Genomic DNA, 59,629 nt, shown 5'->3' on the forward strand with positions numbered 1-59,629 from the left:
ACAACCATCCGTAATGAGATCTGACTCCCTCTTCTGGAGTGTCTGAAGACAGCTACAGTGTACTTACATATAATAAATAAATTAATCTTAAAAAGCAGGAGCAAGATAGGTATATGCTGCATGTGTGTACATGGTGTGAGTGTGTGTGTGTGTGTATGCAAGTATATGTGTGTTATATGTATTTATATGTGTATGTGTGCATGTGTGTATGTATGTATATGTATGTGTTACAACAAAGAGAAAAGAGGCCATGAATTTGAATGAGAGAGCAAGGTGGGAGTAAATGTTTAGAAGGGGGAAAGGGGAAAACAATAATTATATAATAATCTCAAATTCTATAAATTACTTGAAAATATAAGGTAAAGAATTGGTAGAAGAAAACAGGCAACCTCTGGCTGCCACACACTCATGCATGGGTGAATGCGCGCTCACACACACTCACACATTCACCAAACATGTACAATAAATAAATGAATACAGGCTGTCTTAGTCACCATTCTTTTGCTATGTACAGACACTACGACCAGAGCAAGTCTTAGAAATGAAAGCATTTAATCAGGAGCTTGCTTACAGTTTCAGAGGGTTACTCCATTATCCAGCAGGGAGCACTCAGGCATGAAAACTCTGGGGTTGAGAGACTAGGCAAAGGCCATCCACAGTATGGCACTTCCTCCAATAGGCCTCGCCTCCAATCCTTCTAATCCTATCAAACAGGTCCATTCCCTAGTGATTAAACATCCAAATATGAGACTATGGCCACATTTTCATTCAAACCACCACATGGGTGGAGGCAGAGCACAATTTTAAAGGGTTGTAGCATACAGAAGTAATGCTTTCTGTCAACTTCCCTGCAGTCAAATTATTTTATACCAGGAATCTAGCTGACAGAAAGAACACTTGTTCCAATACAACCACCACCTTGAAGAATTATTATCCATAACTCTTTAACATTGGCTCTTTATATAAATGTATTTAAGTGAAACTCTTCATAGACTTACATTAGGTTTATTTAATAATGACAGAGCACTCGTTTCTTTAAATAAAGTATTTCAAAGTTCTACTTTTGTCTCAAGAACAATTGCACCCAAACATGAAACCACAAATCAAACCAACAGATTGAGTTTTTTAAAATTTCACCTTAGGCCTCTATCTTTCCCTTCCCCTCGTTCCTGACTCTTTCTATGGGAAAGATCACAATAGCCAGACTGAGGAGACACGCTGCCAACAAGACTAATGTGCACTAGACCCAGGCACCTAGAAGGGAAAGAGCTTGGCTTTGAACAGTCTTCCTGCAGGAAGCCAACCCTACATTTGCCTCAATTCAGATCAGTTCAGATGAAGCAGCACTCAGTAGCCATTGGTCACTGAGAGCACTGGAGTAGAAAGACAGTTTTCTCATGAATGCCGAATTTTCTCCAGGAATGCTGACGGGTGTCCCTCCCCACCCCGCTTTTGGAAATACTTTGCTTTCCTGACCCTTGTACTCCTGACACTGTGGTAAGGTCAACCTACCTCCTTCAGCCTTACAGGCAGAGTGGGAACAGCGCCCACTACCATCCCCCTGGTCTTGGAGCAGTACAGACAATGTGCCTGATCTCTATGGCGAGAAGACCCCACAGCCAAAGAAGAAAAATGTGGGGTCCAGTTTTTTGGTTGCTACATACATACTACCCTAATTTAATAAAAATACCTTTATTATGTCACAATGCTTTCCAAAGTTATATATCATCTACAGTCATTGAAATTCATAAACTGCCAGCTCCAAATACAGAAGCAGATCAAGGAATCATGGACCCAAAAGTGAGCTTCAGAAAGGGTACCCAGTTAACGGGCTCCTTCGGATGTCTCCATTAGTAGAACCCTGTGATCAAAGCGGGGAGCCCAGACTTCCTTTCTGCTTCCTGAAAGGGCGTCTGATTGGTGAGACACAGTGGGCTCAGAGTGGCCTCAGATCCAGTACCAAAGGTGCACCCTGGATTCCTGCTGAGAGCAGGCAAGAACCTCTGTTGGTTTTCAAGAGAGCAGGGCAGGGCAGTCCCTGTCTTTCAGGAGCAGCACAGAGGGAGGAAGCTCTGAGTGAGGAGGCGGTGTGTCCTCTGCTGCCCCCCAGAGGTCTAACGCTCTGGCCACACCTCCCAGTACCAGAGGGTAGAATGAGAAGCCCACCTAGAAGATGAACTGCACTGTGAGGGAATAAACGTCATGAGAAAAATCCAGGATGTCCACCCTGAAACTTCATCAAGAACGTAGAAGCCACACAACTATGCATATAGGTTTTCCTAAAAATATAGAGGGATATTTTAGCTTTAATATACCACAAAAAGTTTAAAAAAAAAAAAAAAGTTAGCCTCTTAGTGCACAGGCTCAGCAGCTTTTAGCAACAGCCTTCTAACTAGGATCATTTATAAGCAATCATCTACAACCATCTACCTAAAAATTGGTCACCATTTATAATTAAACCCAGAACAAAGTCTTGTTTTCCTGTGGTGACAGGGCCATCATAATTGCATGTGTACCACTGACTTCCACTGAATTTGTCCTGAAATGAAGGCAGTCTGCACGAGGCTGGTGCATAAGGCTAGTGTATAAGGCCACCAGTTCCCCTGTATACTCACTCTACCAAGGGTGGACTTTTCTGTTTGGGTTCAATAACAGGCAGAAATTATACTGTGTAGAATGGAGGACCGTCCACAAAAAATCCAAGACTTTGAATAGAAGAAGGGAAGACAAGTTCAAAGTTCCAGTGAATCACATAATTCTACATTGTTCTTGTACTCCCTGAAACCCTGAGTTGACCAGTCACTAAACGCCTGCCTTGAATCCAGGCACACCAGGACACTTCACCATGCTTCCAATTGGTTCATCATCAACTTCCTGCTGTACTCATAGGCCAAAAACAGTGCCCCGTTGGCAGGGAATGCGCGGATCATGGTGGGTTTCAGTCCAGAATACAAGGCTGTTATTCCTGGAAGGCAAAAGGGCGATCGAAAAATCGTGACAGCATTCTGGCACAGGGACACACACACACACACACACACACGTACACGTACACAGAAGAGACTGCGCCCACAAATTCAGACAACAGCACCAGAACCCACGAGATAAAAGGACTAGTTTACGTTCCCCTCAACAGACTACAGAAAGCTCTTTGGTACTTAAATAACAAATCGATTTCTAAGCCTGCAGGACTCCTGCAGTATAGACATGGCAAAGCAAAGGCCTAACATGGCCAGGTGGAGGCCACTGAGGAGCCAAGCGACTAGCAAGAGAACCCGAAGTGTGTTTCTAGTATTAGTCTGCTCAGCGTGGTCATGAGGGAGACTGAACTAGGGTGAGCCAGGCAAAAGTGGAGATGACAATTGGGAGTAGTGGTAATATACAAGGTTCCTGCATTTGATTTGGGACATGAGTTTAAGCATGTCTCCGTGTCTCTCTGTCGCTGTGTTCTCCCTCTCTTTAAACCAACGCACAGGTTCTTAAGCCAAGGCATTATTTTTTTTTTGCTGTTTTTCAGATAATGATGTTTTGACCATATACGTCATCTACTTCTTTTAAATTATTTCATTTTCAAGATTACAGTATAATTATATCTTCAGGTTCCAATATATCATTTCATATCTCTTTCTTTTCTTCAAATCTTCCCATAACCCTAGTTTTAAGATATCTAAATGGTGGATGCCAGAAAGACAGATCAGGTCTTTGGTTGCACAAAGTTGATGTCATATAAACATGACTTTAAAAGTCTGCATCCTCCTGCATAACTCTAAAAACTGATTCACGTTAAAAACTGCTTAGACCATTTCTCATCTCAGAAATGTTATTGCTAAAGATGCTCTATTACATTCTTTGCAATGAAATAGGAATGTAATACACTCATTGAGGTCTTTAAAAGCCTTGGTGATCCGGTCAGGGCTGTGCATGTTTAGTCTATGTAAATGAGGTGATGCTGCTGGCTTCAAAGCATCCTTCCCTCTAACACTAACAAAGTCTGCATCTTAAAATGCCCCCCCCCCACCAAGGTATTTAGAACACAAAGAATCCTGCCAGATACATGGCCCAAAAGTTAGAAAAAAAATTTTAAACATTTTTGAGAATAATGAAAATAAAAGCTAAAGCAAAAGGTTTGGAGATAGAAGGTGGACACATGAACACAGTACTAAGAAAAAGGCAGGAGGCAGGCAGGCAGGCAGGAAGGAAAGAGGAGGTCACAGGGCGGACTAACCCAGGTCACTGTGAACACACTCATCTCTGCACACATCAGACTCACCTTCATTCTTTACGATACTCAGGAAGGTCCTGACGAGTCCTGTCTGCTTTCCAGTCATAGAAAGAACTTGAATTCTAGATTTGATACAATCCACCGGATACACAGCAAGCCACAGGCAAATCCCACCAAATCCACCACTCAGCATCAATGGCACAGGACCTAGAGAGGGAGAGCAGCCAGTGGTCCTTTGTTTTAGGTGGTATTTCCAGAAGTACACGTAACACTTAAAAGGAGCACAACTTCTGTCTCAGAAGCCGTAGTCTCCCTGGGCCTCAGCAAAACCAGCTGCTCACTCAGTTGAGTATTGTGCCCCCCACCCCAACCTTGTCCTCCAGTTGGGGTTGGCCCACCTACAACCAACAGGTCTCACATCACAGGGATGCAGAAACAAGCCACTGAAATACAGTCAGGTCTTCCTCAAGTTTAACTCCCAATAGCCCCAAATCTCTCTCTACTATAACCAAAACAAAACTTTGTGCTGCTCCCTAAAAAACACAATTTTTTAGCAGGTTTTTAAAATGTACTTCATTGAACAGGTACAACTGGGGATGTTTGTCTCTGTGACAATGATGGACACTGATCAATCCCCTTCATCACCTGTTGGCCTTACCCTCAGAGCTAAGGTTCTTAAGGTAGAGACACAACTGTGAGTGAAGACTTAACAGTGAGGCATACAGTTTAACAGCAGAAATGTCCTTTAAGCTGTCCAACCAGTGTATCAAATACTAGTCTCATAAATGCTAGATGCCTCCTCCTCTTGTCGTTTTGGGAGTTGTTTTTCTGTTTAGTCTTGAATGTCCTTTTTTTCCTCGGGTAAGGCTAGTTGTGTCTCCCCAGGGAACACTGACAATTTCTGAAGCTACGTTGTTTGCTTGTTTTGATTTCTCTCTGGAGAGGGGTTGCCACATGTAGTGGAGAAATGGCCAGGAATGCCACTGAACACCTTGCATACGCAGGATAGCCCACCACAGCATCTTGGGAAATCCTGTCAGTTAAATGCCTGAGCGTAAGGAACACTGAGATCTCTCGGTAAGTATTTATTTAATGGATGGTGAATTTTAAAAGAAGTCTGAGAAGGGAACTTGTTTGTGACATGACGTCAGGAATAGAACTCGGTAGATAATCTTACTGAGATGTAACTGCAATGACCTCATTTAAAGATTAAGCCAATCTTTCAAATCAAGTTTTTAAAACAGTGAGATTATTGATAGCTGATTTCTCCATCGGGAAAATAATCTCTCTTTATTTCTTCCTCTAAAATGGACCCCGAGAGGTTACTACCACCCAGAAGGGGGAGGGACCACAGTAACAGTGTTAATGCCAGAGAAGAGGTTTGGGACACAAGGCTTCAGGGTTCATCTTCAGAAGTCTCCCTCAGGAGATGGTGGGAGCCAACACCTGCCACCAGTTCACTATGGGGCACCCAGAAACTCCCCAGTTCACTCTGGGGCACCCAGAAACTCCCCAAAAAGGAGTGAGCACCACCTACGGAAGCGAGCAACCCCAGGAGGCAGAGACCACTGAACCCTATGTCGTCAACGTGAATACACTTACCTAGTTCGTCTTTTGATCTCCCTGATGCGAAGAATGACCTGCTCAGTTCATAGCCACCAAAGAAGAAGAAGTAGCCTGGTACTTCTCGAAGTAAAGTGCTTGAGAGCCCATGGTAGAAGCCCAAGGGGCCGTCCTTCCTAAAGATCTCCTTCACAACTGACCAAACTGTACTGGGGAGACAAAGCAGGAGGCACGCTCAGAGCAGGCGGGAGAATGTGTGTGCATGCGATGAAGACAAAGCAGGAGGCACGCTCAGAGCAGGCGGGAGAATGTGTGTGCATGCGATGAGATTTTTGTATCCAGGATGACTCATGCAGCCAACTTTGCCGTAGCCGTGTGGGTGGCTTTCCTGAGACCCGCCTTTTCTTCAAAGGACACCTGTTAGACTTCTTGGTACTTTTGTTCAACAAACCAGCTGCTCACTTACTCAGGCCTAATCCAGCCTGGTAACCCGGTATACATTTCTCTTCAGTCACATTGACTGAGATGTAAGTAATAAGGAATTAAAATAAAGAGCCATTCAAGTCTGGCAGTAGATAAACCATGCAATATTTGCCCAGTATCTTCCTAATGCCCGGGAGGCTGATCTCCTAACCTAAAGTGTACTAGTTACTTGTTACAAAATATCTGACAAGATGCAAACTTAAGGGAGAAAGGGCTTAAATTCTGGCTCACAGTTCAGAGGGATACAGTCCACAGTGAGGGCAGCAGGAATATGGAGCAGTTGGTCACACATTGTCTGCAGTCAGAAAGCCAGGGTCAGTGACCACTGGTGGTGCAAAGTGGACTCTGTCCTTTTATGCAGTCTAGGACACAGGTGCAAGTAAGGGTACCACCTACTCTTTAGGTGAGTCTTCCTACCTCGGGTTAAATAAAGATAATCCCTCACAGATGTGTCCTTACCTCCTCGGTGATTCTAGATTCTGTCAAGTTGACACTCAACAGTGACCATCACACTATCTATCGATTGATCGATCGATCGATCTATTTACCTACCTACCTACCTACACAGGGAGAGAGAGAAAGAGAGAGTGAGTGAGTTACTTGAAGGCAAGACAAGAAACTTTCAGGGTCAAGTCATAGCCCTTGGGATCCCAGGAATACCCAGAACTGAGTCTCTCAAGCAGGAGGGGGAAGGGGTGACTGCCGAGAAACTCCCTTTTACAGAGAAGCCCTGCTCCTGGAGCAGCTTCAGTACCAGGCAGCCTGAGTCCACATCACCACAGTGTGCTGTGTAGTACGTTGTACCCACATGGAGAGCAAGCAGAAAGCCGCATGCTCCATATGAGCACTCCCTCTGTTCTTGGGTAGCAGGAGAGATGAAGCCTCATGTCCTGGAATGGCAAAGGCAATAAGGACCACCCCCTTCGGAGAGCTCTGTACGGCAGCCACAGCCATGCCCCTGCAACCGTGCCCCCACCTCAGTGTAAGCATACTAAGTGAATCCAGCTCAATACAGCTGCCAGTGAGCCTGCATCCAGGCCTGGGGTGGGGGGAGGTGTTAAAGTTCTACTTCTTACTCTAGGCATTGGCTACAGAGTTGCATCCGTTAGACTGTGAGCTGAATGTATTCACAGCCCCATAGGGAGGAGGTTCTAGCTCAGAAATGGCTCTTTAAAACATTGCAGGGAGACTCTCCGCCTGTGACTAGCACAGAGGGAACCAGTGACAGTGGTCAATTTGTGGACCACTTCACAGAAGATGTACAGACCTGGGGCAGCAGCGACACCCTTCACCCAATCTTCAACCCGATACGTCAAAATAAATAGGCAAGATTTGTGATTAACACCAGTGATAGTTTTTCTATTCTAGAGACGTCGTGTGGCATATATATCCTCATGGTAATGGGCAGGTGCTTTCGAGTCTATGCTGAGCAGTGCTCTGAGCACAGACACCAGATCTACTCACAAGGTGTTGATGAATACTTTCAGAACCTGAACCCTTAGCAAACACACGTGAAGGTTTGGCAAGGGTAAGATTGGCACCAGATTGTGGCGAATATTCATGTGGAATTAGAGGAAGGGCATCAAACACTCACCTCAGAATCTACAGCCACACTTACCTTTTCTCTCAGATCCAGTTCAAAGCTGTCTCCCAAATAAAGCCATGCCTTATACACTCAGGAGGGGAGGACAAAGTGGGTAATTCAGCTCCTTGCTGTCTGCATTTCTGCACTATTATATAACTGCCTAAGACGCCCTCCAGGGGGAGTCCACACACAAACAGTCTTTTCATAAAAGTGTCCCCTGCCGCCGTATTTTAGAATAGAGAAAGCTGTTTCTACACTTACTTACTTTTAACAATATAAGATAAAAAAACACGGTACCCGGAGATGAAGGACTTAACATCTATGAATGGACAGCACTTACTTCTGACTGGCCGCTATCTTTCCTGATGTCTCCATTTCATACATGGTCTGCAGCCGGCATTTCACAAGCTCCGTGGGGCAGAGAACCAGCGCGGCAAAGGCGGAGGCAAAGGAACCAGCAGCTGCATTCTGAAGGTCACTGAAAAGACAGAGAAGGCTCACCATCGGCTTACCCGCCCCTTCGGCTCTCAGCATACCGGAGACACCACGGGGATGTGAGAAGGGAATCTAGGTATGCTATCCCGTCTAGGAATCCCAAGACCCTGAGGCAGACAGCAGTATCCCGGTTCCATATGAGGAATGGCACTTAGAGGTCACATGTCTACAAAGCTGTATGTCAGGCATCAAACCCAGATCTGCCTGACTGCCACATTTGTGCTTATGTCCCACCCCCAATTCCTATACTGAGTACTAGAGTGTGATAGTATTTAAAGCAAGGTTGCTTGTAGGGGATGGGAGGAATATGTGACAGGATTTCTTGGTCTAGCCTTGGCTGTCCTAGAACTTTGTAAACCAGGCTGTCCTCCAATTTACACAGACCCACACTGCTTGTGTCTCCTGAGTGCTGGGATTGAAAGGGTGTGCCACCACCACCACCCGGCAAGCATGGGTTCTTAAGAGGCAGTTAGGAACAGCTGAGTTCCCGAGGATGAGGCCTTCATCTTGAGTTCAGTAGCCTAGAATCTTGTTCTCTCTGCCAAGTGGGGATACAGTGACAAGCCACGACTGAGGGCATGACAGTAGGAATTGAGCCTGCTGGCTTTGACTTTGCAGCCTTCAGAACTTTGTTTGTTTAAGCTTCCTAATGGATGGTGTTTTGTTTAGTAGCCCAAGCTAAGTCACATAAAGAAAACAATGAGGAGGGACCATAGGAGAGAGAAGGAAAGCACCTACAGCCCTACCACCCCAAATATATTCTATGCACACCTCTGTTTATCTGTGGCAATATTCCTTTGGGCCTAAATCCAGCCTGGAATAACCAGATATGTCAATAACCACCACAGATAAAAAGTCTACGTTTTTTGTGATCACAAAGATTTCCCAGTTCAGTTATGACCTCGGATAGGATTTGGCATGGCTTGCATATGCTACCCAACAGTTTCTATGGTGGAAGCTTGGTCCCTGGTGTCTGCTGGTTGAGGTGATGGATCCTTTAAGAGGTGGGGCCTACCCATGTAAACACCTAAACGTGACAAGCCATTGCCAATGCTATCGATTACGATCCAGAACCTGATGGTTGCTGAAGATGACACTTAGTATGTCATCAAACAAAGAAGTCAAGCTGGTGCCTCAGCAGCAGCTTCAGCTCTCTTGATTGGCATTCGTGGTACTAAACGATACTTTGCAAACTACTAAAGGAGAAACTCAGTCATCGAAATCTCCCAGCTACAAACCCTGAGACCTACCACAGTGAGACACCTACCAGACAGACAGACAGGGGCAATATCGGCATAGATGTTAAGGAAATAACCAGCTGTCGGGAAATCCTGCTGCTAAGGTCAAACACTGCCGCTACCAGACAGCCCCAAGCTTGGTACAAAAAGGTAGACTCCCTTTGTGAGCAGGGCTTCCTCTTTTCTGTGGGATGCCAGTCCCCACATTACCCACCTGAGATCCCTGGGGTGCCTCCCCATGATAATGAGGCAGCTCACTATCTTAGCTTTCAGCCAATGACCTGTGCCCTGGATATTCCCGCCTCCATTGGCTTAGGGGGAGGGAAACCTACATTGCAATCAAACCATTCCCAGTGACAGGCTACAATCCTCATAGATCAGAACTCACTCGGCCCTCCTCAGGGAAGCTGCTTGGAGTGGAAAGACAATGCATAGAAATTTGGAGCACTTAATCCTAAATTCGATGTCTCTATCAAACCCCTCCCCTCAAGACATCTTCGTGAAAGGGGAGGTGGCAAGACAGTAAGAGCCAGAGGGGATGGAAGGCTCCAAGGAAGCTGTGCCTTGCAAACCCAGGAGAACTGATGAATTGTAACCTCAGAGACTATGGCAGCATGCATGAGACTTGCACAGGTTCAAGCCAGATCAGGTCCCAGCACCAAGAAGCTATCACCCTCTGACACCTGGCAGCAAAGGACAAATTCTCCAGTGGCGTGTCCCCGGGTATATTCACCATCCTTCCCTGTTGTAGTTAGGCAACACAGAGTGAACTAAACGGCATTTCTGTAGACTTCGTTTTGCTCTGTTTGCCTCATTGATCTTTTGCTTGTTTATTTTGACGTTCATGGGTGGGGGGGTGTTTGTCTTATTTTGTTTTAAAGAGAGGAGAGAGGAAGAGAAAATGAATATAAAATTAGGTGCGTAGAGGGTTAAGAAGGATCTGGGAAGAATTAGGAGGGTGGGAAAACATGATCAAAACACCCTGTACAAGAAAACTTTCAATTAAAAGGAGGTGGGGCTTAGGGCTCTGCTATCCTTAGAGGGGACTAATATAGTTCTCACGGGACTGCGGTTAATTCCCACCAGAGCAGAGCTCCTTGGAATATCTGGTGATCTCTCCTCACACAGCCCCGCCATGATTCCATTGGCAATGCTGTCACATAGCCGGAAGACACCCTTGAAGACCCAAGCAGATGTCAGCCCCAAGCTCTTGTACCCCACAGACTACTGTGAGCTAAACTTGCTTTTCTTGCTTCCAACACTGGCCTTGATTTTCCGGGAGTCTCACCTCTGTGAGTCAAGCCACCAGCTGCTGTCCACATACTGAGCTGGTCTCTCTAACATTCCAGGCCTCAGGAGAGCAGGCTCACCATGGGGCTGTCAGAGTCAGGGCTGTTTGCTGGGTAGACTTCCTTTTGACCTTCGAGAATTAAGTCTACCGCCATGAACCAAGGAGAGTCAAACAGGCATTCGGATGGATGTCCTCGTGTAGAGGCTTCCATGATGTGAAGCATGTGTCTGTGCTACTTAGTACTCTCCTTCACAGCACTCCTTAGCGCTTAGTACTCTCCTTCACAGCACTCCTTAGCGCTTAGTACTCTCCTTCACAGCACTCCTTAGTGCTTAGTACTCTCCTTCACAGCACTCCTTAGCACTTAGTACTCTCCTTCACAGCACTCTTTAGTGCTTAGTACTCTCCTTCACAGCACTTCTTAGCGCTTAGTACTCTCCTTCACAGCACTCCTTAGCGCTTAGTACTCTCCTTCACAGCACTTCTTAGCACATTTATTAAAAGCTAAGGCTTCAAATGGTCTTTTGGCCAGCCTACAGACCATACTTGGCCTTCCTCAGGGACTCTCTCTCTCAACCTGCTGACAAGCAACTCTCAATTAGCATCATTACCTGGAATGTGCCAAGTTTGCTAGAAAAAAAGATATCAGTCGATAAACATGGAGGTCGACTCAACTTCAGGGTTTGGGATCAGTCCAGAATCTGAATGGACACAGAGCATCTTAGCGTGAACAGGAAGAGGCCAAATCAACTGTTTCTATGGACTCTGGCTTTCCCATAAACACTTTTATCTTCCAGTGCACAAAATAAGGCCCACAGACAGACCTTCGGCTCTGCATGTAAGATGCCGTTGTACAACTGGGATTGAAAGGGCATGCAGTGTGGGATGGGGTTTCCTAAGAATCTGCTGCAGATGTTTCTGTCTCTCTGGATATTTCTGCTGTGTTGGTCTGCTTATTTTGATTTCCACTTTCATGTTTTTGAGTGTGTGTGTGCTTCTCACTCTCTTCATTTGTTTGTTTTAAAGAGGAAAAAGGACCATAAAGTTGGTAGGGAGGTGGGAAGATCTGGGAGGATGGGAAAGGATAAAATATAATCAAAAAAGAAAACAGGAGAGAGAGAGAATGTCCCGTTTGTCATCCAGTGAACAAGAATCATGACCTAAATGTCTCTACTGTGCAAGATCTCACTCAACCAGGTCAAAGCACATGCCATATTAAGTTCAAATCAGGACATACAAATGTTTGTGCTGTGGTTGCAGAAATCCATAGCAAATGCTTACCAACCCCATCTCCCTTTGCTACTCTTGATAAATGCTCCTTCTAGATCTGACCTGTATCCTTGCTGCTCTAACAGAGGACGGGGCAAAAGGGGAACAGCGGGCTCAGATGACTCTGTCCTTGATCCAGCAACTGTGACAATTTCTCCGTCTGAAAGACAGGCGATGTCACCTCCCCATGATCACAGTAAGGATTGTAAAGACAAAGCCAGCTTACATGCCAATGGACAGCAGACCAGAGGCTATATTCTCCCAGCAGGTAGAAATCAAAACTGTTCCCAAGACAGAAAAGGAAAGACTCTGAGCTTAGAACAAGTTAACTATGCTGACTTCCTTACTGAAGAACTTGTATGGCTAAAAAGCTGCACACTGAGGGTATCACATGACATAAATGAACTCAAAGATCCATATGAGAAGCACAGTAAGGTACTTTTCCAACCCTTTCTCAGTGACCCTCTTGCTTTTGGAAAGAGGGTGTGCAGAACCACAACTCTAAATGTCCTATTGCGCACCACCAGGAAAGCGCTAAGCGAGCACAGTAACGCACGCCCATTGTCCCATGTGGGACACTGAGGCAGGATGATGGTGAATTTCAGGAGAGTCCAGGCTACACAGCGGGACCATGTCTCTAATAGGACACAAAGACAAAGCAATGTGCTCACACCAGTCTCTGTCCCTAGGCGAAGAAACAGGGAAAATGAGGAGGGACACGTGGGCCGGATCCCCAAGAGATTCCACCCATCAGCATCTCTGTCCTACAGCCAAAGAGGGTTATTCTGTCCCAAAGAGGACAGGGTTGTCTACCAAAACCTTACCGAGGTACCCACTGCCTCTTTGGCTCCTCTCCCTCACTGTCCTTCCCTAAAGAAGCTGAGAAGATGAACCCAGATGTCCTGAAGAATGGACGTCTCTGCTTCAGCTGGACAAAGCCAGCTGCCTACTGCTTTGCTTCAGTCAGATCTCCCCTGAGGGACGCTAATCTCTTAGCTCTCTGCCTGCTTCTATCTCCTTTGACTCAGCTTCCTGTTCTCTCTTAGCTGCAGGGCTAGAGGATTCCGTTCCATCCTCCTCCGCTCTATACGGTCTCCTTGGGCTATCTTACCCAGTCCTCAGTTTTCAAACACAAGTTCTCCTCATCTCGATCAAACTCATGCCTATAAAATGGCACATCTGCATCTTGGAGATAGCTCCAGAGCACACGTACACGTACAAGCTATCTACTTTAGTTGTGTGCAACCTATGACTGCAATAAAGGTTCCAATTCCAGGCTGGAGAGATGGCTCAGCGGTTAAGAACAGTGACTGCTCTTCCAGAGGTCCTGAGTTCAATTCCCAGCAACCACATGGTGCCTCACACCATCTGTAATGGGATCTGATGCCCTCTTCTGGTGTGGCTGAAGATAGCAATGGTGTACTTGTATAAATAATAATTTTTTTTAAAAAGTTCCAATTCCTACTGACAGAGCAAACAAGCCTGCCAATGTAAGGATGTGCATGTGTGTGCCTGTGTATGTATGGAGGATGTGCATGCGTGTGCTTGTGTATGTATGCAAGATGTACATGCCTGTGCCTGTGTGTGTATATGTATGCAGGTGTGCATGTACATGGGTTTCTTAGAAGCTATACATCTGTCATTTGAAAAAGGATCTCTCACTGGGACTAGCTCTGCCTTCCTTCCCTGCACGGGGATTATAAGCATACACCAATTCCAGATTTCAAAGTGGGTAGCAGGGTTCTAACTTACGCCTTGTGTGGTGGTTTAAATATGCTTGGCCCAGGAAGTGGCACTATTAGGAGGTATAGCCTTGTTAGAGTCTGCATGGCCTTGTTGGAGGAAGTGTGTCACTGTGGGGATGGGCTTTGAGACCCTCCTCCTAGCCATATGAGAAACAGTTTTCTCCTGGTTCCCTTTGGAACAAAATGTAGAACTCCAAGCTCCTTCTCCACTCCCATGCCTACCTGGATGCTGCCAGGCTTCTCACCATGATGATAATGGACTGAACCTCTGAACCTGTAAGTCAGCCTCAGTTAAATGTTGTCCTTTGTAAGCGTTGCTTTGGTCATGGTGTCTGCTCACAGCAATGGAAACCCTAACTAGGACACCTTGCAATCACTTTAGTAATTAAGCTTTTCCAAGCCCCTCCCCCAATTTAATTTTAAATCAGTCCAAATCAATCAGCATTTGAAGGAAGGATGACTAAGTACCCCCACAGCTTATGAAGGCTGTCTGGTCTTTGAATGGCAGGTACTGCAGAGGGGATCAGGCACAAACAGAGGGCTGGTATACAGGGAAAGGTCAACAAAGGAAGCGGGGTCTACCAGTAGCTTCCTAAACTCTAAGTTTCTTGTCTAACATCGCACAGGTAATCTCTTTCAATGCTCTCTGTGAATGAAAGGGAAACCTAAAGCTTAAGTCCCACGTTCTACACGTTTAGCCCAGCACTTCTGCTCACGTGAAAAGCATCTTCCCAGGGGAACCAAAGCACACACTGGACTCTTAACACCATCCATTTGGCCTTCTCTGGTTTGCACCAGGAGACAGGATAGGACATCAGAATGGTTTTGAGAAGGAAACCTCTCTCCTGTCAATGTCGTTGAAGTCAAGCGTTCTCTTATTTTAAGAATGAGTGCCGTGTCCAGACTCACCTCAGTTTTGCCTGCTGATCCAATCCAACCACTTTACGGACCACCTGCTGGCAGAAGCCGTAACACATGAACAGCACCGAGTTCTCTGCTATATTGGCAATCAGGGCGGGGCTGGTGCCCTTGTAGAAGCCACGGAAGCCCACCTGGGAGTAGGTCTTGAGGCAGCAGTCTGTGAGGCCCCGGTAGAGGTCTGGAAAGGTCTGCATCTTCACCTTCATCGTGTCGAAGGGCTGCCCAGTCAGTACGCATGCTGTGCCCCCTAGAGGTACAACAGGAGTCTTTAGGATGGTCTGCAGCCACGGACATGAAGGGGAGCAGCTTGCTGTCCGTGGTTAACCAGTACTTTAGTTCCGAATGACTGCCTTTGTCCCAAATCTCTAGCCAAGTTCAGTAAACAACTTCTAGTGGGTACCTATGCTGGCCAACACCAGAGTACCCATCCTAAAGAGAGTCATGCTTACCAAGAGAGACGTTTTTGGTTCTACATGCCAAGCCCTGTACAAAGCCTATATTTGGGGACCAGCCATGGTGGAACTGGAGAGTAGTGGAGAGAGATGGGCTGGAACCTGGTTTGAGGGAGCCGCCACAGATAGGAAATACACCTCTGAGCTTCTCTGTTCGTCATCTGTGCCATCTCACAGTGTTCACAAAAGATTAGCAAAAACTGGGCCTGACACAAACCTGGCACACAAGTGGTTACTAAACAACAGCCACTAGAGACATGAGCGAGAAGCCATGCAGAAGGGACAGTGACGTAGTGATGGAGACAAGTCTAGTGCCCTACTGTATGGCGACGATCAGAAAAACATCAGAGTCAACGGCCGGATAAGGCAGACAAGAGCCTGCTAATTAATCTCCTGAGGGCAAAACATGTGACCCTGAAAAAAAAGCATTTTAATTTTAACCCTATCAATTAATGATTTCTACGTGCTTAGGAATAGACTACAATTACCTTTGCTTATTATAAATGGGCCAAAGTCTGCCAAGTAATTTTTTTTTCCCACAACGTAAGAATATCAAATGCCCTAAGTCTACATTACATTAGATTACTTCAGAGAGAATTCTGAACATAAGGATCACAGCAAGCTGTGATTGCCCCACAGTATCTGTAGACCCTGGACTAGGAACAAAGTTTTGGGCTGTGGTTAATATTTACCTCCCTCCTGAGACCTGCAAGGCCCCACACTTCAGACACCCCTGCTTAGGTCAGGAAACATCGCAGCTCTGTGTCGAGGCCACAAAACCACCATCAAAATGGAAGGCTGACACAAAATGTTTAAGAAATGAGATTTTACAGCTCTGATACTATATGTAGTCATTCCACCCGTGTGGTGGGAGACAGAAGTGGCAGGCACCGGAGACGATTCATTTACTCACTGTTGTGCAAGGTGATATTTCCAAAGACTCTGACCTGACCTGTTAATCAAAATGACACTGGGATATGATTCACTAAGCTGTTACAGCTGAGTGAGCAGTGTATGCCTGCAATACCGGTACTCAGGAGGTAGAAACAGAGGAACTGAAAGTTCTAGGCTAGCCTAGGCTACTTAGTGAGACTAGAGAAGGAACAACAACAAATTAAGATGCTTTTCCTATAATCAGAACTGCTCTCTCCTGCATACTGCTGGGCTGGTTATACGGTCCCAAATACAACAACATAATTTAATTATTCCAAAAGGCCATGTGACTTGTGGGACTTTCAGAGTGCACATTTTTGATGCAGTGAATGAAGCCTGTAGTTGAGCACACTGACTGACATTTGAGCTGAGGAGTTCTCGAAGCCTGACTACACAGAGATGTAGATAGCAGTAACTATGACATATCTGCTGCATGTGAGTAATGGTTCTGCCTCCGTTCTAGAAGGCAAGAGGCTAATGCACGTTATGAATATAATGAAGGTGCCTCATCGCCTCGTGAGAGTGGAGCTGCATCCCAGCAGTGTGCATCACAGGGCTCCGTCTGGCGCCAGCCTCAGCCGGCAAGCACAGGGCCACGCCAATTCTCAGGCTTGCAAGTCAGTAATGCAAGAACAGTGGAGGTTTCTCCACTTGCAGAGAAGTTGATCACTGTCCTCAAAGGACAGACGAAAGGCTTCTGTCTTCTTTAGGGGGTACCACAGCCAGTCCCCTTCAGTCACTCTTTGGGGGAAGGTGCCAAGACCAGATTGTGCCGTTTAACTAAAAGTCACCATGGGAGATAATCCCGAGTGTCATCAGCTTGGTTGCCTTGAAAAGCATCTAAAAGACCAATAAAGTAGACCTCTGGGTATGAGTGAATTTCCAGAGAGCACTACAGGAGAAAGACCCGCTCTGAAGCACCACAGGCTGGGGTCCAGATAAAACAAACATGTTAGGAGGAAAGAAAAAGGACAAAAACAGAGCAGAGCCACGTCTCTGGGCGCGCGCACTCTCTCTCCTCTCTCTCTCCTCTCTCTCTCCTCTCTCTCTCTCCTCTCTCTGTATGTATGATACATGCATACACGTATGTCGTATGTGTGTGTATATGTATGTGTGTGTGTATATATATATGGATATATGTGTGTGCTATATGTATGTATGTGTACATGTGTACGGATATATGTTTTTTCTGTATGTTTGTATATATGTATCTTTGTATACATATATGTATGAATATTTGTATGTGTACATGCATATGGGTATATGTGTGTGATTTCTGTATGTATGTACATTTGTGTGTATGTAGTACATTTGTATACATATGCATAGATATATGTATGCTTTCTGTATGTATATATGCATGAATGTATGTTTCTACTTGTATATGTGTATAGATAAGTGTGTGATTACTGTATGTATGTTTGTATGTATGTTTGTGTGTGTATGTATATATGTATGTATCTATGTGTACATGTGGATTAATGTATGGGTATATGCATAAATATGTATGTAGGTATGTTTGTATGCATAAATGTATGCATGTTTCTATGTGTACATGTATATAGACATGTGTGTGATTTTTGTATATATATTTCTATGTATGTTTGTGTATGTATGTATGTTTCTATGTGTACATGTGTATAAATATATGTGTGTGCTTTCTGGATGCCACCTCCTTCCACCATGATGAAGTGAAACCTCAAACTGGGAGCCAAAGATAAGTCCTCCCTCCCTTTGGCAGATCTCTTTAGATGTTTTATCAGAGCAACAAGAGTCTGTCCAGCAGGGTCATGCACAGATTGTCAGTTTTCAATACACAAGCGGTAAATCACACAGTGTTGAGGCTAGTTATCAGGGAAGGGATAGCTTACAGTCAGACAAGCAGGAGAGTCCCAAACATACATACATGCAGGCATGCATACACACACACACACACACACACACACACACACACACACACATTTCCTCCTTTCCCAGACAGTGTGCCAGCTAATGAGACACACTGAAAGAACTGCCAGAGGCTGTGTTTTCCCTGCTGTGAGGGAGACACTAATCCAACCCAAGTCATCACCCAAACTTCCAAGATTCAGCTTTTGTGCTCCACACTGCCTTGCTTTAGTAACTAACCAATGCCCTAACCCTACTTTCTCCCCATCCTGGCTGCCCAGAGCTCCTCTCCTGGACAGTCTCCCACAGTAAGTGCAGGTCAGACCAAAGACAACTCTGGGCACTTTAGCAGAAATGAGCCGGTTGGGAAACTTGTCTGGTGGGAGTAGCTTTGCTTAAAGTCAAAAGGAGACAAGAAGAATATATTTATATTTACATTTACCTCCTGTCATGAGCCTGGACCACAGCTGACTCTGTGCTTGCAGATAAATCTCTTGCACGAGAGAGAGAGAGAGAGAGAGAGAGAGAGAGAGAGAGAGAGAGAGAGAGAGAGAGAGATGGTGGTCATGGAACACTGGGTTCTTTCTCTCTCTGCACAAAATCCTAGGAGGTTGCCAGTTCAGAGAGTCAGAGTAGCAAAGATCCAAACTACCTCTGACCTCAGAGAAGGCTGCTGCCCTACTAGGCACGCTATAACAAAGAGACACCAAAACATGGAGCCAAGAACTGGGAAGTTTTCTACATATATAGTGAACATCGCTGCAGTGCCATACTTCTGTAAGGCCCCCTCTCCACTAAACTTTGGGACTCTTAAAAGTGAGAGCACTCCTTCCTGACTGAATTCGGGGTACCTAACAATAGACTTCAGTCTTATGTCACTAGTGAGCACCTCCTTTGACCAGCCCCCCAACAAACCCCCTACCCCTGCCAAGAAAGTTGTGCTGAGAAATCACAAAACCCAGCGTCTCTAGGGGCAGCCTTTTTTTTCCAAGCCCAAGGACAGACCCTAACTGCAGGCAGCAGAACCAATTTAATGTCACTATATAGACAGCTTATTGTCATTTTAAAAAGAAATAGCCCACCAGTATGTCTTCTATAAAAGGCTCCCAACAATATTGTTATAATTTACATAAAAACTATACCATTAGTGCCTCTCAAATATTCAAATGTGCAGTCAGGAAGAGGCAAGCTTCTTAAAAATTATTATCATAAAGCCTTGTTCTTAGACTGCCTTAAGAGCACAGAACACTGGCATTTGAGAATCTCTCAAGACTACACACCTTCTTACTGCAGAAGCAAGACCTGTTCGTACCCACAGTGCTGTCTCCTTGCCAGACCTAGTGGATGTGTTTTGTCATTTACAATCAGCAGCCTCCACAGTACGGCATCAGGACCATAGGGAGGGAATGGGGTCCACGGGATCACCCTGTCCTCCCTTCTACAGAGTAGGAGAGACTGACATGAAGACCCACAGCGGTTAGTAACTAACACATTGGGGTACAACCTTGCTAGTTGCTGGCCTGCCTATCAGCCTGGGACACTCCTTGTCTCTAACCTGCAGAGGTGCCGGTGCCTGGTGATCCTTATCAGCCTTCCTCTAGAGCCAACTTTAGTTGACCTTTGGTTCATGGAGGGGGGTGGAAAAGCTGGGGGAGGAACAAGAGAGGGGATTGTTGTCTGTACAGGATTTTTTTTACAAGTGGAAAAAGAACAGAGTAAGGAATGGTAGTCCCCTGACCCCATTTGATCTGTGTTGATCCAAGAGGTCATACTGGATAAAAAGATCATCACACAACGTGGTGCTATGGCCTCCCCCATTTACACGAATTAATACGAGGGGAGGGGCTTGGGGGGGGAATAGGGCAGATCAAAGGTCCTTTGCCTCTGAGATGACACAGAACTCTGAAAACAAAAATGGCAGCTCTTTTTGTCCCAGACTAAGCTTTTCCCAATGCCTGCAACAGTAACAAGGACGAACAGAACAAGTAACAAGGAAGCTGGGTAAATGGCTCAGCAGTGAAGAGTGCTTGCTGACCATCTAGAGGGACCAGCTCTGGTTCCCAGCACCCACATGGGTGGCCCACAATTACCTATGACTCCAGCTCCAGGGGATCTGATATCCCCCCTTCCACCCACCTCAGGCACCTGCACACATGTGGCAGATACACACACACACAAACGTACACAAACACACACACACGTACATGTAAATAAAACAAAAATAAATCTTAAAAGCAAAAAAAAAAAAAAATGAAAACAGTAGCTGGCATTGTGTACTACAAAGATCTTCAGACCGTACGGCTGCCACCTGTGTATCCCAGCATGTGACAGACAGTAGCCAAGTGAGCTCATTTTTGGAACTGAGATGTTTTCTAGCAATCCTAAGGACATTTCCATCCTTCACGCTGACTGGTGAAGCTTTAACAGAATTAAACACTACTGGGTCGTACTTGCTGACGTGCTCTGAACAAAATCACATTTCTGTTATATCGATTCATTCTGAGGTTAAAGGATATTACCTGTGGGGTAACAAAGAGTGTATTTCTAAGCCACTCTGAGGAACTACTTCAGGGATACAGGAAGAAGAATATCCCCTCAACACCCCACCCCCTTACCTGCAGCCCCTGCTGTGAGGTCGATGGCAGCTTGGATGGCTGGATTGGATTTCATGGCGTTACTGGTTTCTGTGGAAGGCGATTCTCTGGAGGGAAGGGAATGTACCACATATCCCTGGAAAGAAGCAAAAGTTCAGTTAGGCCAGCCTCTTCAGTCCCCCATTCTATAAGCCTGCTACATTACTGAACTTAACTTCCAGGAGTGGGACTGTAGGTTCCTAAGGAGTCCTGATGTATCAACACAGCAACAAACACCAAATAAGGACAGAGTGAGGGATGGTAGTCCCCTGACCCCACGTGATCTGTTGATCCAAGAGATCATACTGGATAAAAGAATATCACACAGCATAGTGCTATGGCCTCCCTCATTTACACAAATTAATACGGGGACAGGTATTAATCACAACTGGCCCAGACCACAGCAGACAGTTTCAGAGGCCTGTGGTGAAAGTTCAGTCTACCAAGCTCAGTCTTAAGTACCATCAGCAGCCTGTGCTGCTCAGCATCAGAGCCTAGGAGCTCCACTGAGTCACATAGCTCCTAAGCCGGAGGTCTTCATCTAGACAAGGTGGGTTGTAAAATTACCATATACAGATGGCCATAAATGCCATGAGGCCCACAAGAGGGCCCTGGCCCTGTTCTTGTCACCTCCACTCCGCCACATCTCAGCAGTAAATGTGGAGATTTGCTACACTGCTGTGTAGTCAGATTCTGACTCAACGGGCCTCAAGCGGGACTAGAGAGTCTCGGAGCGTAAATCCAAGGAAGGCAGGTCATGTGAGCCAGCCACACTTTGGTGCAACATCTGGACTTCTGGGTTCCAACTTTGCTTGATGAGAATCCCAGGGGTATATCCCAAAGAGTCAAACTGCTGCTGTTCTCTTTACAGCAAGACTTGAAATGTTTGGGTTTTTTTTAAAGGCTTTGGGGAAACAAAGTTTCCTTCTACCTTTAGACAAAAAAAAAAAAAAGAAAGAAAGAAAGAAAGAAAGAAAGAAACCTTTCTGAGAAATGAATTTAACATTAACTAGAAAGGAGAATGACTCAACATACAAGATCCAAGTTACCAATCATCCAAAACTATTCTGTATGCTCTCAAAATACAGAATTAATTTACACGTAACAGAGAACAATTTTACTCCTCATCACAATGAAGGGGCTGGTGCATTAGGCCAGGACTCTTTCAAATACCAAAGCCATCCAAAAAGTCCAGAAAATAAGGGCAGAATTTAAAAAAAAAAAAAGTCAATGACCTTATTCCAAGAACCTTTCTTTCTTTTAAAACTAGCAACCTGGTGATTACAGAAACACCTGTGCCTACATTTTTGCAGGGAAAGTAAAAGACCAACCAGGTGGTGGGGAGTATCCACAGTGGTCTCAGAGGAGCTTCAATGTGTTCATTTGTTTCCTCAGGAACTATTCTTTACTAACTTTGGAGGCATAGAAAAGTGTATCTAATTAGGCAGTCACTATAAATCCAACCCTTTCACATACACCAAATGAAAACATTTCAAGTCCTAGAGAAATAATATGTGCAGAATTAACCTTTAATCCCCCCCCCCCCTCCAAGAGCCAAAGGGACAGTAAGTTTGCTGTGAACTTGAGTCTCCTAGAAATGTTAGAAAGGCCATGAAGTCGCATCAACTTGGGGACAAGACCTACATGAGGATGAAAGCAATAGACACACTAACATGGATAAGGAAATCTCGGGGGAGGGGGTCTCAACCCTTGACAAAGAACTACAAACGAGTAAGGAAAGCTGGGAATGGGGGCATAGTCTTCCCCAGAGTACAGTCCCCAGTTGGTTATCCACCATATAGAGACAAGTAGCATTATATGTCCTGAGAAAAAGAGGCCATGAATTTGAAAGGGGGTAGGGGATATGGTTACACCGAAGGGGTTAGGCGTAGAAAAGGGAAGGGAGGAAATGATGTTAATTACAATTTTAAAAAGATATATTTTTTTAAGTGCTTTCCCGTGCTGGGAATTAAACCTAACTTCCTGCATACCAGGAAAGTACTCTTAACACTTAGCCCCCTTCTCAGGGGTATCTGTCAAATTATAGAAGACAGAAACGCTACTAACAGATGAACCCAGAAAGAATGCACAAGGACCTGAGTATCACCTGTGGCTTGGGGGATATGCAGGACCTGCAAAAACCAGACCGGTCTGCGCGGATTTAAACTAATTTAGGAGCCTGCTGTACCATTTGGAGTAGAAACCCCGAATCCTTTGAGCGTCTCACCCTCTTCCTTCAAACTACCCAGCAGTCCCAGAAACAACGCCGCCGACACAACCACTGGTTCCTAGGGTGCCAGAAAGAACTTCCCGGGTGCTCAGCGCAGGTGAGGCTGCCTTTCGCTAAGGAGGGACCCGTCTGGAGCTGCAGCTGGAGCTGCAGCTGGGCTGCAGAAGGCCGCCTGCCTGCCACCACCATCAATCGAACCCCTCGGGCCCAGCCCGGGACAACCGGGGTGCCAACTACTGCCGCAGCTGCGGAGCGCTTCACCCGGCCTGACCCGGATTCTGCTCTGCTCCGCGCAGCGCGCGCACACTGGCCACCGCGCCCGCCCGCCCGAACCTCCGCGTCTCCCGGGACCCCGCAGCGAGCCCGGTGCGCGCGCCCGGAGCCGCGGCACGTGTGCGGCAGGGCGGGGACTGTCAGCCGCGTTCCCCAGCCGGGCCGGTCGCCCACTCGCTCGCTCCCGCCCGCTCCCGCAGCCTCACCGCCGCGCCTGGCTGTGTCCGGCTCGCCCTCTGCCGCCCGCGCGCTCCGCTGGCGGCCGCGGGCCCCCGGGCAATTTTTAAGGTCGCCCTGTGGGTCCGGCCCTCGGGCCCTCCCTCCTGAGACCCCCTCCACCAGCCCTCCCTCCGGAGGCCACGCCCTCCTGAGGGCCCGCCCTCTCGAAGTCCCGCCCTACCGGCCCTCCCCCACGCGAGGCCCCCTCCGCCCCTCCCTCCCGAAGGCTGGCCAAGGAAACGGAAATCTGCTCTCCTCGCTGACTGCCGAGCTGGCAGCCTCCGGGAGGACTCACCTTGAGGTCTCCCAGCGTTATCCAGCCCCAGGAGGCTGTGGCTTTAACAGTAAATGGAAAGTACTAGAATGGTAGTGGTGAACTATAAGTTCCCTTATGGGCAGCTTTTTAAATCATCTGTTTATTTGTCTACAGACAGGGTCTCGCATAGCCCAGGCTTAACTTGCTATATGGCTGAGGGTGGTCAGGAACTTCCTGATCTTCCTACCTCCCCCTTCCAAGAGAAGGAATTTCAGGTTTGTTCCACCAGGCTTGGATTTGTGAGGTGGCTGGGATGAAACGTGGGGCTTCCTGCATGCTAGGCAAGCGCTCTGCCAACAGAGCTACATCCCTAGGTTTTAGTTGCTTGTCTGATTGTCTATTTTGTGTCGCTTTAGGTTTCATTCTTTCTCCCCTAAGGAAATCCATTCCCAGGAACATTATGGAAAAGACAACAATATAAGCTGCCGCTGCAGGTTTTATAGTTCCCAGCGATATATTCCTGAGGCTTTAATTAGAAGCTCAAAGTGACGCTGGAGTGAGGGCGCAGAGGTAAAGAACCTTTGATACTTATCAACTTGACTCAGCCTAGAATCAGTAGAGGGATTGCCTAAATCCAGTCAGTCTGAGGATGGAAAGGTCCGTAGCAGCAATGTCTTGATCAGTAATTGATGCTGGAGAGCCCAGCCCACTATGGGTGGTGTCATTCCTCTGGCAGGAAGTCCTGGATTGGAGGGGGGAAAAAAGCATCGTCCAGAGATCAACCAAGAAAGTGAGTCGGTAATCTGTATTCCTACATGGCTTCTGCCTTGACTTCCTGCCTTCCGTCAATCTGGAAGAGAATGCCAAATAAACCTTTTCCAAGCTGCAGTTTAGGCAACAGTGTTTCATTGCTGCAACAGAACGAAACTAAAATTCAGTTCTTAGCCCACATCTGGTAGCGCCCAAGTCCAGCGCTGGTGTGTATCCAGCTCCCCCGTCTGGCTTCTGTAAGCATCTGCAGGTTCCTTCAGGGGTACACACACACACACACACACACACACACACACACTACACATAAATAAAATAAATCTTTAAAAAAGAATCATAAAATCAAAAGGAGCAGGGAATACTTAAGAAAACTGTGGTTCACAGGAGTGATAAAACTATCTTTAACTCTAGCCCTATTCAATTGGAAGAGTCTCAGGGTCATGTGACCCCTACACCACCAGCTTCCCACTCCGCTTCAGCCTCCCTATGAGCCTTTTCACGTTTTTAAAGATTCCTTTAATTCTGAAATTGATGTGTATGTATGAAAACATGCATGCTGGCACCTGTGGAGGCTGCAAGGCAAAGTTGTCCCTTGAACAACAAGAGGTACCAGTGGTGAGCCGTCTTCCTTGTGTGCTTCCTTTATAGTGATGTGTTTGTGTGTCAAGTTGAGGGGGGAGTGTCAATTGTACTGGCTGGTTTTGTGTGTCAACTTGATCCAGGCTGGTGTTACCACAGAGAAAGGAGTTTAGTTGGGGAAGTGCCTCCATGAGATCCAGCTGCAAGGCATTTTCTCAATTAGTGATCAAGGTGAGAGGGCCCCTTGTGGGTGTCCCTGGGCTGGTAGTCCTGGGTTCTATAAGAAAGCAGGCTGAGCAAGCCAGGGGAAGCAAGCCAGTAAGTAACATCCCTCCATGGCCTCTGCATCAGCTCCTGCTTCCTGACCTGCTTGAGTTCCAGTCCTGACTTCCTTTGGTGATGAACAGCAATGTGGAAATGTAAGCTAAATAAACCCTTTCCTCCCCAACTTGCTTCTTGGTCATGATGTTTGTGCAGGAATAGAAACTCTAAGACAAGTGAGTGCTCTTAACTGCTGACCTACCTCTCTGTCCTCTTGAAAACAGCATGTCACAGGCAAAGAACACTGCTCTCATTGGACAACAAAGTGTGTCTCAGGGCTGACTTCCAAATGAACAAACAGTCACACACAGGACTCTCTGCTCAAGGTAATGGTGACTACCCTTGGGATTATGCAAGATATCAGTGTGGCTGGCCAGTAAGGCAGCAGGTTTGACGCAGGTGAGAGGACAGACTGACTGACTACAGGAATCAAACCTTTGTCGGTGTACCAGAATTTCACAATGTGCAGGTTAATGACATCATGGGGCAGGGGGTGGGGGGCAGATAACGCAGTGTGAAACTGGAGTTGCAAGCAAATCACAAACACAGAACATCTTGGATTCAAATGTGCACTTGGTGATCGAGGAGAAAGAAATTAATGCTCTAATTACACATCCTCATACCCACTAAGTATTCTTGACTACTGATAGAACTTCTGTTGCAAACTCCCTTGGGTCTTGTTTGGAGTCAGTACAACCAATCTTTGACACTGAGAAAAACAAACATAGATTTGGATTTCTGTAAAACTATGTGAAAGAAAAGGAGAATGTTGCATCGGTGAAATAGTTGTTAGGACAATGTTTGAAAGGGGACAATTTCTTTTATGTGTTTTTTTCCTTTGGGAATTTTTATGGCATTTGTGGAAATGAGGGAAGGAAAGTCAAATCCCATGTGTATTTTATGAGTCTTAAATGTATATTTTTAAAGGATAAAATATAATGGCAAAATAATTATGGATGAATCGATTACAGTAGGAAACAGTAAGCCATAACTGGAAAAAAAACCTCTCCTCTCATATATTTTAAAACAAATTTGGCTACAGGTAACGTAATCAATTTGTACATGAAAAGATATCAAAAAGTGGGAAAGGTCCCGGTCAGCCATGTCCGGGTCAGATTTTCCAGACTGCCTTTTCCCTAGTGTGTCTAAGACAGCTGGTACTCTGCCGAGTACTTCAGCCTTACATGGGTTATGCAAGTAAGAAGGGGCCATTTTCACACACCGCCTTTTCATCAGAGGGAAGCATATCTCTCCTCCCTGACAGTTCACTGTCAGACTTCACGATGTGTTCCATTGGCCCAGTAGTGGGATCAATGTCTTCTCTCAACAACAATAATAACGATTACAATAATAACAAATGGTGGACAGAGAATAGAATTATTCATAATTCATGTAGAACAGGACCCAACAAACTCATGAAAAGGACCAGCTAGCAAACATTGGAGACTTTTCAGGACATGCTGTCTCTACTGTGCTTTGCCAGCATAGAGCTAGGCACACTGTGGACAAGTTAGCACAGCTGTGTTCTGACAAGATGTAACCTTTGCATGTGGAAATCTCATCTCATATGTGATTGCTTCTGTGTGTGTGTGTGTGTGTGTGTGTGTGTGTGTGTGTACCAAAAGCAATTTTGTTGCATTTACACATCAGAGTCCATGTCTAAGTTTTCCTAAAAGTTTTATAGCAGCAATCTTCTTTACTCAAAAACATTTTATGTGACCACAGGTATTTAGGGAGATAAAACATATATACAAATGTAACATTTACTTATAATAAGCCACAAGTATTTTTAAAATAATTCTTTGGTATGTATATAAGTTTAGCATTTATAAAAGATGAGCACAGCCGGTCAGTGGTGGCACACACCTTTAATCCTAGCACTCGGGAGGCAGAGGCAGGTGGATTTCTGAGTTCGAGGCCAGCCTGGTCTACAGAGTGAGTTCCAGGACAGCCAGGGCTATACAGAGAAACCCTGTCTCAAAAAACCAAAGAGAAAAAGAAAAAGAGAAAGAGAAAGAGAAAAAGGTAGCACATGTTTACATATGAACAAGATGCATGTGCGTATTTATTTTTACATAAGGAATCTTCAGCTGCTCCCACTTCTTGTCCGGGGCGTTTCCTTTGCTCTTCTGCTCTGTCTGGTATTTCTCTGATGCTGCACTCAGGTACAAGAATGCAGCTATGCCTTCTGCACAAGCAGCTCTCATGAAAAGACTCCAGCATCTCATCCAGCTGGCTCTGGGTTTTGGTCATATGGAACAGGATATCTCTGAATTCCAAGGAGCCCTGACTATCAATGGCCAGATCCCCCATGTTTACCAAGTCACTGAAAAGACCTTTGGCAGTGGGAGTCACTCCTACCAGGACTTCCTAATACTATTCCACGTGGTGATGAAGTTGCAGAGGCTGCAGTTGAACTGACTCACTTTCTGGAAAGTTGGTGTGTCTCCTGTGAGTGTGATAGCAATGTGGTCCTGAGTCCTGCCTGGGTCACAGAACCATTTGACAACCAGGGTTCTGAACTGTATAATAGTAAGAGGAGGAAAACTAGCTGAACAATAATTAGAAACAAGCAGACTTCTTGGATACATTTGCCTTTCCGTTCTGTTGACCACAGATGTAGTGTGACCATCTGTCTCATTCTCCTGCCTCTGTGACTTCCCCACAAAATAGACTAGCCTGACATTATAAGCCAAATAAACCCCTTTCTCCCTTAAGTTGCCGTTGTGCACAGTATTTGTCTTAGTTTCATTCTGTTATTGTGATAAGATGATGTCAGCTTAGAGGGCTCATTATCATAGATCAGCAGATCTATGATAGATCACAGATCATATCATAGTTCAGGCTCAGTTCTTTGGAGGTCTGTGGTGATGGTCATCATGGTGGGCTGGGTTGTAGAATGCAGCTTCTCACCTCATGGTGTCCTGAGAGCAAACACTCCCTTCATCAAGATCAAGGCCCCAATGGGCTGCAAAGATATCTCAGCAACATAGACCATGTGTTGTTCTTGCAGAGGAACTGCACCCACATGGTGGCTCACAGCAGTTCATAATTCCATTTCTGAGGAACCAATGCCCTCTTCTGACATCTGCAGGTACCAGGAGTGCACTTTGCACAGACATACACACAAGCAAAACAATCATGCACACCACAAAATAAGTGACCCCGATGCCTTAACTTCCTCCCTCTAAGCCCGATCTCCCCAGTGTTCCACCATGTCCCAGCACATGGTTATCTTGGAACAAAGCTTTCAACATGGGTGCCTATGGAAGACATTTAGGATCCAAATCATAGCAAATCTGATGGCACATACTTGTGATCCCAGGGTACCAATATAAATCCTACCTTCAAAACAAGCTTCAACCACAAAGCGAGACTTTATGTCAATAAAAAAAGGAAAGAAAAGAAAAGAAAACAAACAAACAAAAACCCTTGCAGATTGCAGCCCAAGAGGATGAGGGATGCAAAAGTGGGTGTCAGAGGAATCCCACAGCAGGATATGTTATGCAAGAAATATGGCCTCTTTCAATTGGTATATTCATTGGGGCTCTTAAATAAAATCAACAGTAGATAACTCTATATTTTGCTGAGGTGTAAAAGGCCTCTGGTTAAAGGAACACTTTAACTTTTCCGATGGCTGGATGGAAGTTTTGGACTCCGTGAACACCTTCCTTGAACAAGGCCTCTCTCTATCCCACCACAGAGCTGGTCTGCCCTAGAAGCCCCTGCTATAGCTCTGTAGAGCTCTGTACGTTAGTCTGTGCCACTCTCCATTTGTGTTTCTGTTCTTCCAAAGCTGGGCATGATCCTCACCATACTTGCATGATAAACCATCCTATGCCATCCCTGCCTGGTTTTGCTCATTGCCAAAGGTCAGGTTTTGAGAGACAGCTATAATGCCACACTCTTGGTCTCTAGCCTTAGCCATCTCTACATAGAAGCAGGCCAGATTGGATTTTGCTTTCTTCCTTCAACATGCAGAACTCACTTCAGTGTTAAGAAAGCCCCCCCCTCCAAGACAGGTAAGGAGTTTAAACCATGCGGAACAGCTATTGGTAAACTCCAGACTGGTCAGAGAAATGGACAAGGGAAACAGCAGGGATCTATGAACATCAGGGCACCTCGACAGGCTCCCTGGAGCTTGGTTTAAGCATAAGTTTCCCCAGTGTGCTTTGGCTGGAGGGAGCTCAAGATCCTGACTTAGATCATTGGGCAGTCGCCACCTGTTGAACTCTCGTGACCTCGTGACTCCAACAAGGGCTGTTCTTACTGTGCCTACTCCATGTCTTGCTGAGGTCCAGGAGCTGTGATGTGTTTGTTCCTTGCCATGGCAGGCTTCCATCGCTTCTGTCAAAATGAGTCATGGCGATCAATTTGATAGATTACACCAGGACTTACAGAGCTCTCTCTGTCTCTGTCTGAGTCTCTACTCTACCCTGACTTCCTTTATACATACCTGCATTGGATTATTCCCTAGCAGGTTTATCCAATCTGAGACCCATAGGCTACAAGCATCCCAGGATAGCTATGAATGTGATCCCCCCAAGAAAAATTGTCAATGACAACATCATGTCACAGTGTCAAAATGCTGGACACACCTACACGTCTCCTTGCTTTAAAACTGAAAGTACTTAATTACTACTCATTGAGCCCCGTCCATACCTAGGCCCATGCTTTTACTTAGACTTAACACCAAGACTACTTTGAATGTGTTAATAAGTACTGTTTGAGGAACAGAGTTGGCAGTAATCGTTGTCATAGTAAAAATACTGCCAGACAAGCCTGGTGTGGTAGAATTCGTTTTTGTTAGAATGCTGAAGCAGTGGGTTCTGTGTCTGGGTGTGTGCCTAAGCCTGCACATCACATGCAATGCGTGCAGAGTCTATGAATGCCAGAAGAGGACACTGAATCCTCAGGAGCTGCGGTTACAAAAGGTTATGAGTTCAGGGAATCAAACCTGGGTCCTCTGGAAGAGTAGCAAGTGCTCTCAACCACTGAGGCATCTCTCCAGCCCCTGACAACCTCTTTTAAAACATTCTACATCTCCTTGTTATCTATTCTACGTTATATTCTCTGTAGCACTGAGCATGCTCTGTATGTTCATTTCCTCGTTTGTTTGTTGTTGGCGTGACTACCTCACTGCTATCCGCAGTTGTAAACTAACGAGAGCAGGGATTTAATGCTTTTTTTTTTAAGATTTATTTATTGCTATATGTAAGTTCACTGTAGCTGTCATCAGACACGCCAGAAGAGGGTATCAGATCTCATTATGGATGGTTATGAGCCACCATGTGGTTGCTGGGATTTGAACTCAGGACCTTCGGAAGAGCAGTCAGTTCTCTTAACCGCTGAGCCATCTCTCCAGCAGGATTTAATGCTTTTAACTGACATGTCTCTACTTTTTAGTAGCTCTTAACGATGTGTAGCTGCTTGATTTCCATATAGCAAAATGAATTTTAAAATCCAGACTCTCTGTTGTGTTAGTCATACCTAGCCACAACAGGAGCTGAGTAGCAGCTTGTAGCTTGTGGTTTGTGGCTTGTGGGCAGGACACACACAGAACCATTTCATCATCTCCATAAAGTCTATGAAATGTAATTGATCGAGAGCAGTAGCTGGTACACTGTGGCATTCTGAAAACATCTGCAGAAGGAAGTTTCCCATCGATTCTAATCGCAGGAAACAGTGGCACTAAGAGACACACACCGTTGTAGAAGAGCGCTCCAACTTCCCCTGGTAATCTGCATCAATCATCTCTCCTTACACTGTTTTTCCTTTCCTTACTCTGTTGGCTTAAGGCAGTGAATTCTAAACCTGTGGGTCATGATGGGGGTCGCATAAAAGATAGCCTCCATATGAGATATTTACACTATGATCCATGACTAGCAAAATTAGTTATGAAATGGCAATGAAATCATTTTATAGTTGGGATGGTCACAACATGAGGAATGGTATTAAAGGGTCTCATCATTACAAGGTTGATGTCTGGACTTCCAGTTAAATGGGATGTTTGTTGAAACATTTAATATTCCCAAAGATGTCATTTAATAGGTTGTAAGATGTTTAGAGGACTCAAATTCATAAACAATATGTATTTATCAGGCCTTACTATATGATTACAATATTTGTATTTGACTCTTCATATGTATTTTACTTGGGCATGCCAAAAAATAATTTTAGCACATAATAAAAATAAATTTAAAAAGTAACCAAAGTGCCACAGTTTGCTTAAAAAAATCTTTTGGGAACAAAAAATATGGAAACAACAAAAAATGTTGAAGACAATTATCATAGACCCATGATACAATTACTTGAAATTAAGTGTACTCAGTTGAGAAAAAATAAAAGACAGTTTATTTCTTTAGAATTTGAGGGATGCTTAGTAACACAAAGGATTAAAAGGTAACATTTGCCATATAGACTTATGGTGGTGATATTTCTTCTCTGTCTGTCTGTCCATCTGTCTGTCTGTCTCTTTCTCTCTAAATGGCTGAGTGACATGTAATTTGTTCTTTTTAAAAAAATATTATTTATTTATTTATTTATTTACTATCCCAGACTGTTTTCTAACAAGTAACCTGAGCATCATAATTTGCACCAAGTCACCCTTCCACGATGAGCCTATTAAAAGTGGAAAGAAAAAATAGTAAGTGTTTAATGTGCTCACTTTGGGAAGGGAGGACAGGGATCTAGAAAATGTCTCAAGTCCACCTTTGGGGTCCTGAAGTAAATCAAAGCTCAAATAGAAGGACGCACACATCCCAGCAGTTCTTCTCTGGGTGTGGGCACTGTCACCATTACCTGAGTTTTAGCTTCCCCCATAAGGCCGTTTGATAAGATGTTTCTGAAATCCCTTTCAGGGAGACAAGTTAGTCCTCTGGCTGGTGTGCCTTCTGTCTTCCACCATGAGATTCCTAAGGAAATCCCATTCTTATGTTTCCGTTATTTCAAAAGTCTGAGAGTCAGATTGAGAGATACAAATGTCACAAATAACGTTATATCTGCCAGCCCCCAGTTACATGGGAAGATCAGAAAACGTTTTTATGAAGACATTCCTCAGAAAATCCCTGAGAGACTTGTCAACGCTGGTCTGAGGCGGAGGGTGCGCTGCACCGGTCCGGAGTTTCTTTCATTTTCTAGAACTGCACGTTGAGCCCAGGGAACCATGAGCAACTGCAATGTGTCATTGGTCGACCCAGCTCCTTGGGGTTTCTGGCTCCAACGTGGCAAGGATTTCAACATGCCTCTGACCATCTCTAGTCTGAAGGATAGTGGCAAGGCATCTCAGACACATGTCAGAATAGGCGACATGTTTCTCAGCATCGATAGGATCAGTGCACAGGGAATGATGCATCTTGAAGCCCAGAACAAGATTAAGATTGTACGGGCTTCCTTGAATATGACTCTACAAAGAGCTTCAGCTACAGCCAAGACTGAGCTGGTTACGGTCCAGAAGGAAGGTCAAGGAAGTAGTTAAGTAGTTAAGCCTGTGCCCATTACATCTCCTGCTGTATCCAAAGTCACTTCCACTACCAATATGGCCTACAATAAAGCACCACGGCCCTTTGGTTCTGTGTCTTACCAAAAGTCACATCCATCCCATCACCACCATCGTCTGCGTTCACCCCAGCCCATGCCGCCACTTCATCACATGCTTCCCCACCACCTGTGGCCGCAGCCACTCCCCTCCACCTCTCTGCATCCAGACTGCATGTTAGTGCCAATCTTAGTGCTGACCAGTGTTCATCTCCACCGAACACTGGTAAACCTGCAGTTAATGTCCCATGGCAGCCCACAGTCACCAGCGTGTGTTCCGAGTCTGCTCAGGAGCTAGCAGAGGGACAGAGAAGAGGATCCCAGGGTGACATTAAGCAGCAAAACGGCCCACCAAGAAAACACATTGTGGAGCGCAACACGGAGTTTTATCGCATACCCGCTCACAGCGATGCCAGAGGACACTGAGGACTGGCGCCCCCGGACTTGAACGACTCAGTCTCGTTCTTTCCGGATCCTTGCCCAGATCACTGGGACTGAGCATCTGACAGAATCTGAAAATGACAATACGAAGAAGGCAAAGGAAAGGATACCCGTTCATGTCTTTAGTCCCAAATACACAAAATTCCGTGAAGTTTCAGCACGTGCTCTTAACGTACAGTGACTCTGAGCCCTGCTCCCCCACCTAAGCAGCTAGCACATACCTCTCATTCACGTTTTCTTTCTCCCATCCATAACAAAATCTGTTTTACATTTGACTCGTGAAAACTAGAACAATTGGTGTGCTTTCCTAACAATTTCCGGTTGTGAACACGAGAAGGCTGAAAATGTTGTGTCCTAATTGGTAGCTCACAAATGCAAAGCCAAAGGATGGAAAGGAAATGACCTGGCCCCTTCGATGTATTTACATCTATTCTCACTGCTTCAGTCATGGTCGTGGTACAGGAAGGTTTTTTGGTTTTTTTTGTTTTTTGTTTTACTTATTTATTATTATATGTAAGTACACTGTAGCTGGCTTCAGATGCACCAGAAAAGGTCAGGGTGGTTGTGAGCCACCATGTGGTTGCTGGGATTTGAACTCAGGACCTTTGGAAGAGCAGTCAGTGCTCTTACCCACTGAGCCATCTCGCCAGCCCAGAAGTCTTTTTGTAAGGTTGATTGGTTGAAGCAGAGGTGGATGAACAAATAATGTCCCTGTCTAATTAGGGAAGTGAGCCCCTTATGTTATCACAGTTCCTAAGTTTACTTTCAGGTTCATCATTAAGGAATGTTCAAAGTTGATTGTAAATTCTCCCATAGAACAAACATGAGGAGGCAGATTCAGCAGAGACTAGTAGAGCTCACTGTAGACGTAGGTGTCTTCAAAAGCTGGCACTGTTTAGGTGGCTACAACAACAAAACAAAACAAAACAAAACGAGATATTTTACCCTTGCTTGCAGTGGGGGAAACAGTATTCTTTTACTTTAGTTAATTTTAAAGATCCTTTTATCTACTAAAGGAAATACACACACACACACACACACACACACACACACACATATATATGGTAGTGGGTGTTTTCACGGAATACATAACTTTTTAGGTGTTGAAAGAAAGATGAAATTTCAAGACCTGTAAGTCATATAAAGTACTCAGAAATTGCTGGTTGTTTGTGAGCCTAGAGGCTGCCTGGGGCTGAGAAAAAAGAAAAAACTAACCCGGGTATGCCCCGTAGTTAAAATATTCCTGGGAACAGCTTAACCTTAAAGATAAAGAGGAATGTGAGGACATAACAGGGCTATCTGAACTGAGTCAACAACTCACAGAACTCTGACACCCTGCACGTACATGTAATTTTTCTGCTGATGTTTGAATAAGCCAATAGTGTGTTGCTATGCTGAATTCCACACCCCTAAGCCCCTTACCCCATAAAAACCCCTAGCTTCTGAACCTCATGGCCGACATCCATTATCTCCTGTGTAGGCTGCATGTTGGTCCGGAGCTCCGTCATTAAACTACCTCATGTAACTACATCAGGGTGGTCTATTCATGATTCTTTGGGTGCCCGCTGAATCTGGAATTGAGTGGGGGTTTCCCCACTAGGTTCTATCAGTGTCAACACTAAGACATGTAGAAGATAGCTTTGATGCATCTTTATGTTGGAGGAAAATGGCATAAAATAAGTTTTAATTTAATGTTTCTGATATTGGAGGAATATACTTGGAGTTATAAACTACTGTGTGTTGTTGCTCCTGTTCTTACAAAGATATATTTGGCCAGTACAGAGAAATGCAATATATTTGATTATAAATGCCTTCTGCCTTGTAATTAATATAGTATATTATATATTAGATCTAACCTCAGTGATAAATGCATTTTGAAGCTTGAAAAGAGTTGTAATAAAATTGTCTGTACCGTTGCAAAAAAAAAAAAAAATCCCTGAGAAAATAACACTAGCTGGTCTGAATTCAATGGGTCCATGCAGGTACTCAGTTTCCATTCAGAGATTCATCAGGTGAACCGGATCTGTCTTGGATCCCCATATCGTGGCGCTATAATTGTCCATGTTAAAAACAAACAAACAGAAACCCTGGTACTCTTATCCTAAATGGAATGAGAGATATTTTATTCTGGAGCCATTTTGAGAGACTGTGGCTCAGATACACAGATCTTGATTAACCCAAGTTCCCACATTCAAACATGGAAGTAGTTTCATTAAATTTTTATAGTTTTACAGAACAAGGTAAATTATAAATCAAGGTTAAAGTACATCGGTGGGTATATCAGAGGAGTAGATACAGCAAGTTGGGGAAGCTTTTCTAATAGGTCTATAGGCCTAAGATTCAAAGGGTTAGTTCCAACAGAGGTGGCAAGGACTGGTTGTCCGGGTTGGGGAGGTGCTAGAACCAGCCCAAAATAAGATAATTAAATTAATTTCTAGACCTGCAACATTCCAATCTCTCTAAAGTACTACGGTTCTAATCAGCCGATCAGTCTCTGCAGTCACAACTTCTTTCCAGGAGTTCTCATCCACAGTCCCCATAAAAGAAGGCTCCAGCAACAACCACGATCCCTTAGCAATTTCCCTCATGTGCATCCATCAATATTGACAGCAAGTCCATCTTTAATTTGCACTATCGCTTGACTCAAATTATCTTGCTTATTTTGCAAATCCGTGGGATTGTTTCCTTTTAATTCATCGGAAAAGAGGTGAGGAACACCTAGCCCCAGACCTTGACCAGGAGCAACTGTCACAGAGACAACCGCTGCGGACTCGCCCCGTCACTCACGGAAGGGCAGGACAGGGAGTTCTGTTAGTTCTCTACGGCTCCAGTCAGCTCAGTTGTTCATCCTGTTCACTTTCTCCGGTCTGCATCTTTATGGAACCTCGATATCCACTCCATCCAAAAAGGAAGCAGCAGGATCGAGCCAGCCAAAGACCCAGGAACATAATGATTGGTCTCCGTTTCCTACCGGAATCCAAAAGGAGCGGAACAGTGCAGGCTGGAAAACATCTCGGAGGACATTTTTGGCAGAGGGACGAACCAGTTCAGCTGTGCACTTCTTGGCGCTTGTGCTTCCGGCTGTGCTCTGGTTTGAGTTTGTATTTACACGATGCTCCACAGAATCCCGGCATTTCTACGCCCTCGCCCTTTCTCGGGCCTCCCTTTGTCCTGTGGAAACCGGGACGTCTCGGTGGCTGTGCTACCCGCGGCTCAGTCCGGAGCTGTGAGGTAAGGTGGCCCAGAGCTATTGGCCGCGCCGGGCTTCCAGGGCTCGCTTGCCCTCTACTTGCCTTGCAGCGACATTTTTTTCCAGCCCCCGGGGTTGGATACTGTAAGCGTAGGCTCTTGGAAGCGGTTGTTCGAAGTGTGGGTAGAAAGAAATCGTAGAAGGACAAGGCAGCTTGTCCGATGCCGTGATGAGTGTGGCAAACAGCCATAACAACAAGTCTTGTTTCTTGTCCCGCGGTCTTTCTGCTGCAAATCTATCCCTCATCCTGCTTGCTGTTACTTCTCTTTGTACGGACTCGAAAAGAGAGGTCGTTTTCTTTCATCTTCTATGCTTCCCAAGAATTTTTATAGCCTCGTTAATGCTTCCCTCCTTTATTCCCTACTGCATTATTTAAAGTGCGTTTATGTCAGCTACCGATGTTGAGCTCCGAATAAAACAGTCCTACCATTCTGGACAGTAGTATACTTCCATTGAGGAGGTGATTCAAGTAGAGTGAAGATAGCATGGGTAAGCACAGAGTTCATTCTCTCAACAGATAACTAGAGGAGAGCAAATAGAGACATCTCGAAGTTGTAAGAGGTTCATGGTATTCTTTCTGGGCACGCCTGTCCTCAACGCCTATCTCAGTGCTGAAGCAAGATAGCAGTGGAGATGGAAAGGATCAACTCCGTGAAGGAGTCTGCACAAAATAAAGTGAACAGGATGTGACCTATAATGAAGTAACGGAGTGGTCAAAAGGAGTGACTATTTCTGCTGATTGCTCTAGAGAACTGACAGAAGGAGAAAGATGTTTCAGAAAGATTCTAAAATGTCTTAGCATTTTAAACTTGCAAGATGAATTTTTATTGTAGGATCCTACACTGCAGGGTGAAAAATGTGAAGTCAGTCTCTGAGGGAAGCCATGTGGTGCTTTTGGTGATGTTGGGGATTTGAATTCAGGGCTTCAAAATTAGTGGAAGCTCATGAGGTATTCTCAAAGAAAAAAAAAGCTCATATGAGCATTTAGGATAATAGTTTTATTACTTTATGCTAGGGAACATTCATGGTTTTCCTGTAATACAGGTTTTGTGTGTGTGTGTGTGTAGTGTCAGAGCACTCTTGAAAGGAAACGTTGTGCTAAATAAAATTAATATGTGTGACTTGTTCTTCTGATTTTCCTATGTCAAGGTACCTTCAACATTAACTTTCAGAAATAATAACTGTTTGAATTGTATCATATTGATATCTCAAGAGTTCTGTGTATTGGTCATGACAGTACTTCCCTTTGTAACTTATTTTTCACTCCGGCATTTTCTTTTCTTTTTTTTTTTTTTTTTTTTTTTTTTTTTTTGGTTTTTCGAGACAGGGTTTCTCTGTGTAGTCCTGGCTGTCCTGGAACGCGCTCTGTAGACCAGGCTGGCCTCGAACTCAGAAATCCGCCTGCCTCTGCTTCCCAAGTGCTGGGATTAAAAGCGTGTGCCACCACGCCCGGCTAACTCTGGCATTTTCATAAGCAAATTATATAGTTTCAGAGTTTGGGAAAATTTTTTTTGCATTAAAGTGTTCCAAGCCTGGGGATGCCAATTGCTAACTTTGACAATTTGATACATATTAATAACACATTATTAATTTACTATACTAATAATAATACACTATTAATAATATGTAATCCAGAGAACAAATTGCAACTGAGTTATCTTGGGTTTTAGTTAAAATGCAAATTCCCCCACTCCATTCCAAATGTGAAAACTCGTGAACCCATTGCCTGTGCGCTGCAGCAGGTCAGAAGTCCTACGGCCTTTAGAGCATCAGCTTCTTTTTTTTATAAAATGAGAATGTATTTTTGTAAAATCATAAGGATTAAGTAGCATAGCTATTCAAAAGAAGTCTTCTAACTAGTGGTGCCAGCATCACTTGGGAACTTGTTTAAAATGTAAAATTTTTAGTTCCTTCTTGAAGGTGCTAAGTCAGAATTATGTTGTGGGACCAAAGAATCTACATTTTAGCAAGTAGGATAGGTAATTTCTGTGTGTTTTAAAGACTAAGAAACAGTACTGTAGCCATTAGCATCCTAAAGGTAGAAACTGTTTACTGGGCCACAGTCTGACTGCTCACCATACCACATGATAAACCAATTGAGCCATGAAACAGGATGTTGGAAGCAACTATAGTTGAAAAGCCAGGTAATGAAGAAGATGGAGTGTAAAAGTATTTTTTATTCGCTGATGTAATTGTCATCTTGGATGCTTCTGCCTCCATCTGCTAACCTGAGCCTAGTCCCGGAAGCTTCTAGCCTCCATACAATCTTATCTAGGCCTAGAATGGATATGATTTGACTTGATTTTTATTATGACACCTTTGGTCACCAAATATTCTCAAAGAGTCTCAATCTTCACCAAAGATTCTCAGAGAGACTTTGGACTTTTAAACAATGTGGACACCTGAGTGAAAGACTAAGGGAACTTTAAAAATTGGACTGAATATACTTTGCATTGTGATACGGTCATGAGCCTGCAGGGCCCGAGGGTGGAGTATAGTGGTTTAGAATGAGAATCGCCTTCTGAGGCCCAAATATTTGAAGACTTGGTCCCAGTTGCTGCACTGTTTGGGGAGGAGTATGTCACTGGGGTGGGCTTAGAGAGATTAAAGACCTGTGCCACTTCCAGTTTGCTCTCTCCGCCTTGTCCTGCATTTGAGGATGCCATTGCTCAGTTTTCTGCACCTGCTGGCAAGCCTGCTTCTTTTTGTCTGATGGCTGTTCTCCCTCTGAAATCTTAAGTACAAATCACTTCCTCCTTCCATTTATTGCTTTTAGTCTTGGTGTTTTATCTTAGCCCCAGGAAAGTCTCTACACCCGGCATGGTTACTCCTGTGGTTTTCTGTTTCCTTATCTGTAAGGGGAGGATAATGCTGACCTTTGGAGTTGACATGGGTGTGAAAAATTGCACACAACGATTGTCCAAACGAGGTCCAAAGTATGTGCTAATACCTGATGAATGGCTTCCATTATGGTTGTTAATAATAGTGGGAAACAAAAGGAAATGGAGAGGGTTTACATGAAATCCTTTTACATGTAGAAGCAGGTTTTTCCGTTACTACTTTATTATTTTTGAATTATATTTTTCTGTTCTTCCTTAATGTGTCATTTCAGGACAGAAAATAATATCCAAAGACATTTTTGCACTAGCAGATCAATCTGTAGCAAGAAAGTTGACCAGTCTGTTCCAGCCAATGAAATTTCCCAGAAGGCAGCAGAGAGCCAAGGCAGGGGAAAGGAGACTTTGAAAAAAGACCTGCTGGACATTATTAAGGACATGAAAGTTGACCTGAGCACAGCAAATGTGAAAACACCAAAGCCACGTGGCAGAAAACCTTCTGCCAGTCTGGAGGCTACCGTTGACAGGCTTCAGAAAGCTCCGGAAGACCCTCCAAAGAAGAGGTAAATGAATTCCAATTTGAATGTTCTTTGAGACTAATCCATGGTCCTCCAATAAGCCTTTTCTTATAGTAAACAATCTGTTAAGTTATAGTACTCAAGAGACACTGAGGAAATAAAGCAGCAGCAGAAGTAGAGGGTCTCTAGAGTTATGTTAAATATGTGTATTTGGGGTGGGGGGGTGTGTTTATATATTCAAGGGACACAAAAGACATGGTGGCATATTCCTCTAATCCCAGCACTTGGGAATTCACTTCTGTTTCTGAACAGAGTATTGTGAATTTCAGGCCAGTCCAGGTTACATAGGAGACCTTATTTCAGAAAAACAATTAATTAAAAAAAAAAATCAAAAATACATACCTATATAAGTTCTTATCATGGACTACATTTTGGCACACATATCTGTAATCCCAAACTCAGGTTGAATCCTGCAGTCGTGAGTGTTAGCCCGGCTTGGGCTACATAGGGAACTGTCTCAAAAATAGCAACAGGTAAGAGAGAAAGACTTTTTAAAAATCTAGATGTGTTTGACTTGTCACTGTCAATGTGCAATTGAAATAATTTAAATGACTGAAATGAGAGAAACCATTGGAAAGGTTCAGTAAGGTCACTTTAATGAGATATTTTTATTGAGTCTTTGAGAATTTCGTATATGAGTACAGTGGATTTGTCTCCTGATCCTCTCCCTAACTCCTCCTAGATCCATCCGTATCTCCCCATCCCCTCTTAAGCTCACACCCTGCTTTTAAAATAACCCATGGAGTCCAGTTTATGTGGCCCATATACTCTTGGGTGTGAGGCATTCCACTGGAGCATGGTCAGTGTACCAAGGATGACACCCTTGAGACAAGTGACCGCCCTCCTCCAGCAGCCGGCAGCTGTCAGTAGCTTCTCACAGAGGCCCACGAGCCCTCTGTGCTGGGATGCTGGCGACCTTGATTGTGTGCAGGTGTCCACAGCTGTTGTGAGGTGATGAGGGCAGTGGTCCTTTCTTGTCCCAAGGATGCCGGTTTGACTCTGGTCCTTTCCACCCTCTGCTCTTCACAGTCTCTTCACCCACCGTCCAGTGGCCCCGAGCTTTCTTTGCAGAGGGTGGTGATAGAGATGTCCACTTGGCTCACTCCACCGATGCTTTCTCTGCACTTTGACCAGTTGCTTTTGTGCTAACCTCCCTCCTTTCATAAAGAAACCTCTCTAATGAGGTTTGAAAACTGCATTAATCTATGGCTGTAAAGATGCAAATTTAGAAGGCGGTTTGATGTGCTGTCCATATTAGCAAAATAATGGTACTGAATTTAACCTTAGGTATGAGCTGTCCAGCATGGGTCCTTGGCTAGAGTTACAGCACCAGGATGAGGCCTTAAATCCTATCAGAGAGCAGTTGTTTACATCCCAGTGGCACCTCTGGTGGCTATTATCATAGCCTACAGGTTCACAGCCTGGTAATACTGCTGGTTACCCATCCCTCAGTAACCTGCACAGCCTCCCACTGCTGTGAGCGCATCGTCAGTACCACCCGGCCTCCTAGTCAATACTGCTCCGTCTCCCAGTGTCACAGCTGAGACCCAGCTGGGTAGCGGCAAGGTCTCACCATCCAGTTCTGCGGAGCAACCAAGAGCAGGGGCAGCAGCCATATTGTTTTAGAGTTCACCAGGATACTCCTACAATAAGGAATTTTCAAAATTGTTTACCAGTCAGATAGGAAGAAGGCAAGCATGAAATGTAGATTGCTTCATAAGTCCTTTAAGGGTTTTTTTGCTCTACTTTTCTACTTAATTTTCTAAATTTTATTTTACTGTGTGTGTATATAAGAATTAATTCAAGGTATGCTCTGCCTCCCCAAGAACGTGGAGGTCAGGGGACAATTGGCTTTGGGGTTGGTTCTCTAGTTCCACCGTGTTTCTGAGGTAGGGTCTCCCTGATCTCTGCCTCTGTGCTAGTTACTGGCCTTCGAAGCTTTAGCCAGGTCTCCTGTCTCCTCTCCCTGGCCCTGGGAATGCTGGGATTGCTGGTGTACATAGTCACATCCAGCCTTTTCGTGGGTTCAGAAATCCAAAATCAGGGCATCAAGAGCTTTTGCCTTCTGAACCATCTCCCTGGCCTCTACTTTTCTGCATTAAAAAATAATAAATTATAATTGTTTTGATTTTAATAATTTAGAGGGACTTTTTGAGAAAATGTCTCAAGTAGCCCACACTGGCCTCAAACTTACTTTGTAACTGTAGGTAAGTTTAATCTCCTGCCTCCTGTGTCTGCCTCCTGCATGGTAGGCATGGGCAGCGTGCTTAACAACTTCTCTACTCTAAAGGGCCTGGAGTTAGAAGGATTGGGCCGGGTACTATCAATGTGGTTGGTGTCTGAAAGATGCATCTGGGAACCTTCTGAGGCTGGTCCCAGAGGATTGGAGAATGGGGTGCACGTGTCCTGAGTTTGAAGAAAAGCCTCTTGTAATAATTTTATTCACCCCCTGGCACTTGACTTTTTATTTTGAGAGTATCTCACTCTCTCATAGTTACCCATGTTAGCCTTGCAATCACTTTGTAGCCCAAACACCTGACCAGGTCTCTCCCTTCCTCCCTCCTTTCTTCCATCTCTCACATTTGACTTATTCATTCTACTTGCCTCAGGATGCTCTGTAACAGTTGCTCTGTACATGACCGAACTTCCCTCCTTCCCTCCCTGTGTATGTCAGAGTTCACTAATACGGCTATGATGGCTGCATTACAGACTACCCTAAAACACCCTCACAAAATAACCATTTCAGACTCACAGAGTGCAAGCCAGCAGAGAAGACTAGTTTCGGCTGCGTGATGTCTGAGGCCGGGAAAGTCTCTTAAGTCATCTGAAGTTCACTCAGTGCCCTCAGACCCACTCATAGGTTGATGTTGGCTGTCAGCTCAGACCTTAGCTGGTACTAGAAGCAGAAATATCTACATGAGCTGATTGGTTGCTCTGGCATTTTTACCAACTAGCTGCTGGGGACCAGGGACAAGTGTCTCAAGAGAATGTAAGGAGAGGGAAGTTGTGGGGGGTTTTGTTGTTGTGTTTTGTTTTTTAATGACTTAGCATTGGAGTTAGGTTGGCTGATGCCATCAGTTCACATTGAGGTATATGTGTTTGCTTCATTTTTAAAAGCACAGAAACTGCTTTTTAAACAAACAAACAAATGAAAAGGACATGTACCTGAAGGTCCAAGTCTGACTATAGAGCTCTTGGGCAAGCACTTCCCAATGCGGAGTGAGCGAGCTGGTCCACACCGAGGTTTTCCTGTGTGCTGGGCTGGAACTCAGGTTCTCAGAGGAGTGGCGAGCACTTATTTCACTGACTGAAGCATCTCCATAGCTCTCAGTTCTTTTCCTGAGACAGGCTCTCCCTGCGTGGCCTGGGCTAGCCCTGAACTTGTGGGCCTCTTGCCTTAGACTTAACCTTCTGAGTACAGAGGTTATAGTGTGAAACACCATGCCTGGCTGCCATGGGTGTGTATCAGCAGGTATGTATGAACTTAGAGTCTACTGTTCTGCAGTTTATATATTATCAGTGTCTAAAGCAAGGGGTTATTTATATGTGTAGTGTGTATAATGGATATATAATCCTAGCAGTTCTGTGGCTGAGGGATTGTACATTGTAGGCCAGCCTACTGAGACCCTGTTCAAAACACAAACAAACAACAAAGCCACCAAGAAAACAGGGTTGACTATTTGAAAACTCTTGCTTTTGTTGGAAACTGAATGCTCTTTGCGTGGGTTTTCCTCCCCACGTCGGTTCTCCTTTCACTACACTAGTGCTGTGCTAACCAGCGCTGCTTCTCCTTTCACTGCACTAGTGCTGTGCTAACCAGCGCTGCTTCTCCTTTCACTACACTAGTGCTGTGCTAACCAGTGCTGCTTCTCTTCACTACACTAGTGCTGTGCTAACCAGCGCTGCTTCTCCTTTCACTGCACTAGTGCTGTGCTAACCAGTGCTGCTTCTCCTTTCACTACACTAGTGCTGTGCTAACCAGCGCTGCTTCTCCTTTCACTGCACTAGTGCTGTGCTAACCAGCGCTGCTTCTCCTTTCACTGCACTAGTGCTGTGCTAACCAGCGCTGCTTCTCCTTTCACTATACTAGTGCTGTGCTAACCAGCGCTGCTTCTCCTTTCACTACACTAGTGCTGTGCTAACCAGCGCTGCTTCTCCTTTCACTGCACTAGTGCTGTGCTAACCAGCGCTGCTTCTCTTTTCACTGCACTAGTGCTGTGCTAACCAGCGCTGCTTCTCCTTTCACTGCACTAGTGCTGTGCTAACCAGCGCTGCTTCTCCTTTCACTGCACTAGTGCTGTGCTAACCAGCGCTGCTTCTCCTTTCACTGCACTAGTGCTGTGCTAACCAGCGCTGCTTCTCCTTTCACTGCACTAGTGCTGTGCTAACCAGCGCTGCTTCTCCTTTCACTACACTAGTGCTGTGCTAACCAGCGCTGCTTCTCCTTTCACTATACTAGTGCTGTGCTAACCAGCGCTGCTTCTCCTTTCACTACACTAGTGATGTGCTAACCAGTGCTTCTTCTCCTTTCACTGCACTAGTGCTGTGCTAACCAGCGCTGCTTCTCCTTTCACTGCACTAGTGCTGTGCTAACCAGCGCTGCTTCTCCTTTCACTGTACTAATGCTGTGCTAACCAGCGCTGCTTCTCCTTTCACTACACTAGTGATGTGCTAACCAGCGCTGCTTCTCCTTCGTTTTCTTTTTCAGGAATGAGTTCCTGAGTCCTGAGTTGGTGGCTGCAGCGTCGGCTGTTGCAGATTCCCTACCTTTTGACAAGCAGACAACCAAGTCAGAGCTGCTCAGGCAGCTGCAGCAACACGAGGAGGAGTTGAGGGCTCAGAAGGACAGAGAGAAGCGCAGGATCAGGTCAGTGGGTCAGAAGGGCAGCAGTGTTGCTTGGGGGCCGTTTCACTTGGGCAGGCGAATGGCTCAGCGTTTGTTTTACATAAAATCCCCTCGTGGGCCAACGAGATGGCACAGAAGGAAAAGGTGCTTGCTGCCAAGCCTGATGACCGCTTACCTCCAAGCCCTCAGGACTGAAGGAGAGAACTCACTCCACGAGCCGTCTGCTGACCTCACATACATGCGGGATCATGCTTGTGCCTACACACATGTGCACCCCACATAACAATAACGTTTACAACATCCACCCCATAACAGCCATCTCTCCAGCTCCTGTTTGAGCAAAGTGAATGGCTTAGCTTTTCTTTTAGGAAGTTACAGAGATTTTTTTACCGCTGAGAGAAAAATGACAAAGTCAGTCCTGTTATTTAAAAAGAAAAGTAAAGTAAGTAATTGAGTAAGATGGTTTCTCTGCGAAAATTCATCTTTCTCAATTAGTCTGCTGGGTTTGCTCACAGTGTGATGTCTCCTTTTTTCTTAGGTTTGAGCTGAGCTTTTCATCATACTCTTTTCCTTTAAGAAACTATTTTAGATGTTTGTGTGTAAGTGTATGCATCTGCACGGTGTGCATGCAGGAATCTGCAGAGGCAGAAGAGGGCATTGTACCCCCTGGAACTAGAGTTGTAGAGGTTTGAGTAGCTGTGTGGGTGCTGGGACCGAAGAACCCAGGTCTCCTTAGAAAGCAGCAAGTGTTCCTAACCACTGAGCCATTTCTCCAGTCCCATGTATGTGACCTCTTCATCTCCTGGTGAATCTCTGCCACGTTCCCTGCTTGCTGCCCTGAGGACATGGAGAGTGGCTGTAGTGCTTCACTCGGGAGGACAATCTGAATCTCCTGGTCCCAGGAGCACAGAGAGGATCAAAGAGCAAATTCCACCCCGCTGTCACATGTCGCATTCTATATGACAGCAAATAGAGCTCATTTTCAATTTCAATGTAACTGGCAATGTAGGTTGTGGGTACAAGTATACTTGCTTGTATTTTCCTGTCAGTTTCTGTGGATATCAATAATTTTCATAACTAACATCTTCATCTTTCAAATGAAGATTTCTTAAGAATATACTTAAGGGGCTGGTGAGATGGCTCAGTGGGTAAGAGCACCCGACTGCTTTTCCGAAGGTCCGAAGTTCAAATCCCAGCAACCACATGGTGGCTCACAACCACCTGTAATGAGATCTGACTCCCTCTTCTGGAGTGTCTGAGGACAGCTACAGTGTACTTACTTACATGTAATAAATAAAGAATATACTTAAGAAGTTGGAGCCGTGCCTCTGACTGCCTCCGTGATATGAGTGTGAGCATGTGACTTTACGCACTCACAAAGCTTTGTGCTCTCATTGCAGCTCCAGTGCCGCTAAGATCCCTAACTCCTGACCTTGTTATTTCAGCTTCACTCACATAATATCAAATATGAAAATTGCCAAGTCTCCCTCCGGGAGAGCTAGTACAAGGCCACAGCACCAGATTCAGTTTGACGAAGACATGGACAGTTCTCTTAAGCAGGAGAAGCCAACTGATTTCAGAAAAAGGTATTCAGGCTTTGTCATCTGCTGGGGTTTGTTTGTTTGTTTTCATTTTTATTTTAATCGTAATTTATTCTGCATATTATTAATGATAGATCCATGATCACTGTGGATACCTAGTTATGGTTTCTATTGCTGTGATAAAACACCATGACCAAAAGCAACTTGGGGAAGGAGGTAAGGGTTTATTTCATCCTACCCTTCCAGGTTACAGAGTCACTGAGGGAAGTCAGGGCAAGAACTCAGAGCAGGAACCTGGAGGCAAGAACTGAAGCAGACACCATGGAGGAACGCTGCTCACTGGCTTGCTCCCCCTGCCTTGCTCAGTTTGCTCTGTTACTCAGCTCAGGACCACTTGCCCAGGGGCAGCACAGCCACAGTGAACTGGGCCCTCCCACAAAATGCACCGAGCTTTGCCCACCAGCCAATCAGGCTAGGGCATTTTCTCAGTTTAGGTTCCTTTCCCAAAATGACTCTAGCTTGGATCCAGTTGGCATAAAACAAGACAGCAGGGGTATCTTCTCTGAAATTGCACCTGAATCTCATCACTCAATAAGTTATCTTATAGGGATGCATATTAGTGCGTGGGGGGTTCCCTGCAGGTACCACTGCAGGCAGTGATCTGCAAAGAGGTAAAAAGGAAAACCTGGTGCAGACTAAGCCTGGATCAGACTTCGGGAACTGATGCCAGGCAGCTCATAGTTACATATGGAAAACACAGGACAATTTGGGAAAAGGTTTCCAGGCAACAATCAGTCTAATTCCAGGTGCACAATAAAGCTTAAAGTGTGACTATATGGAAACTCAGTTACAAAGTACATGTGACCACAAGGGTGTGTTTATAGCTACAAATCCTAGAATCTAGTGTGGCTTCTGACCCACAGCAGAGGTTAGCAGGCCATGAAGTACATGTGACGTCTGCCCTAAGGATGGGTAATGCTCTAGGGAGGAAAGAGTCTGGGATAATCATTCTGGGGATTTGGGTGAGGTCTGTCCCTATAGCAAAAGGTAGCTGATGTCAGCTTCTACAGAGAGCAAATAGGTCACCAAGCCATTAACAAATCTGCTCTCAGCTCTCCATGTGGAATGTGGGCATTTGATTTCATGCCCTGCACTGAGGAGACACCCTGTGTGACTAGCATTCCTGCGTCTCTTGGTGCTTCTCTGTGAGTGTAAGGCCCTCTGTGCCCACAACAATGCAGTTTGCAGGACTGGGTGAAGAGGTAAACCCAGGCTGAAGTGGAACTTACTGTGCGTTTCCTGGAGAGGGATTTTTGGGTTCAGCAGTGCTACGTTTATCAGTACCATGAGCCAGCCTGAGTTTTGACTCACTTTACCCATACTGAATAATGATCCTTTCATTGAGAATAAGCTGTGCTATGGAAATTCTGAACAACTGAGGTTTTAAGAAGCATTCATTATCTTTTGTTCTGGATGTTGCTAACCCTGAACATCTATGTGCCCTTTGCATGTATAGTTATGGTTCCTTCTCTCATACCTTCAGAGAATAACTGGGTAAAAAGGCCAGGCATGGTGGCTCACACCTGCAATTTAGCACAGAGGAGGCTGAGGCAGGAGGAACACCATGACTTTCAGGCCACTCTGAACTTTACAGTGAGTTCCAGTTCAGCCAAGGCTATTGTGAGACTGTCCCTAAAACAGTAAGACCAGCCCAGTGCTGCAAACCTGTAATCCCAGGACTTGGGAGGTTTAAGCAGTTGGCTCTTGAGTTGACACTGGCCTGGTCTATATAGTAAGACTCTGTCTAAGAAAACACAAAATGCACAGAGGTTTTAATGATTATAGTTAAAGTTCCGATATTACCTTAAAGTGTTAAATTGTAGTTCCTTGAATTTGCTAATAAGACAACTTATCCATATTTGTTTGGGCTTATTAGCTCCATCAAGATGGGGCAGAGTTATGGCAGCTGGAGCAGGAAGCTGAGGGGTCACAACTTGAATGACAAAACACCAAACCTAGAGAAGGAACTGAAACTGGGGCCAAGCCATTGCCAGCCCCCAGTGATACACGTCCTCTAGGAAGGCTACACCACTTTCCCAAACAGCGCCACCAGCTGGGCATCAAGTGTTAAAATACAGCAGCTGATGGGGACCATTCCCATTCAGGCCTCCATGGGTGCTCTGGCTCAGAAAATACAGCACAAAAGAAACTTTAAAAAGTAAGAGAGGGGGCCTGGTGAGATGGCTCAGTGGGTAAGAGCACCCGACTGCTCTTCCAAAGGTCCGAAGTTCAAATCCCAGCAACCACATGGTGGCTCACAACCACCCGTAATGAGATCTGACGCCCTCTTCTGGTGCGTCTGAAGACAGCTACAGTGTACTTACATATAATTAATAAATAAATAAATAAATCTTTTTTTTTTAAAAAGTAAGAGAGGGGCAGAGGCTTCCCATGTGGTGTGTTAGAGGGAGACGGAGGGAAGTAACAAAGGTAGCCAGGTTCTCCCTAACGGGACTGAACAGGCGTTAAACTGCAGGTTGATTGCTTCATAAAGTGCAACCTTTTATCTGTCTTCTAGCATTATAAATCATAATTAAACTTTTCACTGTTTTCTGTTCTCAGTCACAAGTGTTGGCCTTACCGGCTTCTGTTCTTGCATATTTTTATAACCTCCTACAACACTGAGTTTTCTAGAACTTTCAGTTGTATATTTTGAAAATTAAACTTAGCTGGTTTGTTGTGTTATAAAGCAAAAATGTAAGAGCAGATATTCTTTTTCTACTCCCAAGTCCCGAAATCATGGCAGTGCAGCTTAAAATGTCTGATGTGGTCAGCATGATTATCTTTAATTGATTGTCTCATACATATTTTTGCCTTAAACAGTTTTTGTTAACATTTTACAAATATACTAAGATGTGTTTTTTAAATGTTTTTATCTTAGGAAATATTTATTCAAGGGGAAAAGACTTTCAATTTTTGCTGATAAGGCGTTTGCTGATGAACCACCTGAACCAGGTTTGTTAAGACAAGAACAGCCTTTTCCAAGTAGAGAAGTCGTCTGTCGTTCAGAAAAGGTCCTGCTGTCTTGGCTGTATAACAGCTGGGTATTTGCATTTTACATTTCTTCCTGTCATTGTCCTAGATCTGCTTATGAATAAAACTGCTGATTTGGGTCGTGCTTCCCGCGTTCTGTGGGACCCTGGGGGATCAGTACAGCCAGACGAGCAATCTACGGATTGCCTGCCGCTCTTGGTCAGAAAGAGTTCCTCACTGGCCATTGCAGTATAGCTCACTGCTCTTCATAAAGGTCACTAACCTATGGTGCCTGCTTGTAAGCAAGCAGCTAACTGCCCAGAGTAGGAGAGAGCACACATGTATTTATGAAATTAAATACTCTCTTTTCCTTCTGGTTCATTGGCTGCTTGTCAGTCTTCTGAAAGGCTAACTCTTCATCTCGTTGATTCTTTATATTGTTTTTGTTCGTTTCTGAAATATTAACATCAGCTCTGATTTTGATTATCTCTTCCCATCTGTTTTTGGGATGGTGTTGGTTTTCCAGTGCCTTTGGGTACATCATTAAGTTGTTAGAGACTCAAGACTTTTTGTATAGGTACTTAGTTCTCTATTTCTCTGGACTGGCTTCAGTATGTCCTGTGTTTTTATATGTGTGTCTTCATTATCTGTGGTCAGATAGAATGAAGGATGTCATTCCAGTTTTCCCATATTTTTTGAGATTTGCTTTGTGTCCTGATACAATTTAGGACAGAAACATGAGGTATTTTGAAGAACCTGCTGTTGAGAATGTGTGCTCTTCCGTGTGTGGGTGGGATGCCCTGTAGGTATCTTAGAGGCCCACTTGACTTGGGATGCTGAACTCCAGAGTTTCTTCATTTAGTTTCTTTCTCTACTGGGGAGAGTAGAGCATCGAAATCGCACACCATCTCTGTGTCAGGGTCAGTCTGTGGTTAAGATCTAACTAACGGTCTTTCTGTTATGAAATTGGGTGCTCTTGTGTTTGGCTAGTATATGTTTAAGACTGTAGTAGCCCCCTGGTAGATATTTTCCCCTTTAATGAGTATTACATGTGATGTGACTCATTCATGAAAGATGGTTTATGTTTCAAAAGTAGATAATTGTCTAAAGCATGTAAGATGGTGGTACACAGCCACCATGGGATTGCCCTACTCGTGGGGTTAATGGGTAAATGTATTAATGTGTTCTTAAAACTTTTTCACAGACTAAATGCTCAATACCCATTAGTATTTTTGTTTTATTTCTCTCAACGTGGTCTCCTATAGCTCAGGTTCTCGGTAGTCAAGAATGACCTTGAACTCTGATCTTCCTGCCTCTGTAGGAGGCACAGAGGTTCTTGTGCTCACAGATAAGCACCAGGGAAACCAGGTCTGTTAAACACACTGGGCTGACTTTTCAGAGAGAGGGATGGATATACAACCTCGTTTCTGTAGTGAAGGCTGGGCGTGGAGGTGGGTAATAGCCTGGTCATATTTGTGCTCTGTATGGCTACAGCACCCCAGCTCCTCTCCCAGACCCTACCATGTGCTTGACTTTCCAGCCAATCTATGGAACCTATCTTAATGGAAGACATCTGATGTTGTCAGCCCTTAGAGAATTGTCACATGTACTTTACAGCAAAGAATCTTGATGTAGTCATGTCTTAAGCTCTGTTGTTGTCACCGGATTACGTTATCTCCAGAAAACTTTTCCAGTTTGTGCTGCCCTTAAATATGCCTGAAATAAACTGCTAACTTGAGGTCACTCTGGACCAACCCCAGCCACTGTGTCGTGTGAGATCAGACTTTGTTCTTGCCTCCCACTAACTGACCGTCTGCTGGCCGAGGTGTTCGCACATGCCCTGGCACCTGTCTCCTCAGTGCTGTGCTTACAAACCTTTACCACCGTGACCATCTCTGTCATTATTATTACTGATTTTTTTCTTTTAAATGTTTGTAGGGGAATGGTTCTAACAGCTTTTCATGTACTCCAATGTGGCTTCATCCCCTCTGTAACTGAGGAGACTCCTGCTTCTCCTGACCCCAGCTCTGAAGTGTTAGGGCCACAGATAGTGTCGCCATTGCCATCGCTGGTAACTAATTTAAAATCAAAACCACATATTTTACACACACTCAGCCTGGCACACCAGTAATTCCCTCAGGAGACTAAGGCAGGAGGACCTACACTTCTACAGACAGGCTCTGTTCCAAAAACAAATCAAAACCAAAACATCAAATTCACAAGACCATTCTTAAACTGCCCATTCTTTTCCTTTTTCAATACAGGTGGTAATAATAACCTGGCATGATGTTAGTAAAAACTAAGTGTTGGAAGCCAGGCTGCGGCTCACAAGAAACGGGGTACACATGGGAGGCAAGCAAGGCTGAAAAGAGAGGGGAAACTAGGCGGTCGAGAGACCGAATGGAGCTAAGTTTCCTGATCAAAGCTCAAATGTTTAATGGCAAATGCGTTTATAAAGGGCGGTTGGGGGGGGGGCGGGGATTCCCGCCAATTCATCCTTAGAGCCTGGAAGGAGCTGCAGGTGACGAGCTGCAGGTGACGTGCAGGATAGGGTGTAGTCTCTGGAATTGCTCTTTGGCCTCCCAGCAGGTAGCAGTATGCAGTATCTTGAAGGAGAACAGCAGCAGTGGCTGAACTATAGAGTGATCTAGGGAGGAAGGCTCCACCCTAGGTAATCTCCCAAGTGGCAAAAGGTCAAGGTCTGGCTCAGCCTGCTTCAGGCTGGGGGGAGGTTACAGCTAAGGTTTGCCATTATTATTATTACTATTATTGCCTTTACCTTTCATTTTCGTTGCAATTTTAGCTCTTGGTAGCCTTTCATTATAAATGAATTCTGAATATCAAGATTTGAACATATGTATCAAGATAGAGTTGAGCATAACATCTTTTTAATTTTCTTCATTTACATTTCAAATGCTATCCCGAAAGTCCCCTGTACCCTCCCCCACCCCTGCTCCCCAACCCACCCTCTCCTGCTTCCTGGCCCTGGCATTCCCCTGTACTGGGGCATATGATCTTCGCAAGACCAAGGGCCTCTCCTCCCAATGATGGCCAACTAAGCCATCTTCGAGCATAACATTTTAAAATTAATTTTCACTACATTTTTATCCACTTTGTTTATGTTAGTATGCACGAGCGTGGGTTTGAGTGTGGAGGTCAGGGGAGACCTTTAAGAGTTTGTTTCTTCTACAGTGTAGGATGCTGGGATGCACGCTTGCGTAGTCGGGCTTGGTGGCCAGCACCTTAACCCACCGAGCTAGTAATTACAGTTTTAAGAAAAATTTACATTTTTTTCTTTTAATCCCGCAGAAGCATCACCTTCTCTCTGGGAGATAGAGTTTGCTAAGCAGTTAGCCTCGGTAGCTGACCAGCCCTTTGAGAATGGATTTGAGGAGATGATACAGTGGACCAAGGAGGGGAAGCTGTGGGAGTTCCCAGTCAACAATGAAGCAGGTGAGCGCTATGTCAGAAGCTCAGAGCAGTCCCCCCAGAGGTTATGTGGGAAGGTATCCCGTTTTACAGGGGAGATAGGTGCCTATGTGGATCTCAGAACACCGTGATAGCTGAGAGGAAATCTAGCACGTTCTCTTAAATTGTTTTAAAGACAGCTAGAATTTGATTCAGCTCTAGTTATTTGATAATAGAAATAAAGTAGTAAAATTAGGTGTCAAAAATGTGTCATCGGGCTTGGGGGTGTAGCTCAGTCAGTAGGGTGTCTGTCTAGTACACATGAAGGCCTGGGCCGGACCCCCAGGACCTCATAGACTGGGCATGGTGGCACACAGGTTTAATCCCTCAGTGAGAGGTGGGAGAGTCAGAAGTCTGTAGCCGTCCTCAGCAGCAGGGCTCACACTCAGAAGCTTGGGGACAGCCTTGGATGTCCGTCTTCACCTTTCACCATGTTTTCAGACAGGTTCTGTCTTGTTTACTGCTGTGTGTCAGGCTAGCTGACCCAGGGGATTCCAGCAGTTCTTCTGTCTTGCCTCCCATCTCTGTAGGGGCTGCACTGGGATTATAGAGTTTGCTCTGTTGCATCTTCGTTCTGAGAGTCACGTCAGGCCATCAGACTTGTGCAGCAAGCCATCTCCCCAATCGTGGACCTCACTTTTATATCCACTGTACAGTACATGGCTCAGGCTGTATTTGGATCATCTACATTTAGAGTAATTGTTGAGCCAGGTGTGGCAGTGCACACCTGTATCCTGGCATTTGGGATATGGAGACAGGAGTGTCAGAAGGCAGTGAGCAGGCAGGGCTCTGTGAGCTCCTGTCTGGAAAACAGAATAAAATGAGAAGTCTACAGAAGTCAGGATGTAGTTGGGCCCTGTTTTCCTTTTTGTATTTATCATTCCTGTTTTCTTCCCTTGGGTTACTTAAACATCTTCTTCATGGTTCTACCTTATCTTACTTTTAAGTAGGCATCGTATAACTTTCTTAGTAGTCTCCTCAGATGTTAACAGTATGGGTGAATGACAGTAGCTTCTGTCTTGAGAGACCTGAGATGTCCAAGTCACGGTGCGCTTCCATGTACTGTCCACAGCACCCTGGGAGGCGTTCCCTCAGTCCTCACGTTGTGCCTGGAAACTGACGCTCACAGTCACATCTGTTTGTTAAACTGCTGGCCAAACCAGGTCTCATCACACAGTTTATGCTTCTGCCGTGCTGTAATGCATCATTAATGCTAACCTTACGACATAGGCTTTCCATTCACAATCGTGTTACTCTTTTATTTTATTTCCCAGGTTTAGATGACGATGGCTCCGAATTCCATGAGCATATATTTTTGGATAAGTACCTGGAGGATTTCCCCAAGCAAGGACCAATCCGTCTGTTCATGGAGCTGGTGACCTGTGGCCTTTCCAAAAACCCATATCTGAGTGTTAAACAGAAGGTCGAGCACATAGAGTGGTTTAGAAATTATTTTAATGAAAAAAGAGATATTCTCAAAGAAAATAATATAGCGTTCACTTAACATCACAAAGAAAAAAATTTTATTTAAACTTGAAGATGTATATTAAAGCTAAATAGAAATTTTATCAAAATTCTCCTGTGTTGATCATTGTACCTGATGTGACTAACATAACTGTGAAATTACTTTTAACCCGAAATACATTCTTATTATGTATCTGAGAATTAGGGATACATCTAAGACAATTCTAACTTTTTTCATTAGGTGGCTTTGCTTCTTTGTGGTATATAATTGTTAGTGGTAAAGCTGATTAACATCAAAATCCTTGTGTAATTTGCTTGTTTTAACTATAACAAAATACCAGACTAAGGCTAATGTTATAAAGAAAAAAAAGCTTATGTGGTAGAGCATAGTACAAACTTTGGTAAGGCCTCATCCCAGATGCAAACTCATGCGAGGGAGGAAGAGCTCACAGCTGGAAGCAAGCTGGAGATGAAGCCTCGCAGTCCCCTGGGGGCAGCACCCAGTGACTGCTGACCTCCTACAAGCCCCACTGTTCCACTGTACTGGGATTTTTTACTTATTATCTGGCAGCTTTATACATGTATGTAATGTATCTTGATCATATCCACACACACACCCTGCTCCTTCTCCCACTGCTATCGGACCTCTTCCCTTCACACCCTTCCCCTCAGAGTCCAAACAGTGCTGGCCGCAGGTGAATGCAAGACCCACTTGTTAAGGATCCATGCCTCCCACATCAAGGACCAAGCCTGCAGCACAGTAGAATGCAGGAAACAGACAGCTGATTCTTCAGTCCCAGCTGACCAGCATCCATCATCTCAGCAAAGACAAGGTATCGTTTTTTAGTGGTTCTCGTATCTTGTTAGTCATAATGGATTCTTCAGCCCCACTTAACCAGAACCACAGATTCTTAACTCAAATGGCCTGGTAGTATCTTTGCTTCCCTCTGAAACATCACAAGCCAGGTTTCCATCCTCTGCACTGCTCGCAACACTCGTATCTCCCAAGCTCCCACAGAACGGTTCACTGAGCTCTCAACACTCAATGACTTTTGTAACCCAAAGTTCCTCAAAACAGTGTGATCAGGTCTGTCACACCAGTAACCCACTCCTGACACCAACTTGTCTTAGGGTTTCTATTGCTATGATCAAACACCATGACCAAAGCAACTTTGGGAGGCAAGGGTTTATTTGGCTTTCCCTTCCATATCAGTGTTCGCTGAAGTCAGGACAGGAGGCCATGGAGGAGCGCTGCTGACTTGTGCTTTCCATGGCTTGCTCAGGCTGCTTTTTTATAGAATGAAGAACCACCAGCCCAAGGACGGCCCCACCCACGAAGGGCTGGACCCTTCCCCATCAATCACTGACTGAGAAAATGTCCTCAGGCTTGTGTGCAGCCAATCTTACGAAGACATTTTCCTAATTGAGGTTCCCTCCTCTTAGATGACTTCAGCTTGTGTCAAGCTGACATAAAACCAGCTGGCACAGACGGGATTTGTGCTTTCCACCTGGGACGATGCAGCTTCTGCCACAGCACATCCAAGATGGTTCAAGATACAGCCCAAAGACAATTCAAGACAAGCCTCCTTTCGGTTAGGCGTTTGGCTCCTCCCACCCTGGCTCCTCCCCATGATTACTCTTTATCATCTTCTTAAACTTTTGCCTTCTCTTAAATGTTTCCCAGAGTTCTTCCTGGATCAAGTCGTCTCCATCACTGGGTCCACATTAGAGCAATGGCTGTCCTAGCGAGGGCCCAGGTGGGCCCAATCTGCAGTCTCATCTAACTCAGTAAAAGCCCCGTGTCTAACTAATTGCCTTCAAAAAGCATCTCAGGAGCTCATGATCACAATCACACAATCCACTGCAGACCGTCCAGTTAAAACATTCCCTCTTACATAAGGCCAACCTGACCCGTGCGCCCTCAGAGCCTGGCACAGAGTCTAGCCCCATAGTCCTCTCCAGCAGGAAGCCCCCAATGAAAGAAAACGTCACCCCTTCTTCTTACCTGTCCTCGTTGTCTGGAATGAAGAGTTAGTTCTCGAAGGCCTCAAGCAGGCTGAGATACTCCAAACAGGAAAGTACTTGACCGAAAACACCTGTGGGCTGGCAGGAGGATCCCGGAAGTTTTTGATAAGGTGACGGGCGACTGACCTGCAGATGGAAAGTTCCCCCTTTCCACCTTATAAAGCCCCAAGCCTGCTGTGCCACATGTGCAGACTCCATATCCACGGGAGACAGATGTCCCTCAGTTGTTCTGACTAAAGGACAATTCTGTCTTTGGAGACGCTGGTTTCTGCTTTCCTTTCTTCCCCGTGGCTCCTCCATCAGTTTTGAGCTAACACTCACAGCCTCAGGTAAACACATCCAGGACCAGCCTTGACCATGTCTGAGCAGCGTGGGCTGATGGAGGACAGTAGGGTGAGGAAAAAGCTGAAAGTTTGGCATCTCCCTTGTCTTCTATATAGGGTTTCTCTCCCTGTTGGTCAGTTTACCTTTCTCAGAGATCTGTCATAATCATAGTCCTCTATTCTGTTAAACTACTGAAGATTCAGATGGAAAAACTGAAGGATAGAGTGGGTGTCCAAGGCTGTTGTACTCACTCCTCCTGGGGCGACCAAACATCTGTTCACCCTGATCAGTCACCAATACAAAGGAAAGGTCCTGTTTTTTTGCTTTATTTTATTTATATATATTTAGTTAGATAGATATTTGTTTTCCGCTGAAAGAAAGAAAGAAAGAAAGAAAGAAAGAAAGAAAGAAGGAAGGAAGGAAGGAAAGAGAGAGCGAAAGAAAGGCTGTGGATGTTGGTCAGTGAGGAAACGGAGAATCTGGGAGGAGTTTGGGTGTGGGAAACCATCAGAATATAGAGCATGAAAAACTATATTTCCAATTTAAAAAATAATAATAAGCTATTCTTTTTTTTTTTACCCCAGAAGGGGAGAACCAGGCAGGGCACAGTTGAATAAGAAAAGGAAAACAATAAGTTTTCATATTAATTGTGATTAGCAAGCTTACTAGAGAAATATTTGGTTACACGGGAATAAGAAAAGGCGAGAAGGGCTGGTGAGATGGTTCAGCAGTTAAGAGCACTAACTGCTCTTCTGGAGGTCATGAGTTCAAATCCCAGCAACCACATGATGGCTCACAACCATCCTTAATGAGAAACAAATAAAAGACCTATGGGCAAGCGGGGCAGAGCGAAAGGGGGGGGGGGAGAAAATAGAAAAGAAAAGAAAAGATAAGGAAGTGTCCCTGGCCTGGGACATCAGAGCCAACGCTGCTCTACTGACGGCTTCTCTCTGTGAACCTGCTCGCCCTGCCTCTTTTCTGCAGAGTGTAACACCTGCTCTTCTGCGAGCAGGGACTGCCACCAATATCTGTCTAGACAGCAAACCTGCTTGCTAAAGGCAAAACTAACTGTCTTAATTAGAAGCCTTTCCATTTCAGGCTCACACTACCTGCTGTGTCCCAGGATGGCCACTTGGCCACTGGGCTGCCACTTGATCACCTGGGCACACCTTTTCAACACACATACCTTGCCCTAGCTCTGGAACATGGTGGCCCCAGCATACCTGTTTGCACACTTGCCACATCCCAGAGCCACTAAATGGTGTCCTGGACACACTAGTCTGAAGGCCATTTTTGTCCCTGGGGTGCAATGTGGTAGGCTGGGCATGGCTGTCTGCACCCGTACCCTGCTAAGGCAGTGTAGCCTCGTGTTTACAGGAACTCTGTGTCCCAGCATTCTGACATGTCTATTCGCACACACGCTATTTCCCAGAGCTGCCACATGGTGGCGCTGTTCCACCACCTACACATGGCAGAGTAGGCTTGCTTGTTCACAAATCCACCGTGTCCCAGCACTACCTTTGGTGGCTAGGACATTTGGTGCCTGTTCTGAGCTTGGTTAACTGAGGGGCGTTGGTGGTGGGGTTATGATAACAGACGTGCCTTATCCAAGCACCACCTCATGGTGGCCTGGGCACATCTATTCATTTGCTTACCATGCCCTAGTGCCACCATGTGGTGGCTTCAGCAAGCCTGCTTACACACTTGCCAGGTCACACCACCATTATGTCATCTCCTGGGCATGACAGTTAAATGCCCAGGGGTATCAGATGCTTGCTGTGTCCCAGGGCCACTACATGGCAGCCTGGACATGCCTGTTCACATATGTACCATATCCCAACACCACCACAATGCAGGCTGGTTTCACCTGTGTGCATGCAACTGTGTTCAAGCACTGCCAAGCAGTGGCTTGGGTGTGCCTGCTTGTATGCATGCCGTGTCCCAGCCATGACACATAGCTGCCAGGGCACACCAGTTTGCATGATTTCTGTGTCCTAGTACCAGCATGTGACTGCCTGAGAATACCTACCGATTCACACACCTACTATGTCCCGGGGCTGCCAAGTTATGGTTTGTGCACACTTCTTTGCCTGCTTACCATGTTCCAGGACCTCCATGTGGCAGACTTGGCACACCTTTTCACATGGCTGCTTGGACATGGTAGTTCATATGTATATCATGTTCCAGCACTGCCTGGGCATGCCAGTTCATATGTATGTCATGTTTCAGCACTGCCTGGGCATGCCAGTTCATATGTATGTTATGTTCCAGCACTGCCTGGGCATGCCAGTTCATATGTATGTTATGTTCCAGCACTGCCTGAGCATGCCAGTTCATATGTATGTCATGTTCCAGCACTGCCTGGGCATGCCAGTTCATATGTATGTCATGTTCCAGCACTGCCTGGACATGCCCGTTCACATGCCTGCTATGTTCCAGTGCCAACACATGAGCCCATGCTCACCTGTCTGCACATATATTGTGTCCCAGAGCCTCAAATCACTAGCCAGATCATACCTGCTAGCACACCTACTATGTCTTAGCCTTGCCAGCCAGCAGCCAGGACACATCTGCACCATATCCCAGCACCATTGTGGAGTGGCTTGGACACATGCATTTGCACACCTACCATATGCCAGTGCTGCCAAGTGGTGGCCAGGCATGCCTATTCTCACCTGCCACATCTCTAGGCAGCTGTAGGGTATATACATTCTGTGTCTCTACGCCATTGCGTGACATCCTGAGCTCTCCTGTTCACACACATACCATGTCCCCCGCATTGCTACCTAGTGGTCTGGGCGGCTGCCACATGGTGGCCTATCACATCCCAGGGCTGCCATGTGGCAGACTTGTCAGAGACATTTACTAAATGCCTGCCATGTCCCAGATTTGCCACTTGGTGGAGTATTGCCTGTTTGCCTGCAAA

The 59,629-nt window shown here is 45.2% G+C and overlaps 2 protein-coding genes, 1 long non-coding RNA gene and 1 pseudogene across 6 annotated transcripts; 3 read left to right on the forward strand and 1 right to left on the reverse strand.

The window, feature by feature from the left end:
• Positions 1–533: 533 nt before the first annotated feature.
• Positions 534–23,605, reverse strand: Slc25a15 (solute carrier family 25 (mitochondrial carrier ornithine transporter), member 15). Of its 2 annotated transcripts, none has more exons than NM_181325.4 (7): positions 23,424–23,605; positions 20,697–20,811; positions 14,798–15,056; positions 8,191–8,328; positions 5,822–5,991; positions 4,268–4,426; positions 534–2,965 (listed from the first exon to the last, which is right to left on the reverse strand). In NM_181325.4, the coding sequence occupies exons 2-7, from the start codon at positions 20,749–20,751 to the stop codon at positions 2,841–2,843; spliced, it is 906 nt and encodes a 301-aa protein (NP_851842.1). In that variant the 5' UTR covers positions 20,752–20,811; positions 23,424–23,605; the 3' UTR covers positions 534–2,840. The 2 variants fall into 2 exon arrangements, with proteins under 2 accessions (NP_851842.1, NP_001345900.1); NM_001358971.1 differs by lacking the exon at positions 23,424–23,605 and adding an exon at positions 22,942–23,261.
• A 99-nt stretch (positions 23,606–23,704) lies between these two features.
• 1810012K16Rik (RIKEN cDNA 1810012K16 gene) lies at positions 23,705–24,575 on the forward strand. Its single transcript, NR_045473.1, has 3 exons — positions 23,705–23,967; positions 24,131–24,262; positions 24,429–24,575. It is a non-coding gene; the product is annotated as an RIKEN cDNA 1810012K16 gene (long non-coding RNA).
• Positions 24,576–32,510: 7,935 nt separating this feature from the next.
• On the forward strand, positions 32,511–33,533 carry Gm6009 (annotated as a pseudogene).
• Positions 33,534–35,432: 1,899 nt separating this feature from the next.
• Positions 35,433–54,653, forward strand: Mrps31 (mitochondrial ribosomal protein S31). 3 transcript variants are annotated; one of them, XR_003947320.1, is made up of 7 exons: positions 35,433–36,568; positions 39,700–39,987; positions 44,711–44,869; positions 46,294–46,434; positions 49,331–49,493; positions 52,732–52,875; positions 54,165–54,653. XR_003947320.1 is itself a non-coding variant. In NM_020560.2 (7 exons), exons 1-7 carry the CDS (start codon positions 36,450–36,452, stop codon positions 54,392–54,394), a joined length of 1,155 nt encoding a protein of 384 aa, NP_065585.1. In that variant the 5' UTR covers positions 36,324–36,449; the 3' UTR covers positions 54,395–54,649. The 3 variants fall into 3 exon arrangements, 2 of the variants coding, with proteins under 2 accessions (XP_017168413.1, NP_065585.1); NM_020560.2 differs by having other exon boundaries at positions 36,324–36,568; positions 49,331–49,404; positions 54,165–54,649; XM_017312924.2 differs by lacking the exon at positions 39,700–39,987 and having other exon boundaries at positions 49,331–49,404.
• The last annotated feature ends 4,976 nt before the right edge of the window (positions 54,654–59,629 follow it).

The sequence above is a fragment of the Mus musculus genome, chromosome 8 (genome assembly GCF_000001635.26).
Source record: "Mus musculus strain C57BL/6J chromosome 8, GRCm38.p6 C57BL/6J".
Classification (NCBI taxonomy): Eukaryota; Metazoa; Chordata; class Mammalia; order Rodentia; family Muridae; genus Mus; species Mus musculus.

What these genes read in the sequence shown, in the direction of transcription:
- Slc25a15 (NM_181325.4), bottom strand. Translation starts at nt 20,751, where the DNA reads ATGAAATCCAATCCAGCCATCCAAGCTGCCATCGACCTCACAGCAGGG. An exon ending in CCTCACAGCAGGGGCTGCAG is followed by an intron (nt 15,057 to 20,696) that starts GTAAGGGGGTGG and finishes TTGTACCTCTAG; the next exon opens with GGGGCACAGCATGCGTACTG. An exon ending in GATCAGCAGGCAAAACTGAG is followed by an intron (nt 8,329 to 14,797) that starts GTGAGTCTGGAC and finishes CTGTCTTTTCAG; the next exon opens with TGACCTTCAGAATGCAGCTG.
- Mrps31 (NM_020560.2), top strand. Translation starts at nt 36,450, where the DNA reads ATGCTCCACAGAATCCCGGCATTTCTACGCCCTCGCCCTTTCTCGGGC. An exon ending in TGATGAACCACCTGAACCAG is followed by an intron (nt 49,405 to 52,731) that starts GTTTGTTAAGAC and finishes TTAATCCCGCAG; the next exon opens with AAGCATCACCTTCTCTCTGG. An exon ending in CCCAGTCAACAATGAAGCAG is followed by an intron (nt 52,876 to 54,164) that starts GTGAGCGCTATG and finishes TTTATTTCCCAG; the next exon opens with GTTTAGATGACGATGGCTCC.